The sequence below is a fragment of the Acipenser ruthenus genome, chromosome 2, assembly GCF_902713425.1.
Source record: "Acipenser ruthenus chromosome 2, fAciRut3.2 maternal haplotype, whole genome shotgun sequence".
NCBI classification, from domain to species: domain Eukaryota; kingdom Metazoa; phylum Chordata; class Actinopteri; order Acipenseriformes; family Acipenseridae; genus Acipenser; species Acipenser ruthenus.
Genome location: NC_081190.1, coordinates 26,729,701 through 26,801,789, shown reverse-complemented (window position 1 = coordinate 26,801,789; position 72,089 = coordinate 26,729,701). Strand labels below are relative to the sequence as shown.

General features: G+C 37.9%; 1 protein-coding gene across 1 annotated transcript; it reads left to right on the top strand.

Annotated features, from left to right (window-relative positions):
* The first annotated feature begins 22,666 nt into the window (after positions 1–22,666).
* Positions 22,667–62,923, top strand: LOC117963346 (CMP-N-acetylneuraminate-poly-alpha-2,8-sialyltransferase). The gene is made up of 5 exons (XM_058992822.1): positions 22,667–23,025; positions 33,494–33,625; positions 49,894–50,151; positions 51,609–51,902; positions 60,860–62,923. Exons 1-5 carry the CDS (start codon positions 22,913–22,915, stop codon positions 61,140–61,142), a joined length of 1,080 nt encoding a protein of 359 aa, XP_058848805.1. The 5' UTR covers positions 22,667–22,912; the 3' UTR covers positions 61,143–62,923.
* The last annotated feature ends 9,166 nt before the right edge of the window (positions 62,924–72,089 follow it).

Sequence of the window (72,089 nt, the reverse complement as noted above, 5' to 3'; positions counted from 1 at the left end):
ACATAATCTGAAATGAAACAGAATACCATTATTGCAGGACGTGTGTGTTATCATTATAGACCAAGAAATCGCTCACCCATAACAGGTGAAAGTGTCAATTTGCATATGGCCAGGTGTGGGGCTTGACTTGACTAATACAGACGTAACCTGGTTCAGACCTTCAATAACCCCTTTGTTAATGGGTTACTGTGTCTGGGTACGTTACGTAGGTTTTAACACAGGAAATTATATGTCAAATCAGAGCTCAGTGGCTTTTAGTTCAGAGTGCAAGGAAGCGTTAGGATTCGGAAATTGAGCCCAAAATAGCAGATATTTCAAAGACATCGCAAAAGAGGAAGTTACTACTTCTGTTACTTAATGTGTGGTAGTTCAGACTCACTCCTGCTACAATAAGATCATGTTACATACACCAAAAGTACCAGCAGTTTATCTAAAAAATGAGTAAAGAACCAAAAGATTCTCAGCAAAATAAGAGAGGGGTGGCCATAATAAAGGCAATAAAATTTAAAAAAAAATACTTGGTTAGCACTCTATTTGAAAGTGTTAAATCTATGTCTGCTTCTCTTTGCTTCAGTGGTTTCAGCACCTGGATTAAAACACACTCAATCAATAATTCTTTTTTTATCCTGAACAAATTGATGCTAAAAAGTCCAGGCTACATGGTTGCCTGCAGGTTTAAACACTAATGTTTCCCAAGAGATAAGTTGGGCGGTAAATTGGCCTAGAGCTAACAGAAATATAAAAAATGACCTTGAAGATCCAGTGAGTTTTATGTTGTGTTGACCTTCTGCAAATGTACCACTCAGCTACAAAGAAGAAGAGAGTAGAAACTATCATGGCTATATAAGATCATTTAATAAAAAAAGATGTCTTATTTGCAATATATTGCTATTAATAAAGGTTTATCTTAAACTGCAGGAATGCAATTGTGTGTCAAAATTGTTGTTCAAAACAGGTCACATGGGGTGTTCATATTACAGCATATCACCATGGGTCGGCACTTCTTTTCAAAAAGGGACAAATCACTGATAGATATCCATACGCCAGTAGAATTTTGAAAAAAATATTGGAATTTATCACAATAAACAAGAGATTTATGTAGATGTTGACTTTTTGGGAAACCACAGTGTACATGAGATATTGAATGAGTCTGAATTGGACACCAATGATTATTTAAAGTAGTAAAAAAAAAAAGGCAAAAGTATTCAAATCAATTCAAAACTTGCTATTCTGATCGCGGTGCTGCTTCTCCCTTAACAACAACGTTTCCCTATCCCATTCTGAAAATAAATAGTTTTAAAAAATAGATCTTAAACTTTCAGCTTTTTGGATCTCTCTTAAAGGAGACTTTGGTGGTTAAATGGATGTTTTTTTTGCTGCTGCTGCCCCCGTCTATGTCTGTTCTTCTCTGGTCGATTGCATCTCCTGACCTGGCTGCTGCCACAAGTCCCACCCCCTACATAGCTGTGTGATCTGATGCAGTTAGTTAACCCATTTTCTAAGTGCAATAAGCACACACACAGGGCGGGGTGATATTAGAGTATATCACACACCATGTCATGCTTTATTGCTTACATATATACATACATTGATAGATAGATAGATATTTGCACCTGCTGATGCTGTTTTTATATATATATATATATATATATATATATATATATATATATATATATATATATATATATATATATATATATTTATTTATATATACTTTGCAAGGTATTAATAGCAAAATCTAAGGTACAGGATTCAGTTTACCTTACAAAGCATTACAAATAAAGTGGGGTCCTCTTCACTCACTGTTATAGGTACGGTAAATACTGCAAGCTTTTTTGGTACTTTTTACTGTACACACAGTTTTGTTTATCACTTTTTATTTATTGTTTATTATTTTAGAATTTCAAAAGGTGTTTGTTCCTATCAGAAAAAAAAAATAGTACTAATGGTAATATCGCTGAAATCCCCCACACACAAAGGGACTTATGTTACAGGAATAGTATACAAACAATATATGTCTTTCTATATAGTACAGTAATGTCAATTCATGAATCAGTGAAGCCTTTTTCTATTTTAAAATATACATTTATATTCAGTTATTCCATGAAAATGTCTGATATTTTACAATAGTTGTATCAGAATGATTGTAATACTGAATATTTCACCCAATGTGAAGTCGAATCAGATAAAAAAAAAAAAAGAAGGCTTGGAACAAATAACTTTATAGGTCACTGGCTAGCTACATCTTTCTCAAGTCTTATCAACTCAGTGCAGCATATTTCACATGACTTCAACTCAACATGAACACACTACTGGAACACATTCTCTCTGCAATCAAAATGAATCCCATTGTGTATTTGAAACACATACAATGGGATACAAAAGTTATCTGTGTGAGATCCTTAGTGGATGCACAAGCTGTGCTACCAAGAAAAAGGCGGTGTACGTCACCTTTTTTTCTGTTTTAGAGAGGGAGCTATTCGTAACCAAGATGTATTTCTCTGATTGATGAGAGCTTTGGTTTTATTTTATTGATCTGAACAGCATCAGGTTCTAAATACTGCTGTTCCTGATCTCTAAATTTACATTACTTACTGTAATATTTGCTGAAGCCTGAACCTGTAAATGAGGCAGACACAAAAGAATCTAAAAGTGTTCACCAAGGATGCAGTTACTGATGAATTCAGAAGACCAATTAATTAAACATGATTATAGCAAAAATTATATTAGAGAAGCAGATGAAACACCTTTCTTAAACAAGATATTAAAGATAAATACCATTTGCAGGGTGGCAAGAATCCCTTTAATAAATGCAATGGACCAAAGCGTGAACATTTAGGGATGGGAGAATGCTTACTGCAAATTAGAAACTGTTGACTACCTTGGTAATCGCTGGTTATTATTAAGTGTTCCTTGTGACTCAAGTAATTAACGTTTTATTAAGAGGATTTAACCTAATGAACGAACATGATGAGGAAGGCAGAGACGTATTGTTTCAAAAACACATGAAAGCTTCAAAGCCAATAAACTGATTGGCCAATTTTCTGCTTAACCATCTGTGAATGGAGGAGTCGTGGAAATGATTAGGTCACTGTGCTGAAGCAGACAGGTCTTGTTAGATCATAGTTATTTCCTACTATAAATATAAAGCCAAATGTTTCCATGGCAATATAAAACAAATTTGCCAAGGATGAGTGGCAGAGAGTTGTTGTTTTTTTACCATATATGAAAATTACATAAACATGTTGTATTTGCCTAATCAGCTTACCACCACACACATTTCAGTAGAAATTAAACAAGTGCCAACCAAGGATTTTAAATACATTTTCTTAGCTTCACTGGCAATATTAACACTTTATGCAATCAGACCATTTCACCAACCACACAGGATATAATTAGATACCAGTATATCCTTAAAGTATAACAAAATAAAAAAAATAACCAGAAGATTTCAACACAAAAAGGGCTAATGCTAATGACGTATGAAAACTGATTTTTAAACCTGATTAGGACTCCTTTATCTATCAAACAAACAAACAAATAAATAAATAAATAGATTCACGAACCTATACCTGAATCATATCACCAGGAATGTGAGTCTCTTTAGTGCATTTCTGTCTGTAAAAATGTGTAAAACATGAGGGTGGGTCCTATTTTAAAGGAGGGTGATATCTGCTACTGTTTAGATCCATTGCATTTACCCCAAGGTGGGACAGCAATGGTGTCTGTTGAGCTGCATAGTAACAAGTTCATAGTAACAAAAAATTCCACATTTAAGTTTAAATAGAAATATAAGCAGTAAGGTTGGTTGGTTGTGCTGATCAGTTTCTATTTCAAAGATGATAGTGAGGGGGAAAGAAGTTTTTCATATATATTTGTTTTTTTAGCAATATGCACACACACTTTCTAATCTTAGAAACTGTAAATTAATAAATGTATGTGGTTCAAAGGCAGCCCAAAACATTACAAGGCCACCAAATGAGTAACAATTAGGTCTGTGTCCTTGTGAAAACAGATTTAAACCCATTTAAATAACAGTGGTTGTCTTTTATATCTTTCAGAGAAGATGCTGTTCCCCATGACAGCATATGAAGGGATTTAAACCAATTTATCTGATAGAGTGAATGAACTGCCATTCAGATGACAATCATTTCCAGCACCACTCAGTGACTGACATACATTAAGCACATTTTACAGACCAGCCAAAAAACATCTGACAGGTCTAAGCAAAATGTTCCTTCCTTTCACAGGTGGTCTAAATACAAACACACACTGTGATGGCGTGTATCTGGGCTACTGCAACTGAGTGGTTTTAGGACCATGGTGAGTGGTTTCTGGCGGCCATTTTGGACCCATATGAGCGGTCGGGAGCCACAATGGACACCAGTTTCCAAACAACTGGACACAGCTACAGCTGGTTAAGCACAGGTGTTTATAAACTGAGGGTGTGGTGGAGGAGGAGTGTGGAGAGAGACTACCAGGGAAAGGACACAGGGTAATGTGTTAGTAAGTGCTCCAAGGGAGGTAGGATTTTGTTTGATTTTAATTTGTTCTAGTGATTTATTTGTAAATAATAAAAGTGTGCAAATCCATTCCCATCCATGGCAAGATATATTATGTTTAGACAACATAATATATGTTTAGATATATTATGTCCATCCCTTCTCACCATCCAACTTGACTCTGTCCAGGCTGTAACTCAGGTAGAGCTCTAGCTGAATGTCTCCAAAGAAGCACTTATAAGCCTCTTTGGCCTTCCTGTCTTTATTCTCCACTGACCTGTGACTTATCCATTTTGGCTTCAGCTTTTCCTCCAGCATCGGGACAGTGGTTCTGATCTGGTGTCCCATCATAAGCTGAACTGCACTTGCACCGATGGCAGCAAGTGGTGTTGCTCTGTAGCACATTAATGCCAAATGAGGATCCTGCTGCTTCAGAATCTGCTTTGCAGTCTGCACAGCCCTCTCAGCAGCTCCATTTGCCTGCGGATAATGAGGACTGGTGGTGGTGTGACAGAAGTCATATTTTGCCGGGAACACCTGAAACTCAGCTGCAGTAAATTGTATGCCATTGCCAGTAACTAATTTGTTGGGGATGCTGGCTGCTGGCTGGCTGGAAATCACTGACACATGGGCCAGTTTTATGGGTTTACTTGCATCATAAAATGCTAGAGCAGGAGCAGTTACTAATATGGCCTTGACTGTGTCTAATGCATGTTGCTGAGCATGACCCCACATCCATGTTGCATCTCTTTTAAGAAGATCAGTCATTGGGTGTATGAAGGATGATAAACTGGGCAGACATGTGCCTAAGTACAGGGATGGCTAAAGTGGTGACGTCAGACCAGATGCAGGAGGAAAACAGGTACTGCAGGGATTTGGTGCAATGGCACCTGCGCAGTTTACTTAAACAACAATAAAATAAAAGGTTTTAACAAAAAAACACACACTTGCTCACAGAGCCAAATAAAACAGGTATACAAAACAAAATCTCGAACACAAAACAAACTAACCAATACAGGTCAGGCTGGGGAAACGCTGTCACTGATCCTGTATGATTTTTGATTTCCTTTCTCCTTTCTCCTCTAGCTCTCGCTCGCTCCTCCGAGCACCCATCGTGAACAGGGAGAGCTGCAGGCTTTTATTTACTATGGCCGAGGGGTTAACTATCAATTATGTCATTACCCCTCGGCCAAAAACTGCACAAGTTTAATTACTACTGGAGAGGACGAGCTGCTGACCTCACCTCAGCCAGAAGCAGGATCGTCAGCAACCCCAGGCGAAGCGGGGCTGTCAGCAACCCCAAGCGAAGCGGGACCATCAGCAACCCGAGGTGAAGCAGGACCGTCAGCAACCCCAGGCGAAGAGGGACCACAGCAACAACCCCAGCAGAAGCAAAAGAGACAGTTCTCCCAGGCGAAGCGGCACAGCAGGCAGCCTCAGGCGATGCGGAGCAGCAGGCAATCCCAGGCGATGCGGAGTATCAGGCAACCCTGGGCGAAGCGGGACCGAAGTATCTGGCATCCCTGGGTGACGGCAAGCAGGAGACCCTGGGCGACGGCAGCAGCGGACCCTCGGGAGGCGACGCTGGGAGTGGAGCCCCTGGCCAAGAAGGCGGCAACGGGAGCTCCAGTTCTCCCTCTAGCGGTGTAGGTGGGAGCGGCAATCAGTTCTCCCACGGCGGTGGAGGTGGAACCAGCAGGCACTCTACCTCTGCTGGTGGAGCTGGGAGCGGCAAGCAGTCCTTCCACGGTGGTGGAGGCGGAACCAGCAGGTATTCTCCCTCTGCTGGTGGACACGTGGGCTGAGGACATTCAGCCTTCCCCCTCTTGGGCTGTGGACGCACCGACTCCGGGAGCAATAGACTGCACACATGTGCCACTAACCCCTCCAGCTCATTCAGAGCATCTGTCTAATTATAATAATTAAAATAAAATAAAAAAAAATCCTTTAATAATTTAGTTTAAATTTAAAATAATCTTTTATTTGCATTGTACACCAATGTGTACAATGCAGCAGCATGGTTTATTTTGCGTTACCAGTAGGCTAAAGTACAAAAAAAGTGCACTGGGTATTCATTTGATCTTACTATTCTACTGTATACTGTATAGGCCTACTGTACAGATTTATATTTTTACATAATGTAAACCCGACACCTCCTTATGTCATACAAACATGTCCGGTTTAGTGAGGGGCTACTGCATGATTGTGAAAAGGAAGAGAACATTCTCCCCGACATAGGATGTTTCTGGGACAATGCGGATATCCCTCATTTGCAAAGTGAGGATCAAAGTGAAAAAGGAACTAATGTGCAAATTAAGGGAGTAGATTAGGTTTTTCTGAGGCAGACTGCAACCAATGAGTGATGTGTTTGGAAGCAATGAAGGGGCTTTTTACAAGTAGGAAAAACAGATTAACCGATAAAGAAAATGCATTTTTCTGTCAACAGGAGGCAGTAATATACCGTACCATCAATTATGATAAACCCTTCCATCACAGGCATTAGTTATGCTGATTTTAGCTGTACCAACATTTTAAAACAGACAGAACTTCAGTCAGCAAAAAATAAAGTATCGACTATGTTTTTAAATAGGACGCTTTTTTGATTACACGGTATCTTTTGTAGTGTTAGTCAATAGCTTCCATATTATTTCTATATTCTTGCACTACATTTGCCTTTTGTGTCTGTAAAATTCCAAATGTATTCAATACTATTAAATATATTATGATAGGCCATTGACTAGACATGTATAAACATTTGTACCAAACCACTTAAGCAAGCAAAGTGTATCAATTAAAATATTTGAAGTGCTCTCACTAAACCTATTATACAAAACATTTGTTATGGTTAACTGTCAGCTTCTTATATTATCTGCAGTGCACTGCATTGACATATCATTAAAAATACACAAAAAAAAAACCATCTATAAAAAGCAATGTGACCATGGCTTCAAGCTAAACCCAAATCGTCAACCAAATCCTATTTCATGGTCATAGCTATCCTGTTGTGATGACAGCATTTATTGAAATTAATGCCTTCTAATTAATCAGTGCGATGAAGCAAGACTGCTGATCAGGAAATCAGAAATTGAGGCTTAGTCACCCAGAGCTGGCAAATCTCCAATATTCTGTGAATCAAACACAACATTGTCTCGCGCCTGATTTAAGCATGTCTGTTCCTGTAATTGTGTGCAGCAAACCCAAGGAAATCCTATTACTGTGTCATTAAATGATTCCTACTGCCAAAGCAACTGTGTCAGCCTAAAATAGACTTCAATCATTTGCATTTAAAGATGTTATGTTTTGGCTTCATTTTGAAGTGCTTATGTCTGCATTGTTACTCGCTTGTAAGCTATGTGCACTTACCCTTGACTGTATACTGTAGAATTTCACAAAAGTCACTTTACCAGTTTACATGGCAGGTAGCAACTTTACACATACTAGTAAAAACATTAGAAGTAGGGAGGTATGATTGATAGCTTTAAGTGTTGTCATAGCATCATTTGCATATAAAATCCAAATTGTCATTCTTGCTGTCAATCAAATGGTATTTGCACTTATCCATCCTTATATAAATGTTGAGGCCACTCTAAGGGCTGGTAACCCCCCTACAGGTGCAGAATTTTCTGCATGAGCCCCTGATAAGACCACATGCAAGTTACTTCTGGTTCTTTAAGGAAAGCTTCGAATGACAAAGTTGATAGATGCCAGTCACCATGAGGTGATGTGTTGTGGGTAAATTTATCATAACGATGCAAACTGCCGTGGATGCAAAATACAGTCACCTTGATGCAGGGTATATCTATTGGAACATTTTCATGATTTGTATTTATTAATTTCCTATTTTGGTATCATTCACAACATTCTGGGACAACTTGAATGCCCATAAATAGTCAATTTAAGCATTAACACGCTAGTAAATATATTGCAATACTTTGATAATGCGAAAAAGAATCAACACTGCCACAGTGTAACATGTAAGAAGGGTCTGTGGAGTCATGGGGGTTATAAGATCTCATAAACATGTTTCGTATCCATTTTTGATCATTGGGGGGGGGGGGGGGGGGGGCGGTATCAATTTGAGGATTAACTTGTTTCCCAAATGGTGTTTTTATCAAAGTCATAACATTACTGTACAGAAAACATAGGGGTCTATTTTAATAATCTAAACAGTGGCAGATCTAAACACTTCTGCTATTTAACATTATATTAATCCAGGTGGGTTTTTTGTTTTTTGCCAAAGGCTGACTTAATGACCCACTTATTAACATTACTACTTACTATAAAATAAAGTGAAAAGCGGTCCGTAAAAAATCAGGTTTATGAATATTAGGGTTGTGCAATTAATATCGCCACTGTTTAAATTATTCAAATAGACCCCATCATCTTAAAAGATAACTGCATTTCGATAAAAAAAAAAGAACCTATTTATGTTTAGGTACCATGTTAGTATGTCCAGTGATTATTCTCATCTGGAGCATTGGCATGGTTCAGGATTCAGATTAATGAAGTAGCTGCCCTATTTTTAAACCCTGTGCTGAGTCATACCTTTGGCTTGTGTTTCTTTCCTTCACCTCCCCTCTGCCACCTGTGCCAGTGTCTTCCCTTTGGGGCCAGTGACTCTCACCACCTCCTCAGAGGTGTTGCTTTACACTTTACTATTCTTCACAGCATTGCCAGAAATTACGATGCCATACTGTGAACTGAAAGTCTCAGCACAGAGTTCCCACCCACACGCTTACCCACTTACTGCATTTTTCTTACTCTTAGAACCTAAAGTAATGAAGCCAAATACAAACTGATAAATTACAACACAACACAATTTGGCAACCAGCTAGGAGACAGAGTGACTGGCTGTAGAGCTCTATGGGGCGCCAAGTGTAAAAAATAATAGTGTCAACATTTTAACATGTCTTTTTTTCTCAGATTTAGCTTAAATCTTGTATGTTTTCCCAGATTTAAACCAAAAATGCCTTTCTTTTTTCAGATGTATACATCTCGTGAAAAACATTTAAATAAATGTTTAAATGTGTACTTTCAGGTATAATTTATAAATCTGAAAATATTTAGCAAAGTTTCAACATTTAAATCAAGGATGTGAAATAAATCAGAGAAAAAAGCTCCAGTTTTTAAATTGTTTTTTTTACACTTGGGGAGCCGAGATTTAGCTGATAAATTAAATCTTTGCCCTTCGCAAATAAATCTGTTTTTTCTTAAATAAATGATTAATTTCAAAATAAATATTATTATTATTATTATTTATTTCTTAGCAGACGCCCTTATCCAGGGCGACTTACAATCGTAAGCAAGTGTTACAATACAAGTAATACAATAAGAGCAAGAAATACAATAACTTTTGTCCAAGTGTGACAAACCACAATTCAATAATACAGCAGATAATAGTGATAGTTACATCAGGATATGATTAAATAGTGATAGTTACATCAGGATATGATTAAATACAAAGTACTACAGGTTAAACACTTGGCAGATTACAGTATTCTGAAGTACAGGATTAAATGCAGTAAAATAGGGGGCAGATAAGAGCAAAATAAAGCACATTTAAATGAAGGGTGATAGTGTCCCAGGATACAAACAGAGGAGTTCTACAGGTGCTGTTTGAAGAGGTGAGTCTTAAGGAGGCGCCGGAATGTGGTCAGGGACTGGGCAGTCCTGACATCTGTAGGAAGGTCATTCCACCACTGCGGAGCAAGGGTGGAGAAGGAGCGGGCTCTGGAGGCAGGGGAGCGTAGCGGAGGTAGAGCTAGTCTTCTAGTGCAGGCGGAGCGGAGAGGTCGAGTGGGGGTGTAGGGAGAGATGAGGGTCTGGAGGTAGCTGGGTGCAGTCTGGTCAAGGCATCTGTAGGCTAGTACAAGAGTCTTGAACTGGATGCGAGCGGTGATCGGGAGCCAGTGGAGCGAGCGGAGTAGTGGAGTAGCATGGGCGAAGCGAGGCAGAGAGAACACCAGGCGGGCAGCAGAGTTCTGGATGAGCTGGAGCGGACATACAGTTTTTCAGATTTATAAATATCTTAAATAAATGTTTAAATATATACTTCCAGATATAATTTATAAATCTGAAAATATTTAGCAAAGTTTCAACATTTAAATCCGGCATGGGAAATAAATCTGAGAAAAAGAGCTCCAGTTTTTAAATCTGTGTTTACACTCGGCGAGCACATTTAACTAAATGTCAGTTTTTAAATCTGTGTTTACACTCGGCGAGCACATTTAGCTAAATGTCAGTTTTTAAATCTGTGTTTACACTCGGCGAGCACATTTAGCTAAATGTCAGTTTTTAAATCTGTGTTTACACTCGGCGAGCACATTTAGCTAAATGTCAGTTTTTAAATCTGTGTTCACACTCGGCGAGCACATTTAGCTAAATGTCAGTTTTTAAATCTGTGTTTACGCTCGGCGAGCACATTTAGCTAAATGTCGTTTTTTAAATCTGTGTTTACGCTCGGCGAGCACATTTAGCTAAATGTCAGTTTTTAAATCTGTGTTCACACTCGGCAAGCTCATTTAGCTAAATGTCAGTTTTTAAATCTGTGTTTACACTCGGCGAGCACATTTAGCTAAATGTCAGTTTTTAAATCTGTGTTTACACTCGGCGAGCACATTTAGCTAAATGTCAGTTTTTAAATCTGTGTTTACACTCGGCGAGCTCATTTAGCTAAATGTCCGTTTTTAAATGTTTCTTCAGTCTAATCATGCAGATACGAGTGACAGGCCTGTACTACTAAACAGGATATGCATATTATGTTGCACAGAAAAATGTTTGTTCTAAATATAACAAATTTTCTAATACAGCAAATGCTATACTACCCAAACTTTCCAAGATTAGAATGGGACTCTCTCTGCCTTCTAAAAACGGTGCAGCATAAAACAATATAGAGTCATAGGTTTCACGTATATGCTTTTTTAATAATACTGTTCCATTACACAATAATTTTGTTTAAATGCATTTTCTATTTCTTTATTTTTGTATGGGCCTGTATTTTTGCCCCCTTTCTCACCAGGGATACTAGAAATCTGTTTGCTGTAGGAAGATTCTCTATCTTGCCAGATATTTCTTGTTTTTATATTTTGTGGGAGTGTCAGTTTTTGGCAACATAAGCAAGACAATTCCCTTTCAATTCTCAGACGACCACCAACCAATACTTTTGGGATATGCCTGCCTTAGGTAGGTATTCGCTGAGCATTTTATGTCAGAGCTGCTGATAGGCCCCTCCGTGGAGTGACGTCCTCGGTCCCGCATGCCGAGGGAATAAGTAGTCTCTCCGCGGAGCTCACTTCCTCTTTTGCCTCTCACCTACGGTAAGGTACGCTTCTGTGTCACTAACCAGAGTGTGTTTTTTGAAAAGAGCTCATCTGAGTCGACTACAATTCCCTTGCATCGGTGCTGAGAGCCGGCTTGCCGCTCTCATGGAATCAGCGGCTCCATTTTGAGTGTCTTTTTCCTTCTTCTTATGGTCTGCTTTGCTTGTGTCGCAGGCCGTCTTTTCTACGGCTGCCTGTCGTATGAGGGTGACTGCCTGTGCAGTATTGGTGTGTGCTTGTGTTGTCTTTCAGCCTACACCTTCAGGGAGAACACCATTCCTCCGCTGGGGCTCGGCTTGTTGCCCCGTCGTTGAGTGACTCTGTTGTTCACACAGCTTGGGCAAAAAAAAAAAAACAGTCAGTCAGCTGTATGTTCCTACATCGGGGCTGTGCTTTAGTCTGCCCCGCTGTCAAGTCTTGGTTATATGCTTGCACGTCCTGCAGGGCGAACATGCCCCAGGTTGATGGGCATACATTATGTGTGCGGTGCTTGAGTGTCCAAAATGTCACTTCGGTCCTGGGTGCTTCGTAGAAGGCTTAACAGGGCCATGGGGACTGAATGTTCGTCCCCTATGACTGAGCCATCTGAGGCCCTAGGAGCCACGGTTCCCCCCTCCTCCAACTGTCCCAGAACCCCTCGCAGGGTATCCGCTGCACGCAGGCTCAGCCGCCACCCTCTCGCAGCCGCGGATGAAACGCTCGAGACAGGTGAGGGACATTATGGACCTGAAGGCACAAATGGCCCAGGTTCTGGAGCTGTTGACGTGGCAGACTGCTGCCACTCCAACCACGGCTCCACCAGTGCCTGTCCCATTACCAGCCCCTGTCTCCCCCAAGGGAGTTCAGAATGAGCTGGAATCGTCTGCACAGATGGCACAGGAGGAGGACGTGCTCTCTATAATGGCTTCCTGGAATGAGGACTCCTTCCCCACTGAAATGGAGGAAGGAGAGGAACCGGCGATCTCTACCGAGGCAGAGCCCAGCTCTGAGGTTGCCTTGGAAGCTAGCGCGCCTCAGTTTTCGAGCGCCATGTCAGCCCTGACGGGATGTGCTGCAAACTTTTTGCAGGTCCCTTGGGTGATAGCACTTGAGCCACACCGGTCCGTGTTCAGGACGTGGCTCCTTGCCCTCAGCCCTTCCCAGCATTGTACGTTTTCATGGAGGAGGTACGCTCCTCCTGGGATCGTCCAGCCTCAGCGCCCAGTGTGCTGAAGCAAGTGGCCTTGCTCGCATCTTTAGGGGGTGCAGACAAGCTGGGCCTGATGGACTCCACCATGGCGGCCTTGGTCAAAGCTCTGCTGGTGGAGGGCTTGCCCAAGGACCATGTGTGCTGAACCCACAATGCAGGGTCACGGAGACGCATTTGAAGCAGCCTTACGCAGCTGAAGCACAGGTGACTCACCTAGCGAATACAGTGAGTATCCTGACTGCCTATTTGGATGGCATACTACGGGAAGCCCTGGGCCAGAGCCTGGCAAGCCTGGTGGTGGCTATGGCTGTCACAGGCGAGGGTCCTGAACACGGGGGCGGAGTAGCGCAGCCACTTGCCGAGATGCCTCGAGTTCTCGGTGAGAGCAGTGTAGGATCTCCTCTACTGCTGGCCCTAAAGTATGCCCCAGCAATTCATTAACATTGCCTTTTCTGGACAATACAAAATGTCCCTGACTCAGAGGCTTTCCTAAAGATCTGGAGAAAACATACTGTAGGGCCATATTTATAAAGCATGTGCTAATTTAACAGTCCCTATAGGCAGTTCAGATGTTTATTTTTGATTTTGGTTGAAAATGCTTTATGAATATGGACCATATTGAAACAAAAACTCATATTAAATTGTACATTTTCTATAGGCTTACTTTACCATTCCATATTCAGATAACAGCTTTGTTGTAATATACATTTTCATTCCATACATTTCATTCCATACAGTATTATAGCACTAGATTTGCTTGATTAACGAATTTACCAATTTTCTTCGATCTTCATTTTTCCATTAAAGCAGATAATGAGTGAAATAGACCTGTATGCCTTAATAAAACAGACTTTTTATGCCATTGAGAAACATCTCATTTAGCAAAACCCCCTTTATCATATTCAACATGCAACAAAACCATGATTACCAACATTGTAATTGAAATAACATTTGGTCACAGCAGAGCTATATAGATAAAGATCCTACACACATTTAAAAATTGTCTCAAATAAACTGCAGAAACCGCACCATATAAAAGTGTATTACACAAACTTTTATAGCATAAATTTACAGGTAAAAATAATATGTACAGAACAAAACTAGAGATAGCTGAACAAAACTAACTTCCACTTACTATTCGGAGTCTGAGGTCAGCCCCTCTCCTGCTTCAGCACAGCTGGACTCACTGGAAGACAAGGCAGACGAGCCCGCTTCGTCCTGCCGCGGAGACTTAAGCTGTCGGTCAGGGTATTGTGCACAATATTAATTAAGTGTTTTCCTCTTGCGTCCCATTTTCAAATCAAACTAGTAACTGTCACTGTATACCTATAGCAAAAGCTTACTTAGATGTTAACCCGCTAATTTCAAAGTAGGCGCTTTGAATGACAGGCGCTGTAGCTGGCAAATGAAAGTGCACAGGGTGCAGGTGTTAATGACTGACAGTCATTCTAGTGCTGCTTCAGTCAACAAGATCTGTCAGAACAGGATGAAATGACTGACAGTGAAACTACAGTAGCCTATTAAGGGACCACTGAGTTGACTGACAGCAACATCTAGCCATTCAGAGCGGAACGGAGACGGGACAGACAAAAACTAAACAAACTAGATGATTTCTAAATGATTATTTTTGGTAAGAAAATAAAAAAATAGTGAGATTTACAGACGTTTATCCTATATAAATTTATTTCAGTCTAACTATAACGAAATGTTTTTTTTGTTACTATTTCATTATCGTTTTACATTATTTTTTAGTTATAGTTATTATTAACGGATATGATTTATGTTCATTAATAGACTTTTTCGTTATCGTTAACTAAAAAAACACTGCTCTGGATGTGGCATTCTTACCTCATTTTATAAACTCCAGTTGTTTCTAAAGTTTCCATCGTTTTTATATTATACGATATTAATAACGAAATAATAACTAATGATAATAACGCAAGCATAAATAAATCAAACATGCCAAATTTTGTATCAATAGTGAGTCCTGGAATATTGTGATTACATACTGGATTTCATATATGCTTGTGAAGTCTATGATGAAAACATTGATTGGCTATGCTAAAAGTCACTTCAGGCTCACATTTTAGGGCCCTGTAACAGGGCGAGCAGCCCTGTACATTGTTTATTTATTTTTAGATCGGGGTCTCCCCCTCCGCCCCTGTGCAGAGTGTTTTGTATTATTTATTTAGATTTATTGTATTATTATATTTATGTCGGCGAGCGCCGTATGTTTTATTGTATTGTATTTATGACGGCATAGCGCCGTGTTATTGTTTTGTTTATTTTTAAAACGTGTCCTGGCAGAGGCGAGATCGGTGCTCGTCCTCTGCCAGGAGTAATTAATTAAAACTCGTGCAGAAGGTGGCCATCTCCCGAATGAATTAAGTGGTTTAATTTGTTGCTAATCGGGAGATGGTCACCTGTTAATAAAAGCCTGCAGCTCTCGGCACTCTGGGTGGGTGTTGGAAGGAGAGTGAGCGAGCGAGAGGATTAAAACGAAACTAAAAGTAAACTCCAGGAACAGTGAAGGCAAATGCTCAGCCTGACCTGGGTTTTGTTTATTATTTTTGTGTTCGTGATTTTGTTTTGTTTAACTATTTATTTTGCTCTGTGAGCGAGTGTTTTCTGTTTGGATATTTTATTTATTTATTTTTGGTTGCTTTAAATAAAACGGCGCCCGCGCCACTGCACAATACCTTTTTGTTGTTGTGGTCCCTTCTTCTGCCGTGACGCCAGACCAGTCAGCCATTCCTGTCACAGGCCCCCCTACCTTTTGTCCTATAATTCGAGCACTGATCAACTGTTATGTGGGTTAAGAATATAAAACCTGGTAGACTCCTAAACTAAGTAGAAATATACAGCCATGGCCAGAAGTTTTGCATCACCCTATAGGATGAACTAATTTTGCTTCATAAAGTCGAATGAAACCTTCTGAATAGTGTTAATGTTAATATATTGAATTACATACCGTTTTGTAGTTTTCCATATACTTACCGAAAAACAAAAATGTGACACATGAAATACTGTAGTTAGTACAGCAGTCTCCACATACAGGAACACTTCCTAAGAGAACACTTTGGCTAAGAGAACACCCTTGGGGTGAAACAGATTCACTTCACTTAAAAGAACACCTTTTTGGTACCGCTAGTGATTCATTCCCAACTGATACAGTACTGTTTTGTAACCTGATAACACATCATCATCAAACTTAAATTTAAATGGTTTATTCCATTTTTTCAAATGTGACTTGTTATCACGAGAGTGTCTTGAGGCACAATGACTGGTTTATTAAATCCTTCCAAAACTGCCGTCATATCATTGCCTCATTTTGTATTCTGAGAATTTCACCCCTGCCTTTTTGTATATTCATATACACATGTATATATGTCCTTCCACACTAGGGGTACCATTGCTGGTACCCATGGTAGTGGCAGCCACCAACCACTGCAACTGCCTGTGTGTTTTAATGTAATTATTTTCAACAAGAACACCTAGCATTTAATTAATAGCGGGTTATCTGTGTACTAATCTCTGATGCTTTTTACTATAAAATGTGTCACAAATGAGGTTTCCCTAGATCAATCAGGAGTTTAATTGAACATACAGACCTGTGTAATACATTTAAACCTTTTTTTCATTGATTAAACATCGGACAGCTGGAATATTATTGCGAGGTTAGGATGAGTGCCTCACCAGGCTACCAGGCAGAGAAGGAAAAGAGCAAAATCAATAAGCACTTTATTCTGCCCACAATGGACATATCTGCAAGTACTTCCAAACAACAGAGAAAACTTGCTTCAGTGCAGCAGTTGGATGCCCACGCTCATGTCTGCATCAATCGTGACTACCCTTATCCCAGTGAAACTGCCACCCTCACTAAATGCAAAGTAAAAGTAATGACTTCAAACAATGAAAATGCACTTTTGGCAACGTGCCATTTAGCCCCCATGCTGATCTACATATCACTGGCATGCATAATTAATAAAAAAACTAATTACTGATCCTCCACATTCAACAGAGGCTTCTATGAGCATCCCCTGTTGGGTCAATGGGACAATTCCTGTACACTACAGCATTTTCTGTTCTAAAAAATGAATTGAAAGGGTGCTGATATAAACAGTCACGTCAGAAAGTGATGGGCAGAATGTATACCTGCTTTTCAAACACAAGGAAGCTTACACTTCAGTGACTTGAGATAATAGGCCATATATTTCTGGTACTGTCATTTGTAGTTGCTGTCATATAGAGGAGTGAATGGGCTGACCATCAACTGGGCAGAAAAGCTCAGTGGTAGAACAATTGCAGGGATTGCATCTGTGGCAAGGTGCAATGCTGTATTTTCTCTCCCCATTTTCTAATTTTGAAATGGCTCTAAAGATCCAAGGGTAAAGTGTTTTCCTTACTCCCCAGCTACTTTTCTTGTTTACTAAGTAACACACTTTGAAAAATACAGGAGCTGCGGCTGAACTGGATATTAATATGCAAAATAACAGCAGTAAGATAAAATACATACATAAATATTCATGTAAAGTTTTACACATGTATCTGCTGTTTTTTTGTCCTTGTCATTTTGCAATAAAAATATGGTTTTTAATCTTACCACAAAAACACTGTGTTTTCTATCCACATGCTATGACTTGTCTAGATGACGTACAGTGATCAATTTTCTGCACAAGCGAAAAACAAGCACGGAGATAAATAAACCAGATGAGGCCTCAAACAAAGCTTTATATCTGCTCATAGTTAATTAACCATGCAATATGGGTTTCTGAAGCCAACTCTTATTGCTTCATTGTGTTCCCCATGTTCTATTTGTGGACTAGCATTTGTGGTTATACCCCAAGTCAAGCGACTAGTACGGCATAATAACACACAAGTGTGTGTTGGCCTGTGATTTTCCAGTTTCCATGCCACTGATAGGGAAAAGGAAGTTCCAGTTGCTGCTACAGATAATTACAAATGCATGAAAAAATCTGAGCATTTCATTTTTATGAACAGCAGATTCTCAAAATGTTATGCTCTGGTGATGAAATGAGTACACACAAAAATGGATTTTGTTATGGAAACAGTACAACCATTTCATCAGCAGGCTGTTTCTCCATATAACTTGATGTATGAAATGTCATTTTAGGTTAAAATGCATTTTCCTCATTTCAAACAGTCTTGGGTGTGTTTTAAAACAATGTATGAATGTGCCAGAAACTTGGTATTAAAATATGCCTTTTTTTATTCCCACAGCGCAGCATGGCACAGCATTGGTATACCTGGAAGTGCTCCCTGCAGAGCCACCAACAATACTGAAGAACGTAGGGTTCATTGGAGGACTGCTGACCCCAGTCCAACCTTGCTTGGCTTCTGGGATCTGGTGTCAATGCTGCTGGTTTATTTTCAGAAGCTTGAAGGCCCTTCAAACTGGGAAAGTTATACAATTCGGAAAAACAATTATTGCATTTTAAAATGCATTGTTGGCCAACATCTTAGAAAGTAAAAACTAAAATGTTATATGTTCTAAGATGTTAAATAAGCATTAGTAAGTAGGATTCTCGACATTTTCAGATGTGAACCCTTGAGTAACCAAAACAAACTGGTAATGAATTTTCTCACAACAGTTGTATGGGAAATATCTGGCTTATTTATAACTTTTATGGGAACACTATTTGAAATACAGGATTACCTGTTAGGGAATTTGTCCCCCAGTGTTATATTTCCTGTTATTCTAAATACACTGAATTGTTTTCAGCTCAAGCTGCAGCCCCGGATTAAGTAACAGCACAGGCCTGTCTATAAGTTTGTCAGAGATCAACACAATCCGTATTTTAATATAATGATGGAAAGGGCTAGTCAATTGAACTTAATTGGACTTTTTTTTTTTTTTAAGTATTCTGCTGAACAGTGGCACCATCTCTTAATACTGTAAATATTCCTGCAGGAACCAAATGCACTGAATTCCTTCAGACTATTTTCCAAATGATTCAACTTTGTTTTCCAAAAGTATCATCTCACACCTGTCAGTGATTTAGTTTATTTTAGGTTATTTATCATCTTATTAGCATATTAAGAGAACATTTGAGAATGGACAGGACTACTTAGGGCGGTTTTATATGATAATGAGCATAATTTATAAGGTGGGGGGGGGGGGGGGGGTCTATCCCTCATGAAAGTCAATTTAAAATATAATATGCATTTTAAACTGCTTAATGATTTTAAATTGTGCAGGATAATGATCCAGTGCTACAGTTACAAGATAAATAATACGTGTGGCCTGGGGTAGAGTGGGTGACAGTGTGCAAATGATCATTATAGCTTTATTACAAAAACTATGTGACTGCAATATTCCTGATTTTATGACAAACTGCTCATTGCAATTATTGCTGAATCTGATGTCTCCATGCACTACTAATTCAATTGAACTGTAAAGATTTCAGTTTAATATTTTGTGGTACTGCAATTTCATGGTCATAAATTATAAATATGTGTGTGTGTGTGTGTGTGTGTGTGTGTGTGTGTGTGTTTGAAGGTATAACTGCAGTACATCAAAACGAAAATTAAATGTTGTTTTTGTGGATGTACACAAAAAGTTTAAATGATTAAAAAATAATTTATTTCAGTATGTTTCAGAAAAAAATCTTCAGCTGTGTAGAAAGAAAAGCAGACACAGTGCAGGAAAGTTATGTGTGTGTGTGTGAATATATATATATATATATATATATATATATATATATATATATATATATGTGTGTGTGTGTGTGTGTGTGTGTACTTTATATATTCCCTGTGACAAACAACATTTCCTATTCGTGTTCTATATTCTACAAGGGCAATACTGATAGCATTGTGAATAAATGTATATATGACAGGATCTCTAAGCAGTTCTGCTTTAGGTACAGTATGTGCACTAACCAAGGCCATAACCAAAGCTGGCATTCTATTGGGACTACTGCACTACTTTGGGTCTTGTTTAGAAAACCTATGGTCTTCCAAAGCAAATCTATCATCCTAGGGTGAGAAATATTTCTTTTGGAAAACATAATCGTTTATTTAACTACTACTTTAAATATACTACTTTTAAAGGGTTAGAAGTATTAAAATAAACTTAACAAACTTTTCTATGAGAAGTCTTTATCTGTGTCTTTGTGTAATAAATACATTCTCCTGAAAACATTAATCAAGTTTCTTTCAGTGCTTCTATATATCTTATGTTTGTGTGTTAAAGTTGTATGTATGGGATATTATTATTGTTTAATCCAGATGTAAAAACATGTTCTTAGAAGTACTTAGAGGAATAACTGTTTGGAAAGTGTACCTCAAAAGCACAGAGGCTTTGGCAGTTTAATAAAACTAAAGAATATTTTTACGAGAGAGATAATAGAGATCTATATTCATGCAGCTTATTAAGCCTAAAAGGTTGCAGTAATCAAAGGCTATGAATAAGCCTGGTGTGTATGATTTATTGCCATATATATTGAAAAACCATCAGAGAAGACACTCATAATTTCCACATCATGTTGACGAATATGTACCATTTGATCATAGTTTTGTTAATAGCAAGTTTGAATAGTTGTATAGATCTGTCAGTTTTCAAACTTGGCTTCTGGTATTGTATGGTCATGTCGCTGCGAAAGTATCTTGTTGCCCAATGAAAAATCGCATCGCGTCTGGTGTGTGGCAGTAGAGTTGCCAAGCGGGATCGGGCATGTTTTTTTGAGAATTTGTCAGTCGTCGGTTGGAATTTGCATAAACACCCATACTCTAACATGGGTTGTGCTTGTTTTGGTATTGTTTTGTCTTGTTTTGAAGAACGAGGTTGCTATTTCTCTGTCAGTTATGTGGCAACCCTGTGTGGCAGCCTTAAGGCTTGACAGCTTTTTAAAGCTGGAGAAATTCAGCACAACAATAAAAAATATAAAAGAAATACAAATATATTAGAAGTGTGAATGTGTTTAAAAAAGGGCCTCTACAGAATATATTTTGGGAGCTATGGACATTTTTCGTTGAGTGAGTCTTGCATGCACAAAGCATCGGTAAAGTGGATAAGTGAATGTGTTTTTTTTTTTTTTTTTTAATAAAAACAATAGAAGATGAGGAACACAAAAGCACTCGGAGCCGTTGTGGATAAAGGTCTAGTATGTGTTTTTGGGACAGACATGATTAATAAAGTATTTGAAGGGTCAATCTTCTGAATTTTGAATTACTTTTATGAACTTTCCATAAATCTGATTCATGCAGGGGAAATACCCACAAAAGGATGCTACTTTTATTATCAAACGGTTATGCAAAAAACACGAGCAGAGGTGGGAGTAGGAAGCGTGGAACTAACAAATTAAGTAAGTTTGTAAACTATAAACTAAATATAGTGAAAACCTATAAATGCAATTGTATATTTATATGGAACAATTAGATTCTCTTCACAGAGAATTAGATTAATATCGGCAATGACAGAGGTATCCATGTATTAATTGCGCTTAATTACTTGTAAATTCAAACATGCAAATAAAACCTGGAATTCCCTATTGAAAACTAGTGAAAACAGATGGACAGCCATACAGCGATGGGATGTGATAAACTGTAAAAGATAACAAAAACACAGTGGGGTAACTTATTTAAAAAAAACAACGTGCTAGTAAAACATCTCATTAATCTGAAGCTTGCTACAACTGCTTAGTCTCAAACAACTAAACACGATCCAGTGCAAAAAGAGCTATAAAAACACATCTGAGTCATGTTTTTTATTTTCTTTCTGGTAGATAATAGCATTAACATCCTCTGCAGCAGGGACTCTGCCTTTTGTTAAGGACCCTAGACTTTCCAGTCAACTATCAAGCAGGAATGACTGCTGTGTCAGATATTAATGCTTAAATAAACTATAGTGTAGCCTCTGATACAGCATGTAAAACAGTGGCACAAAAACTTTCAAGCATTCAGACATTAGATGGACTATTTCTGCAACTGTGCTTGAGGTCTCTCTACAGAAGTCTAAAAAAGGACATCTTATACTAGACAGAAAGTTTAGATGACACTATTCTTTTTTGTATGTGCTTCTGTGTTTTAATAATACAACGTTACCACAGTCACTGTACATTTGGTGATTATAAACTATTTCTTTCTTTTGGATGACAGAGTGGTGCTTTTACTTGAAGTCAAAACGCTACCCTGGAGAGAGATATGAATTAACAAATTATATGAATAATGACGAATCTTGGTCGAGTCTTTCTAAAAATGCTACTTGATTGTGTGACTGTTTTCAGTTTAAGCGTGTGGCTGGGTGTAATCAGGAAATACAGCACACGTCAACAGAAACCAAAATAAAATATTTAGTCACGCTCGGTACTTTTCAACAGCGTTGGTTTCAATGCCTTACGAATCACGATGACAAAACCGTCATGGTTTTCAGTTTTTGTCCTGTGTCTGCACTTTACTATGAGGCTGCATTAGTATCTTCCATTAAACGCCCCTCTTCCTCCTGAATATCGCCTCCCTCTGTATGTGTTTGTAGCCAATAGTGACGGTTTATTTATCAATTGTAGCCCCAAATGCTACCATGGGTGTCTCCTGACTGTCATAGTGGCCTTTTCTCTTCTTTTTTATCTTCGGCAGCGTGTTGTCTCAAGCGACTGAGCGCTGACAAAACTTCAAATGATAAACCACGCCCCTTTATCTCCTTATTGGTCCTATCGCTATATATATTTGCATGGATCTAATGTTAACCGTTTCATTGGACCATCTAGTTTTCCATCACAGAGCGGGGTTACTGTTTCAGGGTAAAGTAAATGTGCTGGCACTGGCAGTAAGAACCGTGATTGCAGTTAACAGAGGGTGGAATCTGGCTAATTATTTTACATTTGAAATTAAGAAAAACAAGGAAAAGCAGTCTAAGGATTTAACTGAATACTGTTCAAGAAATGCGTCCTGCACGGAAATGGTGGACTATTTGCACGATAAGCATCCTTTTGATTGTCTATAAGACAAAAGAAATATCAAGAACTGAAGAGCACCAGGAAGCGCAACTCATAGGGTATGATCTATTTTGTTATATGTTGAATACAACTGAAACAAATAGACACATTCTTGTAAAATCGTTGAATTTTTGCATACTCACTAGGAGTTTTATAATTTGTTTTCCCCCTAAATGATTCAACAATATTTTAAAATTAAGGTACCGGTTTGTAATATATATATATATATATATATATATATATATATATATATATATATATATATATATATATATATATATATAGATAGATAGATAGATAGATAGATAGATAGATAGATAGATAGATAGATAGATAGATAGTGTGTGTATGTGTGTGTGTGTGCGTGTGTTATTTAGCTAAGATTTTAATCAAATATGTTTTCTTTCCAAAAGCTGCATTTGCTATACAAGACTAAGACTTTTTTTTCAATTGAATGCATGAATAAATGAATAAACAAATAAATACATAAAAATGACTGGAACACGTTGAATCGTGTTATTATTTTGCCAGTGTTACATAGCAATTGCATTGAGGGTGTGCATATGCCTTTGTTTGCAGGACATTTGCATTACAATGACTACACCGAGAGTTTGAGTATTTCAATTGTAATGGATATTTTAGGCAGCTGGGCTCAGTTTATTTATTTACTGCTTTATTTATTCATAAAGGTATATTTAACTTTACTGTTCACCTCTTGAACAATATATCGTTATAACGCAGATGTCTATTTTGTACCCCTCCCTACTTTTTAGTAGATTTTTCATGAAACAGTGTTATTGTGAGGTGAGGATACATTTTAACACTTAGCAACATTATCTACCAGTCCAGTGCCTATATATATATATATATATATCAGTGGGGATGGTGGCCAAAGGAAATGGGGAGGTAGAAAAAAGGCAGAGGGCTTGGGGTCCAGTAGAATCGGATTATTGTATTCTGAATGACAACACTTCATATTATTATTATTATTATTATTATTATTATTATTATTATCATTATTATTATTATTATTATTATTGTTATTATTATTATTATTAAATTATTATTATTATTATTTGGCAGAGACTTACAGGTGTTACAGGGCAGTACTGTACAGGGTTACAATGCAAGATCAATTAATACTGTGCTCGGATTCAACAAGTTAGGCTTATAGCAAATTATATCTACAATGACCTATTAATAGTGCAAGGATAGTGAATCGGCTGAGGATCCAGTAACGTGGTGCGTAGGTCAGGTAAGTCCAGTGCATAGGGGTCTACAAGTTAGTTTTACCCCAATTCAGCTGTTAAATGCATTTTCTCCACTAGCCAGCAGATAAAACAGTAGCCCATCATAGTTTATTCTAATATACTTAACTGTTACACACTGCCAGCTTATGTTTAAGAAGGCACTGTATACAACATAAAAATACAGAATTTAGATTTCAAGACCACGTCACTTACTTTGCATAACAGGAGAAAGGCAGAAAAAAAAACAAGCACATCCTATCGACTTAGTTTGCTAAACTTAAATAAATGACCAACAAAATAATTACAGTGGAACGCCTTACATCCGACCGTCACATAACCACCCACGCTTAGTACAGGGTGATGGTGTCAGCAGCATGTGCAGCGTCCGCGATGGCAACAAAAAGAAAGCATTGTTTTAACAACCCAACACAAATTGGAGATCCTCTGAAGGCTTGAAAATGGAGAAACTAGGGAAAAGATAGCAGCTGATTTTGGGATAGAGAAAAGTACCGTGACGGATATTAAGAAGGCAGAACCAAATCTAAAATCGTTTGTGGGATCAACAGACGCATTCAGTGCTTGCAAACAAAGAAAAACCATGTGACGTGCTCCAGATGATCAACTGGACAAAGCAATACCTGGTTTGTACAAAGGAATGCCAATATCTGGTCCAATTCTGAGCGGTAAAGCCAAACAGTTAAACACTATGCTGGACGGCGATCCTCAGTTTCAAGGCTTTTTAACTGGCTGACTGAAGTGCTTTCAGCAGCGTCACAGAATACGAAAGCTGTGTATCCGAGGTGAGACGCTCTGCAGCAGCAGAAGCGGCGGAGGCAGAACCAGCGCAATGCTTGTCCTATCATTAGTTAACATGGCGGCTAACAAGAGATCATTTAAACAGAAAACCATTAAGGACTTCTTTAAGAGTTAAGAAGCCACCCATAAGTTACTGTACATTTAGTACCCCTTTATTATATTTCTTTTAAAAGCTTCTTGTTTTATATTGTAAACCGCATAGCAACATATTCTTAATCTCGTTTACGGTCGCTTACTTTTAAAGTATAGCACTTCCCCAGTAACCTATGTGTGCATGTGTAAATGTCATTTTCTATAGATGTTCGCCAATCCAACATTTTCACATATCCGCCGGCAATACCCCAGTCCACAGTGAGTTGGATATGCGACGTTGTACTGTATATACCCGTACAGGTGAAAAGTATATATATATATATATATAAATCTCACTTATCACATGAAGCTCTTTTTCATTTGCCACTTCTTAAACTGTCGTGCAACTTCTGGTAAGGCAGTAAATAACTGCAAAGTATTTTTGTCATTTCTAGCAAATACGAACATCTGAGTTTTGTATACGACTACATGTCATTCGAACATTCGGATATTTATATTTTTATTTTATTTTTCACTCAAATTTTGAGGAGGCACTGCCACCCTTGCCTCCTCTATGGAGCCTCCAATGATTATATCTGATCAATTTTTGACCACAGAACCTTTTTCCACATGGCTGCAGTATCATGTAAATGCTTTTTCGCAAACTCCATACGTGCTTTAAGATGAGGCTTTTTGAGTAATGGCTTCTTTCTTGCCACCCGTCCCTTTTGTGTAGGTACTGACTCCCATCTTAGACACAGAACTTTGCAGATCTCTCAAGTTCATTGTTGGCTTCAGAGTGACATCCCGAACCAATTTCCTGCTTGCCCGGCTGCTCAGTTTGGGAGGGTGACCTGATTATTATTTGTTTATTTAGCAGACGCCTTTATCCAAGGCGACTTACAGAGATTAGGGTGTGTGAACTATGCATCAGCTGCAGGGTCACTTACAATTACATCTCACCCGAAAGACGGAGCACAAGGAGGTTAAGTGGCTTGCTCAGGGTCACACAATGAGTTAGTGGCTGAGGTGGGATTTGAACCGGAAACCTCTTGGTTACAAGCCCGTTTCTTTAACCACTGGACCACACAGCCTCCGATCTGGTAGTGATCTGGGTAGTGTCTGGGTGGTATGATGCATCTTCCACTTCTTAATGATGGACTTCACTGTGCTGAGAGGAATAATCAGCGCCTTTGAAATTTTCTTGTACCCTTCTCCTGCTCTGTGCCCCTCTACCACTTTATCCCGGACTTATTTCAAAAGCTCCTTGGTCTTCATGGTTGCTTTGTTGGATCACTATGTGAGTTGCAGCTTGAAAGTCTTTATATACCTGAGGGAAATTATCTACAAGTTAAACCACTTTGAGTACACACAGGCTGAAACCATTTCACTAATTCTGTGACTTTTCAAACAAATCATTTGCACCTGAGCTGATTTAGGGCTGCAGTAGCAAAGGGGTTGAATACTTATGCAACTGAGATGAGTCTGTTTTTCTCTGTAAATCTTACTTATTTATATTCTATATGCATTTTTTTTTAACTTTATCAGTGTGGAGTAGTTTGTGTAGATTCTACATGTAGTCTAAAAGCGCTTTGTGATGGTGGTCCACTATGAAAGGCGCTATATAAAATAAAGATTGATTGATTGATTGATTGATTTGAAAACATCGTGGAGTACGCTCAGGCGCCAACAAAATGTGAAAACTTTGCAGGGGGGTGAATACTTCTGCAAAACCACTGTATGTGTGTGTGTGTGTGTGTATGTGTGCGTGTATGTGTATATATATATATATATATATAATTGCTTTTGGGACCTATTCCCTGTTAGGAATTTTTTATTTTTTGTAATGATAGCGGTTCTGCTTTCTTAACAAGATATATATTTTTAAGGAAAAACAAAGCAAGATGCTGCTAGAAAACTACTATGGAATCATGACTGTAACGCTCAGAGTAAATCAGTTTACCTATACAATGAGGAATGGCTTTATTGCTTTTTCTTGTCTGAGATGCTTTAGCCACTCTCCTGTGGCTCAGCCTGGTCACATTTCTTCTAACCCTAATCTCATTCCTAGGCGTCACACTAAGGTTCTTGGATGTCCAGTGGATCAAAATTAGATTTAAAGGTCATTATTTGTGTTTAATTCCAAATGTCAAAGAATGCATCATTATAGTGTAATATTTCAACCCATTTGAAAAGTAACTACTACATATTAGAATATTAGGGACATGTAGCATATATTTATTACTTAAAGAAGATGTGTGCTGCATATACATGTTATCTTCTTTTAAAACAAAAACATAAAAATAAGAGTTACCGTGAGTGCAGATTTATATTTTTGTCTTAGATGTGGTTTCAACATGTCATGTTTGGTTTGGCTGTCGTTTTGAGCAAAGCTGTTTTAGCTTGTGGTAGTCTTGCACCTTTTTTTTTCTTTTTTTTTTTTTTTCTTTTCTACACTAAATAACTTATTTGGAAAATACTGTAATAGAAGAGCCTTTGGATATGAGTTTAACACAGAGCTACTTTGTATTGTGATAAATGTGTTTTCCAACCTGTGACATAAGCAGGGCTTCCCCTTCCTTAGTTTCACTGTAACCAATATGTGGAATAAAACTACGCTTGACAGGAAGAGATACTATGTGAAACACAGATTTCAGTATGTAACATGAAAGGTAAATATAATTGGTAAACATCCTTATTTTTGTTCCCAAAAAGGAAGTTACATACAGACACACAAAAACACCATATAACACAAAATGCAAAATAGCCTTTTACACAAGCGTCTGGGTAGCCCTTCTAAAAGTTCACCACTGTAAATTTTGCACAGTAATTTTGCAGTTTCTCCATATTTTTCCAATGGTTATACTATGCATTTTCCATACATTGCCATGGTCTGTCATGTTTTTGTAATATGCTTTACCATACCTCTCAGGGTTTTACCATTCTTTCACTATGTTTTAATACACTTTGCCATGCTTTTGCTGTGGTAAACTTTTATTAAGGGAAAAAAGTCTGCAAATCTAAATTGGAAACCTAATTTTCTTCAGTACCATATATCTAAAAACTGCACAAATACTCTGCCTCTCAAGCGCGTGCTTTTCAGTTTGCAGCTGACACATATTGCTGTGAAAGGAATGCCACTTTGTGTTTTTAGGTTTAGTATCAACATGCCTGAACTGGCTCTTGCTGTAGTTACCAAAATATATCAGTGTAACCTGTCACATCCACACAAGAGAGGCAAACAAAAAACTTGGTTGGTAAAAATGTGTCTGAGAGTTACTGAACAAAGTTGTTTTTCTGACCAGGAAGTGTTGTTGTTTTCATTATATATATATATATCTTGGCACTGCAGGGGAGAGAAGAAGAAAATGTAGTCCTGGCGAGTTGAGGGACTACATTCCCCAGAAGGCCACGGGGCTGAACAACCTATAATTTGTTAATTGTGTATTCAGTGTTAATTATTATGACCAGCTGACGATCACTGACAAGTAGAGCCAGATACAGAGAATAAAAAGATAGCAGCCAGTCTGTTCTGGGCTGCTGTAGAGTGAGAAGCCCGGTTGTCAGGGTGCAACTGTAAAGTAATGTAGTAGGAAAACCTGGTTGTGAGATGTAAACTGTGTTTGTGTATTTTTGAAACCGATAAGAAGAGTAGCTGCCCGGTTTGAGTGGAAGGTTCTAGAAAAAAATGTTTAGTTAGTGCTCCGAACGGAGTTAGGTTTGTTTTCACTGTGTTTTGTAAATAAAACAGTGCAACCACGCTGTTGAAACAAGTTCCTGTGTGTAGGCCAGTGTTTACGTGCTAGAAAAGAACCAGAGAGACTGTAAATTTTTCACTATATACATTAAAGTGTAAAAACTGTTGCATTACTAGAAGTTGTGTACACAGCTGCTAATTATAAGTGACTGAAATACAGGAAGATGTAAGCTTGGGTGATTTATCAGTTGTGCTGATGGTGGTGCTGTGTGGTCAGACGCCAGCCACACAGACGCAGCAGTTACAGACTGTGGTTTTCTGCTTTCGTGTGTACTGCAAGCAGTGTGTATACACCTCGAAACAACACAGGAAAGCACATTTATAGTATTGCCTTGAGAAATACTTGAGGGTGTCTTTTTAGTTTGCAAAGAGATATGTTTATTAAAAAATCTTAACAAAAACAAAATCTAAATAAATTAATACAAATAAACACTTGCTGCATGCAATTCACCATTTACATTATAGCCACAATTTCTGCAAAGGTTCATATTTGTTTATGGTATATTTATCCCATACCTTTTTTATTATTCACATTAATATTTTCAATGCAGAATGTTTGTAAACTCAAAACTGAATGACATCTTTTGACAGGATAACCATTTCAATTGATGCTATTTATTCAACTGCACAGTACTTTTCATTAAAACTGAATGAGCTATTTGAGGACTGTTTGATCAGATTATATTTGAATACTGCAGTTAGATAACACGTTCTATGAGGTTTCAGAGCGAATCATACATATAAGGTGTCTGCTCTGCTTATGTTTGCCCAATAAAATAAGTGAAGTTTGGTTTTAGAATATGTTTTATCGAGAAGAGTAAAACTGAGATGCACTATTCAAGCGCATCCCTATTGTATAATACACAGCAGAGAGAACAATATTTACCCAGCCTGCCAATCACTTTGTCAGTTGCTATCAAGCCACAATACAATAGCTGTCTGTTTTCTTCACTCACAATATAGGCTTTCCAGTATGATTACAAATTTACAACTACCTAGTGCTATCACATTCCCATCATTGCTCTCAAAAAGCAGCACAGAAAATAGGTTCATCTTGATTTAGGAAGTGAAAAGACTGTTTTGCCAAAAGTTGACTCCAACCAAATAGTAGTGGACAACATGGTCAGCAAGTTTTAGTAATGGACATTTTTTTTAAGGTTGAGCAAGTAAAATAGTAAGGCAGTTCTCATGAGAACCATGCTAGAAATGCTAGAAGGTAAATCACACTGTAACGGGCATCATGTTACCAGTGTGGTATCCGCTGAGAGACAAGAGAGATGCAGAGGGTTGGAAGTTGAAACGCCGCTCAGGCGTCCATTTTTTAATTTATTTTCAAGGGGTTGCAGGCAGTTGCAGTGGCCGGTGGCTGCCACTAGGATACCAGCAATGGTACCCCTAGTGTAGAAGGATATGTACATACAGGTACATGGAAAAATGAAAAAAAACAAAACAAACACTGTACAAAAACAACTAGAAAATAAAAGGTGTCCAAGCTCGGGCCGTGTTCTACTCCCGCTATACAGGGAGGTCCCGCACCAGGAACCTTCTCCCTAACACAAGCTAAATAAAAACTTCTGGGATTAAACTACACAGCGGCAAAGGTTCTTCTCCTTCAGGCTTGCAGACAAAACCACCAAACAAACAAAGAACCAAGGGCTGGCTTTTCAGACCCTTTTTAAACGCAGGTGCCCAGTGTTAATTGAACATCAATTATGTAATTGACACCTGGCCTCCTGCTGCTCATTATTATTTATTTCTTAGCTGACGCCCTTATCCAGGGCGACTTACAATTGTTACAAGATATCACATTATTTACATACAATTACCCATTTGTAAAGTTTGGTTTTTACTGGAGCAATCTAGGTAAAGTACCTTGCTCAATGGTACAGCAGCAATGTCCCCACCAGGGATTGAACCCACGACCTTCCGGTCAAGAGTCCAGAGCCGTAACCGCTACTCCACACTGCTGGAGGCAGGGAGGGAAGTCTAACCTCCCAGCCCTGCCATATCTAGTCACACTTTGTTTTTACTCAAATTAATTAATTTTTAAAATGAAACCCAAAAATGCATTCATTTACAGGGGCAGCCCTACCACACACACCAAGGATTGTGCTCATACAAGATAGCCAGCGGGTAGTTTTTGGGGTGTTTTGGGGGAATGGTTTGTTATAAAAAATAATTTTGCTGTGTGTGTTCTGTTCACCCACCGTTAAAAGCTGTATAGAGATTTTCAGATCAGTCTCAGCAAGGTGTTCATGCAGTCAAATGCTGCTCACAAATGTAATAATAGCAAGCTAGAACAACTGTTAAAATAGATCTACATTAGTAAAAGGGTTGGGATTGGCAAACACTAGATTAGCCCAAGGGTTGTTGCTGAATGCTTTTATTTTATTATTATTATTTTTTTTATAAATGTATATGATGATTTTGCTAAGGGATTTAGGGAGATGGCAAGGTCCATTATTAAATCCGCATTTTTAAATTCTGGTCCTCACGCAGACCTATGTGAATCCCTGAGGATGATAGAGACCATGGTTAAATGATATTAAACAATTTAGAAATCAAGTACTATGAAAATGTAGACAGAACAGGTTTCTGGTGTAGTGGGAGAACTTTGTGACAAAGAGGTATTTAAAACAAGTTGAAACAGCAAAGAATAAAGATGAGTATGTGATTTTAAAGGGAATGTAGATTTTGGGTGTAGGGTGAAATGCACAGTAAGAGCATGTACACTGCACACTAGTGTTTGGCAAAACAACCACATAAGCTCTACAATACCAATTGAAAAAAGGGTGAGTGCGTCAAATGCTATATACAGTACACGGATCTACTCTGTTTAATAGAGTGTAAGTAGGAGGCTTTGTTATTCAAGGCCTTTTCTTTGTTCTAGATTGATTAGGGGAATTTTCTCCATAAAGACAGTGGTGTGTAATGAAATTCATAGTGCCACACAGATTACACTGGAAATTGTTAAACAAAATGTATAGAACCCTAATGACAAAACAATCTGAATGAGATTAGTGTTAATTATGAAAAATGAGACATGTCAAAAAAGACTGGAAGCGAGGTGCAGTGGCGGTGATCATGGTTGACTAAGAGAAAACCACCATACCTTTCAAAAAAGTACCTGGATATATTTTTTTAGCCAATACGATTAACACACAAGTAGTGCACTTCAGTAAACAGTAATTTCAGCCTTGATATTATTTTATTTATAAAATCTAATTGGCATAAATGTTACATTTTTGACAGCCTGGGGAACTCTGTGTGTCTGTCAGATAGCATACTTTGATTACACTGATACTCATTTTAAATCATATTGTATAGGTTTCTTTGGGAAGCCCTGCAGGAAACTATTTATTTGATGCCATTTGATAGAAAGGGGCTCCTGAAAGAAGCAAAGGGATAATGAATACGGTTTAGTTTCCAAAGCAACAAAGACTCCATTTTCATTTATACAATTTCAATACCATCTGCAGCATACATTAGCACACAACATTTACTCAGGGTTGCTACTGATAGGACAGGAGAACCTTACAAAATAAAAACTGTTCGTAGAGTCAGGGGAGCGTAGGTCCATGTCCTGGCTGTGCAATGTTGTTGGCCTTTGCTTTGGGGATTCTGGAGGGAGCGTTGCATTGGCTCTGGCGCTCCCGTGGGTTAGGAAGGTAAAACCATCAGACTGTTTCTTCCCATCGCGATATAGCGGACTCCACCAGCCAGGCACCTAGTGAGCTCAGGTGGGCACCTGCAGAGAATGTTTATCTACTTGACATCATTTATTATGGAATATGGGACATGAGAAGTCCTGATTTACACAGAGCTCTTAACAGTACAGTAGCTAGTTATGGCAATGGGTTATTTATTTATATACCATGGCCTACCAAAAAAATGTAAAACCTGGTTTATGATGATAGGGGTTGGGGCATTTGGTATCCAATTGACCCCAATCAAATCACTTTAAGAAATGTCTTTGGTATCTCTCTTCAAGAATAAGGTTTCAAAAATCGTTATGTACCCACATGTAATGTGGTTTCTACAAATGTTATATATAATGATCTATTTGTAGAGGTAAAAAGGACAGTGGAGAAGATAGACAAGTACAAAAATGAAATACAACAGCATACAAGATGCTGCATATTTTATATCGATTTTGCTAAGAAATGGGAGGATATTAGGAATAGTTATAGTATGCTGGGCAGCTCATGAAGTCTGATTTTTAATCAGTAGTTGCTGTATTGCAAAACCTTTTATACAGTACTTCTGACAGATGGTACAAGTGATGGCACAGCTGGGAACACCTCCTGTCATTAAAGACCTTGCCTTTTTTCCTTAATAAACAAGACTGATTCACAGAACGTTCAAAACAAGATTGTGAGCAGTAATACATTTATATGTCTGAAAAATATTAGTACATAAAACAATTTGGCCTTTTTGTGTCCCAATTTGTAGACCACTTAATGTTTTTTGTGACTGTTATTTGTCTGGAGGAAGAACATAGTAAAATTCCAGAATGGATGTTTTTGTTTTTATAACATTGGAAACATGAACCATTCATTACTGTTTAATATACAGGCTTACCACATGTATTGGTATTCCTTTTAATTTATTTTTCCTTTTTCTTCATTTCAGTAATGCCGACCTCAGTTCAACTAGACTAATGGTCAATAGTTCTGATAAAATCAGTGGGAGGGGAGGACCTGCACTCTTCCAGCATTCAGTCGAAGGCTGGAAAATCAATTCTTCCTTGGTATTAGAGATAAGGTAAGCTTTATTTTTTTAATTGATGAGAATTGTAACAAAAGACTCAAATTTTCCTTTAACAAAGGACATACAATATTGGTACAGAATGACTCTAACACTAATTAACACATACAAAAAAGTCCTCTCCAGCCTAATTAGGTGAGACAATACATGTGTTAAAGTATGTACCAAAACAGGAATCTCTTCGTGTTTGTGCTATGCTGTATGTTGGTATCATGAAATCCCATGACTGGAATTCAGGCCCCTAAAAATGAAAACAGAGTTACTAAATAACACTACCATAAGTGCATATTTATTGCCTTTCATTGATGTACTGTATACAATACATGGTTTATTTTTCATCTGTCACAGGTGTACTCGATCAGCATCTCTGGTGTAAATGAGTGGAGCTCTCTCTGTGAACTGTTTTCACTCATATCACTTCAGCAGTGTATAGTTAAACTACTGCAGTACATGATAACTGTAGCTTAAACTTTCCTTTTACCATGCTTTAGGCAGCACAGCTGAAAACAGCCGTGGTCTGACAGTGCTTTATTTATATTTAAAAAAAAAAGTTATTGCAAGGTATTCTTTTGATGTGCATGCTATGTACATTTTAGAAACACAAGCCTTTTATTTCGTGCTTGCCAGAGAGCTTGGCCCCCCACTTTAACACCTCTTGTGCATTTGCACTCCTGTGGGGTCAGAGAGGAAAGTAAGCTAAGGCTTGTTTTCCTCCTTGCTCTTCAGTTACACATACGAGCCAGGTGCTCGACCAATCCAGGCAGGAACACCTCTTTCTTTAAGCTAGGCACTTACGTCCAGGGTTCAGTTGCTTGGTAACATCTGCTGTTTACTGTAAGTTTAGGGGTTGCAAAAGGCAGCATTCGAATTGGGAATTTCTTACTGGGTAGAAAAATTTAGAAAATATGTATAAAAAAAAGTAAAGTTTTTTGTGTGTTATTACTAAGTGCGGTTCTGAGAAAAGAGAATTTTTACTATCTGATTTGCTGTAATTCTCTCATTCAATGAAATTCAGACAGTATTTTGAAAGACATTAAAGGCTGTCTAGGAATGTGAGAAGAGTGTTTTGCAAATCTGCGTGTGTGTGCATGAGCTGGAATGACACAGTTGTTATGTCCTTCCTGTTTTATGTGATGTGCAGATATGAAAGGTCAGAATTGTGCTTCTCGTTTCTAAAAACAAATCTGGAGAAAAATACTTTTAAAATGTTGCCTGTAATGTCACAATGACAAGTACAAAATGGAATACAAGATCCAGATATTATTGGAAGGGACATACTCTTGGCCTTGTTCCTACGGAAACGTAAATGAATGAATTTACCTCCAGAAAATTAGTTGCTTAACTCCAGCCTTCCAAGCCTGTTGGGCAGTGTATAGATTGCATTAAAGTGGTGGTAAAATAATAGAAATTCTGCCAACTACAGGTGGAGCTGCAAGCAAACTCAATGCTCTCATTTTTGCTTGTTCAAAAGCTATGTATGTAGACAAAGATGTTATACTTGAATATGGAATATATACTACACAGGAATATTTCAATATTAATTATGTATTTTTCCATTCAGTCAGTAGTGCAAATCCTATCAGTGACATAACAAGGAATTGGATTATAGTTCAGAAAGATACGGTAAGCTTTTACACTCCACACTCCACAGACCCCTTGGAACAAGCTGTATCTTACTGACTGATTTGCAGTTGGAATTACAGCAGCATAGGCTTAATATAAACTAGTGTAAGAGTATACTGATTTTGACGCATCACAACTGTGCAAATGAATTACTGTATTAGGGAAAAGATCCAGAGAATTTGCTGCTTGAATTTAGAAATCAATCCGAGTCGTTGAGGAAATTTTAAAGCAGTGTCCCTCATCACAGTGAAAGCACTGGTTACAGCGATTGAAAATACTGCCGCCTTTTGTCTAACATTACTGCGGAGTGCAGGAAATAAATTCAAATTCAACAGAGAACATAACACTTTTGACAGAGTATCTGTTTGCCTGGCAGTAAATGGTGGAGTCTTTTGATGCCAAAGCTTTAGACTGATCCACTAAAACGGTAGGCAGCATGTAACTGTTCAACCGTATATTTCAAAGTGCTGTTTCCAAGCAACATTCAATTTTGTTGTTTATTTTTATTTTAGATATGTTTTATATTGCAACCTTTTTGAAAGATTAACAGTTACTTTTACAGTGAATGTAAAGCTGTGTGATTAGGAGACTGTTGACACTGAGAAGAAAAGGGAAATGCTTTGCTTCAATAACTATAAGAGGCTAAAACAAAATATTATCAAGCCTTATAAATAGCCTAATTGTTCACCAGACTTCACTGCCCAGGGCTGGTTAAAATTGTTTTTTTTATCACAGCCTCTCAAGCACTTAAATTAACACAACTCTCCCTCCTCTACATCTGTATTGAACAAGAAAAACTTTCAGCACAGATGAGAGGCCAACAGTTAATGCCACCGGTGACTCTCCATAGACAGATGAGTAGAAGTCATCTCTGTGAAAGATGATTACATGGTCTGTTAATGACTACCATTCTAAAGTCCATTTCCATCTGCAGACCATGAACACTTTTTCAACTACTTGTAGAGAGGATTATTTACGTTTTTGCGTTATTACGTGCCAAAAAAGAGTTTGATGGAAAATGATGATCAGGAGAAAGCTGCCAAAAACAAAATGTCTCCTGTTTGGTGGGTAGAAATAACAAGTCTCTGGAGAGCCAGAGTGCAGAGAGCACATAGCAGAAAGTGTTTACTAATCGTTGTCTGTTCCAGCGTTCTGCAAAGGAATAAGGAAGTGTGTCTGTTTGACAACATAGACGTCTGACGGTGAAGAAGTTTCAAAAGAGAGGAGGAATTTCCCTAGTGGCTCACATTACTGCAGCCCTTGAATTTCTGTAAAGTTATCACAATGTTTTTTTATTAAAGCGGAAACCTTTGCTTGACCTATTTCATTATAGCTGTACTTCTCTAAACTCTATCAGAGTTCTGCTCTACTACTGTATATGAGTCACTTCATGAAAAGGGGTTACCAAGGTATGGTTAGTTAACTTGTGTACCAAAATAAAAATAAAAAAAACAGAACAGTACTGCAGTTATAATTGTAAATCAATAAGGGGTGTTTGTATAGATAAATAAGATAACGTGAAAGTCAGAGGATGTGTAATATCTGAATAAACATATTATCTCTATCAAAAACACACCATATGACATACTAAAATGCCTGTTTTACCAATAAGTAACGTATATTGTCATAAAAAAAACACCTATTTACATTGTTTCTGTGTTTATTTCTTTCTTTTTGAGTACTTTCCATGGTGTGTGCCATTTATTTTCCTGACTGAGGTGGCTTTAAAAAGAAGTAACAAATGTAATATGTCGTATCCAAATCTGTTCCGTTCAAAAACGTTGTAAAAAAAATCTAAATGACCAGAGTTAAAAACCTGCATTTTCAATAGTTCATTGTATTCTTGTTAGCACCATCTACCTGGTGTTACGACTGATACTAGGGCAGTGAAGCAAATACTGTAAACCGTGTCTAAATGCCCATACCATATTTACAGCAATCCTATAGTTGAACAAATCTTTAGAAACTGGCAGCAACTTAGGAAGAGATGCTGATAACAACAATCATAAAACAATGGTGTCCACGATTTGTTACATTTATTTTGTTACATTTATCACCTTGTCACGTTCAAGCTATGTTTAAGGTTATAGAAATAAAACCTCTTACATAAGCAACCTCCACTGTATATTATATAAATAGAGCACTGCAAAGATTTTGGTTTTATTGTTAGGGAAACTAGGGATATAGTGAATGCCAGGGATCAGATATGCTGGTTTTACTTAGACACTAGACTGGCTTGGTGTCCGAGATACATTTAAAACACCCTGTTATCGTGAAAAAATCTAACAGTGTGAAAATAAACTATATAATTATACTGTAGATTAAGAAAGCCTATTTAAAAATGTATTTAGCTGAAAAAAATATGAATGTAAGAGCTGACACACAAAACATGGTGTCTGATACCCCACACACAAATGCCGCTACTGAGCTGTCTCAGAGACGTTTAAAAAATTATTTGAAATACCCACACACAGCACGATATTGCGTAAATCTATGCCGGTATAATATAGCCAGCACTTGGATATATGACACTCAGATACACGTCAGTAACATTTTACCATCCTTGTATTAAGAAACAAATCAATTCCCTTTATATATATATATATATATATATATATATATATATATATATATATATATATATATATATATATATATATATAACACAAATTAATGCACTTACCCGTCACACGTGATTTCCAACTCCATCACCAGTTTTCTGATACAAAGCCCATCTCTTCAGTGTTACAATTTATTTGTTTATCCGTCACAGCCCGCAATCTTTATTGTGCAGTTACTCTGCGCTTCCTCCAATTTCACATGACGAAAATGAAGCAAAAACATCATGAACAAGACAAGCTACTGAAATGTAAAACAGTTAGTCATTAAATAGTTTTGATTTCCATTACACAAGAGTAGATGTTAAAATTTCATGCTGATTTTAACTCGGCTCTTGCCAAGATAAGCACCAACTAAGACATAGCTTTACAGTAAACTAATGTGATCCATATGTGTCTCCATCCATTTACGATTCCTTCCGTATGATGATGTAGATATCCTTCTGTCTGGTGTTAATGGCTGAAGTGTAATGCTGGCTCCAGGGATCATCTTATTTTGCCTCCCTGGCGCATCAGCACACACAACGGCTGCGATTCTGGCTCCGGGGATCAGCCTCAGTGCGGCCTCCCCAGCGCATCAGCATGACAACCGTCTGGATTGAGCTAAGTAGGGTACATCTCTGGGGTTTTCAAGTGGGCACCTTCCATCCTCAGTGTTTCGTCGACTAGCCCACAACACCTCAAGAGGGCTCGACGGTGATTCTGGCGTCCCAGAATCACCCCCCTCCGTCCCCCACTCAACTCAGCCCAGCTTACTTACCTGTACATCAGCATTTCTTTCTTTCTATTGTGCTTGAGATCCCCAGCCAGAATCTTTCCGTCTCAACCACAGCCAGTTGCTGCTCCTCTCTGCTGCTTCAGATAAGTTCTTCACTGTGCGACGCAACTCTTGGCCACTAAATCCGACGTCTCTGAGAAACCGGGTTGTAGAGTGTGCCACAAATCCTCGACAACCCACTTCCACTGGGTAAACCCGAACTCTCCATCCTCGCTGTTCCGCTTCAGTGGCTAGTTGAGCATACCGCAGTTTCTTCCTCTCATACGCCTCATCTACAGCATCCTCCCATGGCACTGTTAACTCTACCAGGTGAACAAGGCGTGCTGATCCAGACCACAAGACAATATCTGGTCGAAGGTTAGTGGTGGCAGTCTCAGGTGGAAAAATAAGCCGTTGACCAACATCTGCCAGCATTTTCCAGTCTCTAGCAGCTTCCAGTTGTCCTGGGCGAGGATTGGTTTTAACACCTTTTCTTGGTGGTTGCTCTCCTGGGAGGAGGAATGTTGTCTTTATGTGTAATGTTTTGATGGAACAGGTGGCAACTTATTGGTAATGTTACGCTTGTCTTCCAATGCTAAGGCCAAACATCGCAGCACCTGGCACCAAGTAAACCGTCCTTGGCTAAGAGCCACCTTACATCCTGTCAAAATGTGCCTTAATGATGCAGGTGATGAACACAAAGGACATGAGGGATCCTCTCCTACCCAGAGGTTTAGGTTCTGTGGTGATGGGAGAACATCATATGTTGACCTGATGAGTAAAGTGATCCTGCTCTGTTCCATTGACCATAGGTCTTGCCAGCCAATCTTGCGTTGTTCCACACTCTCCCATCTCATCCATTCTCCCTGCTTGGCCTGGGAAATGGCCTTTATACACCTCATCCTCTCCTCCTGCTTTTGCACCTCGTTGACTACCAGCTTCCTCCTTTGAGCTGGGGCTGCCTTGTGCCATGTAGGAGGAGTTGAACTGAAACCAAGACCCCCTCTTCCATGCTGAACTTGCCCCATGATATCACCAATTCGAAGGGCAGCCTTTGCATCTTCCACAGCTTTCTTTGCCTCCCACTTTCTTCCAGTTTTCAACACAGGTGCTGCCTCCCTTACGCATTTGTCGCGTGACTCTACTAATGTCATTTCCAGTCTGACCTTGGCGCACTTAAAATCCTCGGTTAGAGCGGAGACTGGTAGCTGCAGTATTCCTTTACCATAAAGTCCCACTCTGCTGAGGCAGCGTGGAACTCCCAACCATTTCCTGATGTATGAACTGATTAAAGCTTCCAGCTTCTCTATTGTTGTCAAAGAAACCTCGTACACAGTCAGTGGCCACAGCAACCTCGGCAGTAGACCAAACTGAAAGCACCAGAGTTTCAACCCTTCAACCCTTCCACTGTTTGTTGTCTAACTTCTCCCACACGAATTGTGTCCTTTAGATTCCCGTCGTACCATCTCCCAAGACTCTTCACTGGCTTCTCAGACACTGTTGGTATTGCCTCACCATTAATAAAGAATGTTTTATCTACTACTTTGCCTTTAATTATAGAGATGCTCCTTGATTTAGTGGGCTTGAATTGCATTCGTGCCCATTCAATGTTATTGGTTAATTTGCCCAATAACCGATTAGTGCAGGCTACTGTTGTAGTCATGGTTGTCATGTCATCCATGTATGCTCGAATTGGTGGTAGTCGCATTCCAGAAGCCAAGCGCTCTCCTCCTACTACCCATTTTGATGCCCTAATGATTACTTCCATTGCCATGGTAAAAGCCAGTGGAGAAATGGTGCATCCTGCCATTATTCCAACCTCTTGGCATTGCCATGTAGTGCTGAATTCTGAAGTTGAAAAACTGAATTGCAAATCTCCAAAGAAGTTCATATGGCACTGAACCATATGCATTAGCCAAATCCAGGAATGTCACATGGAGCTCCTTCCTCTCCTTTTTAGCTGATTGAATTTGTTGCCAGATCACATTGATGTGTTCTAAGCATCCTGGGAAACCTGGAATGCCTGCTTTTTGTATTGAAATGTCAATGAAGCAGTTCTTTATTATTTGTTTATTTAGCAGACGCTTTTATCCAAGGCGACTTACAGAGACTAAGGTGTGTGAACTATGCATCGGCTGCAGAGTCACTTACAATTACATCTCACCAAAAGACGGAGCACAAGGAGGTTAAGTGACTTGCTCAGGGTCACACAATGAGTCAGTGGCTGAGGTGGGATTTGAACTGGGGACCTCCTGGTTACAAGCCCTTTTCTTTAACCACTGGACCACACAGCCTTAATAGGTAAGTTGACAATCTCTGAGCAATAATGCTGAAGAAAATCTTGCCTTCTACATTTAATAGGGAAATAGGACGAAACTGACTGATGCTTGTAGAATCTTTTTCTTTAGGTATAAAGACTCCACCTGCTCGGCGCCATGCTCTTGGTACAACCTGTTTTTCCCATGCCACTTTCATCAATTTCCACAGAATTCGTAGAACTCCTGAAGCACTCTGTGCACTCTGTACGGAACTCCATTAGGCCCTGGAGATGATGAAGCCCTTGCTTTTTTCACAGCTTGCTCTACTTTAGATACTGTGATGCATTTTTTTATATGTGTGATCTTTAGTTGCTTTTGTGCATTTTCATTTGCAAGTGAACTGTGACATTGGGCCTTATCGAGCACTATATTCTGCAATTTTGAATGCTGACTTTGGATACTGTTTTAATTCTGGAAACTGGTGTTGTTGTTTTGTAATCTTTTGCTAAATTGCATTGTCTTTTACGTTTTACGCAGTTCTGGGCATGGGTAACATTTTGATTTAATTTTGCTGTTGGGTCATTAATGGGAAATGTTACATACTGCTACAATACTTACCGGATTTAAAAGTATGTACTGTGTTACAGTTAACGTGTTTTTTCTTTTGGCAAGTGATATTTTCAGAATCATATCGATCTGACTTAAAGTACTACTTCTGTTGAAAATATAATACTGTACCAACAAAACCAACTACAGTACATCTAAATGGAAGCCTACTTATTTTAAAACAAAGTCCTTTCAGCTATGTATTTTTTCTGTGCACTAAAAAAATGGACAAGGGTTGCAACAGGCCAAAATAAAATAATCAGATTTGCGTCACACTTGTTTAACCATCACAAGTCACAATTTTATAGGGTTGGATATGTGAGTGCTGACTGTACCGTCATAACCCTTTCACACAGCCAAAGGGATCCTGTGAGTACAACTTTCAAACCTGTCAGTCAACAGGTCGTTTTCATGGCAACGGAAACCAAACAAAATCCCAAAACAAAATGGCTGCATTTTGTTTGCTTTTAATTGTCAGTTCTATTGTAGAATGGAGCAACCTGTTCAGTGTCAAATTGCAGGAGTTTCAGACACAATGTAGGTTGTGTGTTTTATTGCAAAGAAGGTGATACAATATATTTAAAAGAAAGAGAGTCCAGCTCTTCAGGCAAAAGCAAAGTCCCTTCTATTTGTGAATTCACCTCCTCGTCAGCCTGTAAAGTTAACAATTCCTTAACGTCTTCCAGACTCCAATTACTACCTCGTTCTTGATCAACCATTGTATTTGAAAAAAATGAAAGAGTGTAACATCGACGACAAAAAGACTCAACACGTCTGGTATACAGTCACGTGGGATGTTGACTTTCAGTCCACGCCCACTATAGAGCTTCAGTACCGGCATAGCATTTCACACAGGAGTTAAGAAGGTTCAGTGATGGCATAAAACATGACAGCTCTGTGATGGTATAGGCAATTCACAAAGACCAAAATGCTGCATCAGTGTCGGTTCTGAGCTGTCATAACTCGTCTGTGTGAAAAGGGTTTTAGTTAAGTTTGTCACCAAATGTATTTGCTGTTTTGCAGATTTATATTTACTCAAAATAAAGTTTCCTGTTGCTGATATATTAACTATTAAACAATAACCACGTGTATTTTAGATTTCTTGAAATGTTCTTAACATTTTATAATAATTTAAATGTCTTTTTTGTGTCCTGGTACACAAGCAACTCCAGAAACATTGTACCCATTTTCCTCAGTCCCCAGGAAGTAGATTATTTTACATCATATACCATGATTCTTCTTAGGGGTACAGTGTTGTAATTAACATTTGTTTGAGTTTGCTTTTAAAAAATAGGTCATAATGTCACACATTGGTAATCCCTTTTTCATGAAGTGACCCACATGAAAGCTGCTTTGTATTGTATGGAGTTTGAACAACAGATATATTCCAAAAGCAATGCATCTGCGTTGCTAAATTTCAAAAGAGCTTTCTTTTAGCACTGGAAATACAATAAAGTCAAGGAGCTTTCAGAAGCTTTTAGGTTTCTCATTGAAAATGTTGACCATTGATCTGCCTGTGCCCACCTCTTTGATCATAGGCCCCTAGCCTCCTATAGCTCTTTTTGTATTGTATTTGGTTATAATCCAAGACTATATGCAATATAGGTTGTTATGGATTCTGTTATGGAAACTGCAGTATTATTTTGAACTCTATGCTGCACTGTACCAGTTAAAAAGAAGCTGTAGGCTACTGCAAAATAGTACTGTGTATGTTGCCTTTGCGTGGGCAGGCTGCCAATTTAACTTTGAAAATTATAATCAATTAAACTGTCTTGTGCAGTCAAAAGCTCTAGTTGTGAGTTATGCCACTACCATCTACAGTATATAACCTAAACTGTTTTTAACAATAAACATATAGTAAAAACAAACAGACAACCAATTGATATAAAATGGGAAGTAGTCTAGACCAGTGTTTTTTTTTGTTTTTTTTTAAACTGTACCCCTTCTGTTTAGAGGTTTCAGCTCACGCACCTCTTAAAATGGAATGGTGCAAATGTGGTACTGAATGGTACCACAGTGGCAATAAAAGGCTAAATAACATTATTAACATTTTTTCCCCCCATTTAATATATCATTTATGTCACAACAGTTTGGGACTGACAAATTGCTGGTTTAGGAAAGATACCAAACAGTAATTCTTAATTTTTTTTATTACATGTCTTTGTGTACACAGAATCAGAAGACAGTATTCGGAAAAGTGAATGTGTGTGCTTCTCTTCGGAAGCACACACATTCACTTTCTATTTGGCAAAGTTATTATAAATAATCCAAAATACACTGTAAATGTTTATCACGTTACCATTTACTCCCCATCTCCATTTGTGTGCCTTTTAAAATGTTCATAATATCAAAAACATTAACCTCAAGAAAAAACTATAATAACTAAATGATTTTGACTTTTTATTAAAAATTATCCAAAGGGACTCTGTATCTGTCACTTTGCACTTTCTGCTGTTGTGTTTTCTTCCTTCATTTTTCTTTTGCAAGTAAGAAATGTATACATTTTTGACTCAAAAAGATACACAGGATAATCTAAATGAACTCTTATCAAACACTGTAAACAAAATTCAACTAACCGCTATTGCCGTTACTAAAATGCAACCGCACCTAATAAATAAAACAAAAAACATAATTTCTAAAAAATGCAGAAAGATTGTGCTTCATTGATTTTAGTATTCAATTATACAAGTTCATGAGCACACAGAGCACTCTCCATAGGCACATGTTAAGTTTGAAACTATACTATACCAACCTTTGAGCTGCTAAACAAAAATGAAATATTTATGCACAGTGGTTTAGAGATAATATATAATACAGTTTTAAAAATACATTCAAGATCATGAGTTTCTTTTACTTTGAAAACCACTGGTCTAGACCTTTTAAGTTAAATAAAAATATTACCCAGATTTAAATTAACCTATTTTTTTTTTGTTTTCCAATGTGAACATCTGCTCTGTTCTGACATTTTAGTACAACAAATTACACCATGTAAATGATACTGGCACAGTAAATTGCAGTCTATTATTATGTGTTGAATTAACTGTACATACCGGAGCAGTTCTGCTGTGTTCTTTTCTTTCTCATTTACATCTCATTGTTTATGAAATACACAAAACATTGACATGTCGGGGGCAAGCCTTCTGTCTACTGCAGGGCCTAAATTAAAGTTGTATTGCGCTTCACATAATTGTCATGTCTGACACCAGGGAAAGCCCTTCTGTACAATGTTAATGCTTTCTATCACATTTAAAAAGAGCATTTGGAAAGACCTAAACCGTCATACAGTGAAATAAATAATTTGGCGTTTCTTGAGTGTTTTTTATTTTGATATGGCAAGCAAGCTGAGTGCTAGGAAAAGAAAAATAAACCACAAGATGTAAAGGCATGTTGTGTATTGGAAACAGGACGCTTGCAGATCAGCTGTTGAGCTGCGTAGTATTTCAAGAGCTTTGGATAATGGCTTTATAGTAGGTTTATCTGCAGCCTATTTCACAAAACCAGCAGATTATTTTGCTCTCACTTTCTTGCTTTTGTAGCACAGAAAACAATTGATGTCCATCTTTGTTGTGCAGGACCCAGAAGTCCTCAAGGCCTTGAAGGAAAGGGTAAATGAACAGCATTAGGGTTTTTAATAGTTCCCACTTCTGACTGTCTTCCTGTGATGAATAGTATCCCCAGGTGGGCATATAAATCTTTCTCTGAGACAAACGGAACCCTTATTACACCTGTGTCCACACATTCAACCCCAGACTGAGAGGTTATATTTATAGCTGACCAGAGGTATCCCATTTATTGACTGCACTAAATCGCTTCTTAGTTCTCGCGTTCCTCCACCCACAAGCATTTATGAAAGCTATTTGCTTAAAGCTTGGATGGAAGTTCATCCCCGCTCTGTGGAGAGCAGCTATAATGGTCCCCTTTCAGGAAGTGGTGGTGTTATAATTAGTTTTGTCAATACTGTGCAAGCAGCATGTTGTATCTTATAAGCAATTTCAAAATACCTCATCCTAAAGTACTCTTTTACAATAAACACACAGCTCTTTGTGCTGTAATAGCAATTACTGTAGTGTAAGACAGAAATCTAGAAAATCTCATTTAAATATAAGCAGCACAACTTTAACGTGAATAAAAACACTGTTTGAAATGGCAATAATTACCATGTTCATAGATATCTCATAGATATTACCATGTAAAAAGATATCTCGCTAAGGAAACCAATGCATAAATAACATCTTACACATTCTACTGTGTTTATTTTAGTCCAAAGAATATTAGAACATGAAAAATAGCAAAATAATAGCATGTAGAAAAAATAGTACTATATGTGAACTCATAGTAACCCACTGTGGCAGAGCCCTGCCTGTGAATTGTCTGGGTGTGGCTGCTCCTAAATGGAATAATTGGTGCTAAGTGGGAGAAGCCACATCATATAAAAAAGGAGCTGGGAGCTCCATTAGGGAGACCATCAGGTAGCTGGTAAGAGTGTGTGCTGTATGCTGCGTGCTGCGTGCTGCATAGAGAAGGAAACCAGTGAAGGCTTTTGCCCAGCCTGGTTCAAAGAAACCAAAGGTTTTGTTGGGGAAACAGCTTAGCCGTCCCAACCCTGTAGCTAGGAAGACGGAAAAGTTTAGTTAGCACTTCCGTGGGGAGTTAGGTTTTTGTTTTGTTTATTTTGTTTGTTTGTAAAAATAAACGTGTGCAACCACTCTAAAATGGCAGTTTCTGTGTCTGGGTCAGTGTTTTTAAAGGGTGCAATGAGCCAGAGGCGAGGGCTTTGTCACACCAGTTTTAAAAAGAAAATAAAAAAAATCAATATTGCTGCACAGGGTGTTTTTTAAAATCACTTTTCACTGGACATGTGACAAAAACTTAAGAGTGACATCCATCAAACATGTGTTCTTCTGTTGTTTCTAGCACTATCACATTGCTCAGGTGGTAACAGCAGCTGGGGTATGCATATGTTGCTGCCAGTCTTCTGAAAACATCATCTGCACCATGTTTTGTATGAATGTAAATGAGAGTATTAACATGCAACAGCAAAACCTAGCACATCAATAATACCATCTATCTTTGTGTATTAATATGTAAGGCTGTATTTTTTTCACAGTTATTACAGAGTTCACAATTTCTGTTAAATGTACCCATTGCTGTGTTGTATGTAGTTTCCTGTGAAAATTACTTTTTTTTTTTTAATAAATACATATACTAGCTGTCCGCCCCCCCCCCCCCCCCGACTGTGTTGCTGATTGCAGATGAAAAGATGTAATGTACATTCAGAAAGGAATACTATTTAATCTTCCTTACTATTATCACATTGCTTGAGCCAAGTAAAAAAAGAAAATTCCCCAGCTATAATCAGCAAAGAAAAAAGCCTCCATAAAGTGCTCAGAGAAGTTATCTAATTCAATTCGAAGATGCTTTCTCATTATTATTGGTTGGTACTGAAAAAATGCTTACACTGAAAATAGTCAAAGTTAGGAAATATCATCTTGCAATGAACAGGTTTTTAACAGGTTCCTACGATGTCGTGTAAAGTGTACTCACCTGTTTCAAACTTTGCATATGATTCATATCAACTTAGCTTTATACTGGGCTTGTTTATATCCGAATATCTCATAGGTAACCATGAACACATATGAGTGAGTCTCAACGGGGCTAATGGATCACCCTTGTATGAACTATCCTTAAGAGTGCAGAAAATATAAACCGTGTTCACAGTGCTGTATTGGGGCATAACCATAGAACTGTATAAGAACAATATAGGCTATGTAATAACTGCAGACAGATGGACACAATGATGACGTTTCTTACATGTTTATACAGCACAAATGCAGCTCCACAATCGGGAGAATATATATTTTTACCTCCATGATGAATTATAAAGTGTAACACCAATCACATTGAATATAAAAGAAAAAAGCACTTTTAAAAAAAAAAAATCAATTCTCAAGTCTGCAAAACATAAAAGTGCCTAATTTTTGGTTTGAAACTGAAAATTTAAACTTAACATAAAATACGGTAAAGTGACTGAATCTGTATTTGTCACCTTTTTAAAAAACCTTCTGTGCAAACTCCATGGCTGAACATGCGTTTAAGAAAAATAAAACCGTGCTCAGTTCTTCTCAGTGCTGTAAAGATGGGGGCTGGAAATGTCCGTTCCGCGCTCCGCTCCAGCAGCTACCCCTCTCCGCTCCCCAGCTCCATATACAATTGGTGCGCTCCGCCCACACTCTCTGTTAGGAGCATGACTTTCCACGGTTCTGTAACATTGTGATCCATATTTAACATTGATAAGTATTTGGTTCTACAGTATATTTAAAAGCCTTGGTCAGTATGCCGTTTTTCATAATGAGTCCAATGGTATTTATTACTTGCGGTTTGATTACTTGCTTTGTTATTGTATTTGCAAACACATTTCCCCCAGAAATCCCAGTATCCAGATAAAAATGCACAACAAAGCGTTTCATTGAGTTTAACCTTACTTTTCAGCCTTAAATGACTAATCTAACTTTAGATTAGGAAACACAATCATGATCTCCCTTACTAAAAAGCAGTGTTACAGATTATTATTATTATTATTATTATTATTATTATTATTATTATTATTATTATTGTAGTCTCAGTCTACTCTACAAGTGTCAAAAATAATTTTCAACAAATGAGGACTGTAGCTCATGTCTGAGCTGATATCTACTTCATATAATGTGTATTTGCAGGTCATGACTGAATGACCATTTGACATAACATGTGACACTTTTTAGCATGTCACATGTTATTAGTAGATGACAGATACCTCTGATGATGGCCACAGACTACACCTACAATATGCTGTCAAAGTATGTTGTTTGTGTGCATACTGGTTCACTCACATCATTATTATATTGTGCCCAGGGGCTGAGTCGGTATTCTCTTCCCACCTCAATGTTGATTTCTCTCTCATTCATTGAATATTGCCTTGACAACCACTTGCATACATTTTATTATCAATTTGTTTAAACAGTAGATTCACCCATTGAGTCCGAGACCTCATTTACAAGGGGGTCGTGTTAGACAATAAAACAATTTCAAATACAAGCAACACAATAAATACATGTGTGGTTCAAACTTAGTCAGCAGCCTACAAAAAAAGAACAAAATAAATAGGACACATCGATATGTTAATGTGGACTAAAGGGAAAACAATGGCAAGAGGCTCTAAGCAATTCCCAGATACGATCTTTATAGCCAAAAAAGGAGAGCTTGTCAAATTCCATCTTCATACTATAAGTAAAAGAGTTTTTGGGAGCCGATAGGTGAAAGATAGTTCAGCCAAACGTGTGGGAACCCTTGATTTTAAATCCCATTAGACCTTAGGGAACCCCTGGGAAATCCTGGAGACAGATACTGGACCCAATCACAATTTATTTTAATGGATGTCAGCTGTAGCATATGTTTTCAGATCAGCAGTCTGCAGCCATTATGGCCATCTTAAAAAATCATATATCCAAGAAAAACAGGTAATCGCAAAACACACTGTAGTGGACTGTAAATCAAATATCAAATTACAATAATGCCCCTGTCTGACGTTGGTGTATTGGGCAAAAGAAGGAGGGGTGAAAAGCGTTTCTTTTCATTTTCATTTGAAATACTAACAAATAATGGTCTGTCTTAGGTTTAAGGCACATGGGATAACCTTTTTAGGTACCATACCTGTCTTGGATGTAATGCTGCTAATTGATGTCGGTGTGTGTTTTATAACTGTGATTATGTGCTTTTTTACCCCTTGTATTGTCATGTCTCTTGAGTCTGTTTTAAATAGATATTTAGATATTTAACATTTTTAGAAGCTTGTTAAAGTTCAGAAAAAGTAGGCCACCCCCCACCCCCCTCCCATTTCGTATGTTAATGGTACAGCCCTCTGAAGTACATTTTCCTAATAGTGTTCTGCATGATTCCCCATCGTTGTTTGTGGTTAGATCACTATTTGCTATGCTTACTAACTATTGCAACACAAATTGCTCTTAAAAATACCAAGCAGAAGGATATCAGTGTTACAGTGCTTCAGCTACGGACTTCTCTGCACAGCGCAACACTGATGTACTTTCCTATCTCACATCCCTTCAATCAGCATTGAAGCACTTTTGCTGGAATATGTAAATAATGATCTTAGCAGAAACAATAGACAACCATACAGGTCAAATTTAGATAACAAAGTATCAATTTAAGATCACTTATTTTACCTGTATTGTCACTAATTCTGTAAGAAGTGCAAAAAGGGTACAAATGTTGTTTTTTTTTGTGAAATCTGATTCATCTGTTTGCTTGGTGTCTTACGATAATTCTTTTTTTTAAATTATCAAAAAAACTTAAACTTCATCATGATGTGTGCAGTAGAATTGAATCATGCTGTTTGTTCACACACAGGAAAGATATTCTTCGATTTCTTGATGCAGAGAAGGATGTCTCAGTTGTCAAAAGCAGCTTTAAGCCCGGTGATGTAATCCACTATGTGCTAGACAGACGTCGAACACTCAACATTTCACATAATTTACACAGTCTGCTGCCAGAGGTGTCGCCGATGAAAAACAGGAGATTCAAAACCTGTGCTGTGGTTGGCAACTCAGGGATTCTTCTTGACAGTGGATGTGGAAATGAAATTGACAGCCATGACTTTGTAATAAGGTAGGTTTTTATAAGCTGTTGGAATGGATCAGCTGGTTCAGTTTGTTGTGTTAACATGTTGTTTGGTTACAGTACCATATACATCATCTTTACTCTTTAGTTACGTTCATTAGAACTCCAAATATAAAACGTGTGACATTCTGTTGTCACCGTTGTCGTCCCCCTGCAGCAGGGAAGATTATAATAGAAGACAAAGACACACTCTCTCTCACCACCACCACCAAACAAACACTCCATTGCCCTTTTTTATAGGGCGTGACCCAGGGTATTGACAATCAAACATTCAATTACCACCTGGCCGCATTCCACACTTCTCCAATCACACCTCAATCCCTCAATTAAACAGTTTAACACAATTTCCATCACCACACACACGTGCACCCATGTGCACAGCCTCTGCTTTTCACACATCCTCCCCATACTCTGTCACAATATATTCAAAAAAATACCAGGAAAAAGCGCTGGATATATCACAAGGGCAGCAAATCATTCCCAAGAAGGCACAAAAAAAAAAAAAACACTACAGTCAGCAGTTACATACAGTCCTTAAAAGAAGTAAAGAAATTAGTTTTTAAAGGTCTGGGGGCCTCCTTTATTTACTAGGGCAAAGAGAGAAATGTATCTTTACTTAAGTACTTCTAGAATAAAGATATTCAAAATAATGTTTTGCTTATGTGAAGTTTCTTGTTGCATATGTAAACTGTAAGGCCCTACCCTGTAACCTATCTTCACCCCCAAGCCCTGCCCCGCATATTTGACGTAATTGTTTGTAAGTTTTCCTGTCTCACCACAATAGAGAACAAAAATGACACACTGATTAGAAATTAAACATCTCAAGGCGTACTGTGATAAAATCTTCACACTACTGACTGTATATAATGTTATTCTTAGAACAGCCTACAGTGTGGTTCTTAAGTGTAAATTTTAAAAAAATACATCTATTTGCATTTCCCCCTGTGTAAGCATCCCATTCTGCTTTCCTTTTTAGTTCCATTATAGGTGAAAAATTTTAAAAAAAGGCTTGCCTTTATGTTTCCTAAATATGTTGACCAACAATCCATCTACAGAAATGTGTATGTTTTTTTAAAAATTAATAAATATTAATTATTGTTTCTCTCATTTTATTGGTACCTTTGCAAACCCACACTGTTGGTTTGTTATTTTGTGATGGTAAATATCAATATATTATATTAATAACAAGAAAATCTTTAGAATAATATGCACATGTATGTTTTCATGTTGCGTTTGCAGAAGAGTCGACACATTTTTCTTCTGAATACTAAAGTGTTCTCAGTGCATGGATTATTGATGATTATTACCTGTCTAATATTTGATCAGGAAATTGGTTGACGTTTGCACCTATACAGATTAATATTTTATCTAATCCCAGGCTTTATATGCAGTCCATTTAAAATCCTAAATGAAACTAAAACTTTACTTTTGTCTCTTTTATCCAGATGTAATTTGGCACCTCTGTCGGAGTTTGCAGAAGATGTGGGGATGAGCTCCGATTTCATCACCATGAATCCCTCTGTTATACAGAGAGCGTATGGAGGGTTTAAGAACGAATCAGACAGAGAGAAATTTGTCCAGAGGCTGGCCATGCTGAACGGTAGCGTCCTCTGGATCCCTGCCTTCATGGTGAAAGGTGGAGAAAAACATGTGGAGTGGGTTAATGAGCTGATCCTGAAGAATAAATTAAAAGTGAGAACTGCCTATCCATCACTAAGACTCGTCCACGCTGTGAGAGGGTAAGTGGCTGAATAACAAAGATGTGTCCTTGGAAAACTGTACTTTCATTGGATTCTGAGTGGGCTGAATGGCACTGTCACCAAACCTATATGGTCCCTTTGTGTACTGAGTTTCATGCCTACAGTTAGTGACACAAAATACAGAGGCACTACAATTAACTCAGAAAAGATGGAAGAGATTGAAAATCAATGGCTTTGCTAACAGACTTTCTTTTGGCAATACCTGTGGGTTGCTAGATTGTGGAATTCTGTACCCTACAGTATATGAAAGACACACCTTTTTTTCAACTCCCGGAAGATGGGAAAAACAATAAAATCATACTTTTCGAAGTGTGTGGATGCAATCCTAGCTCCCTTGCGGCTGCAAGGGATCAGGGTGTTGAACTACCTGGACGACTGGTTGATCTGTTCCCAATTGCAGGAAGGAGCAGTGGCCCACACGGTGACAGTGACAAACCATCTAGCGAGACTGGGTCTCACTCTCAAAGAGGCCAAGAGTCAATTAATACCGGTGCAGTGTACGGTCTTCTTGGGTCTCTGTTGGATTTCCTCACCATGCGAGCCAATCTGACAACAGAGTAGATGCTATTCAAAACTGTCTAGCCCTGTTCAGTAGCGGTCCACAGTGCAGCTTTGTGTCAAAAACTATTGGTTCTGATGGCTGCAGCCTCATCAGCTATCCAACTGGGATTACTGTATATGCGCCCCATTCAAGCGTGGCTCAATGCCTTTCGGCTGACGGTGTCTCACTCATGTTGGGAAGCCCTACACTGGTGGATACAAACCTCCCACCTGCGCAAAGGTGTAGTGATGGGAGTGATACACAGCCGTCAAATGGTGACGACAGACACATCCAACCTGGATTGGGGAGCGGTCTGGGCAGGCAGAGGAGTCAGCAGGTCCTGGACAGGCCGCTGGACATCCCTCACATAAATACGCTGGAGCTCTGAGCAGTGTACCTAGTGCTCCAGCATTTCCTTCCTGTGCTCCAGAACAGACATGTCTTCATGCACACCGACAACATGTCAGTAGTGGCATACGCGAAGCACCAAGGTGAGCTTCGGTCCCCTTTCGGCTGCTGATCTGGACACAGAAGCATTTATTGTCCCTCCGGGCTGTTTACCTCCCCGGAGTGGTGAACCAGGGGGCGGACCTCCTCTCGAGGATGGGTCCTCACCCGTCAGAATGGCGACTCCACCTTCAAGTGGTGCAGCGCATTTGGGATCGCTTCAGGGAAGCCCAGGTCGATCTCTTTGCCTCGGCCGAGACGACTCATTGCCCCCTGTAGTTCTCCCTCCACCATTGCGGAGGTCCACTAGGCATTGACACCCTAGCCAACGAATGGCCCAAAGCACTTTCATACAGTTTCCTGCCGATACCGCTGCTCCCTGCGTTTCTCGAGACAGTCAGGAGAGAGAAAGCGACCGTTCTCCAGATGGCCCAGGAGAATCTGGTTTTCGAACCTTTGCCAGCTGCTGCAGGGCCAGCCCTGGGAGATCTCGCTGCACATGGATCTCCTCAGTCAGGCGCAAGGCACCCTCTGGTACCCAGAACCGGGCAGACTCCAGCTGTGGTCTGGCCCCTGAACGGGACCGTCTGTCTGCCTTAGGGCTCTCAGATGCGGTATGCGCGTCTGGGATAATGGAAACAGGCTATCGTTAAGCACAAACCCTGCATCCTACCCAAATTGATTACGGCTTTCCACTTGAACTAGTCAGTGGAATTAGATGCCTATCATCCCCCTCCCTTTGATTCGGAGGAGGACAGGAAACTGAATTCTCTCTGCTCGGTGAGGGCATTGAGAGAGTATATGGATAGGACAAAAGCGCTGCGTCAGTCTGACCAGCTGTTCGTTTGCTATGGTGAAGGAACTCTGGGGCAAGCCCTCTCAAAGCAGCAACTGGCCCACTGGATTGTAGACACAGTATCGACTGCTTATAATGAGGCAGGCCTACCCCCACCAGGGAGGGTGGCCACATATTCTACTAGAGGGGTGGCCACGTCATGGGCAATCTTTCGAGGAGCATCATTGACGGACATTTGTACTGCGTTCACCAGGTTCTACCGAATCAATGTGGTAGATCCCTCTACACCTTCATTAGGCACAAGGTTCCTTGAAGGTGCATGCGCACACCACCAACACTAGTTGGCAGTAGCGAGGCATCCCTTGTATGCTGTCCGCTCACACTCGGCAGCTCTGACATAAAATGCTCAGCGAATACCTACCTAAGGCAGGCATATCCCAATAGTATTGGTTCCCTTGAAAAATAGATTTTAATCTCACTGTGACTTTCCTGGTTAAATAAAGGTTAAATAAAAAATAAAATTCAGATATATGTAGACTCACAAATTATATTGGAATTGCATATGCACACAAACCCTAATAATAATTCATTTTGAGTACACACAGTTTAGATTGCTTTCTTGTACAAGAGCTAAAAAGATGATACCCAATTTCCTAAACTATTTATAATGAATTTGTATCTTTTTTACTCCCTTTTGTTGTATAATGATGCAACTGTTATATACAAAAGACGTGATCTAAATAAGTTTTAAAGGTGTCTGCTAAATAAACAAATAATAATAATAATAATAATAATAATAATAATAATAATAATAATAAATCCTTGTAAATGAAATCTAAAACACTATTTGTATCATATTTCAGTTAGTCAGATAGATTACAGTTTGTGAATCTATTCCTATATTGTGTCTTCGAATGTCTAACTGTAAAAGGCAAGCATGATACCTACAGTACATTTTCACATAATGAGCCTTATGCTCAAAAGATCTGGCTCCCCACCTAAGCTGGTTGAGTGAACTGAACAACCAGGTCTTTGGAAAACCTCAAGGCTAATTAATATAAAGCACAGTCTTAAAAACACACCAACTGCAGGTTAAGTCTCACTTTTATCAAACATTCTGCTAATCTACTGGTATCTTACTTAAGCAAACTAAGAATAAAACAATCTTATTTTGGAAATAAAACTGCTTTAAATTTACAAAAAAAAGCTTACTTAAATATTATTTGTGAAAATGGGCTTTCTTAAATATTATGAATGATCCTATTGGAGGTTGGTTGTGTATCATCATTTGAAACGACAGCTCTTAACTGAACTTCGCCTGCCTTTTTTCTATACTGTCTTCTCTTTTCCAAGTAGAGAAGAATAATTATTTTAAAATGTTGACACTGACTGTATCATGGTATACAGCAAGGTCATTTACAGGGGTGCAAAACTGTTTTGAAAATTGGTGCAAAACTGTTTTGAAAGTTTAGCACCAGAGAGCTTACTGGTGCTAAATTACTAATCAAACCCCCCTCACAACTCCCAACACAACACAAACCTGTTCTCCTGTGTATGTGGATGAGTGTGGGTGGATCATGTAAGCAGTCCAGACTATCATCGTCTGTGGTTGCTAAGTATTCATTTGGCAGGAAGTCAGGTCAGGGGCCTTGTATAGGAGCTTGCATATGCAGGTATTTAAAAAGTGTTGTTTAATAATGAACCGGGTTGTCATTGAGTCAGTATGCGACTGCAACGTAATACAAAAATATATTAGAGGTAAGTGACACACACGTATCGGCTGCTAGTTTATAGTTTTATATATTTTCTAAACGTTTTATTACTAGTAAACTAAATGTTTACATGTTTAAAATTGCCAGCCTTACTGCCAACACACAGTATTTTTTTCTTTTAATAAACCTTTTTCTGAATGTTCATTTTTCCAAAGTAATGTTCATTTTGAAGTGAAATATAATTTCTTGTACTGCATCCTTCACTAGTTTAGTGTTACTGTATGTGCACTTAGAAAGCAAACCATGTCTTAGAGCTAATCATATGAGTAGGTAAACTAGCTTCCCCACCCCTCTCCACCTTTCTTACTACTTTGCTCTTGCTGCTACTTGCAGGCATGTTTTTGTTATACTAACAAACACGTCCCCCTCCACGGATGAACAGTACGGTATTATAGAATATGAATGGTGTTATTTTCAAAAGAAATTAACTTGTGTAGGACAGCTTGTTTACCAAAAATGTGTGCCAATTTTTGTTCAGGCCCTGTACTGTACGTTTGCACAGAAGTAATTACTAAGTAACCGACACACACATACACAGTAATTATAAAAGAACACATTATCATACAAGGCCTAAGGTTTCACACACCAACAAGTAACATTAAAATAATCCTGGATTCAAGTAATTGAGCAAACAGAAAACCATACCAGAGCCCAATACCCTAAGCACCAATTGGCTACCCTAAATCAGCTAATCACAGTTATTGTTTCTTCATCAGTAGTGTCAATGTATGTGTCTAAGACGGAAGAAAATAATAATAATTAAATTAAAGCCGCCAGACGGAAAGTAGGCCAGTTAAATTGCCTTGTGCTGCAAGGGATTTGTTAATGTGTTAGGTTTCGAAAAATACCATTAGGATACTATTATAATACCAGTCTACTGTATTACCCTGAAGACATCCTAGCAGAACTATTAGTAAAGCTGGTTTACGAAGTTCAGTTTCAAAAATGTCACCAAGGATTAGATATGAGGCAATGGTTTCAAGGTGGATAATGTACTGATTTAATAGGACGTGAGATAGTGTCTTATTACATGTGCAGCATGTGCTTGGCTAGTGCTGTCTTTAAGCAGCACTGAAAGATACTCTGCCAGCATGTAATATTAAGTTTAACTGGTGAGAAAGATAGGCAAGTTATATTATCCCAAGTACCTCCTCATTTCGGTTAAGGTCTTATCTTTGTAACAGTTTTCCCCTGTTTTTGGTAGAGACAGATACAAATGGGTAGCTTTCTTGACCATGGCCTTACTTATAAGGGTCATTCTACAGAAATGGGACAAATTGAGTCCCCACCTCCAAGTAAAGTGTATTTAAATATATATAAAAAAGGTTTTGTCAGATGCAATATACATATTAACATTTAGCAAATATGCATAATTATTTTTATGCAATATTAACACTTAAGGGTGATTTTTTTAATAAAAATTCAGTGTCCCCACTTCCAGCTCTTATACATCAAAACAAATTACTGAATCATTTTAAAACATAACAATATTTTTTTAAAATTAATATTGTAGCATAGTATAATGTTGAACTAGTATTTTAAAATATTTTTTCTATTTCTGAATAAAAAGCCATTGAAAACCTGTCCCTAGTTTTCAGTGGCTTTTTATTTGCTGTTCTGGTATGATTTAAATGTTTTACGAAACAAATGATTATAGGTTAGCATTATTTCATATTGATTTATATGCTCAAAGTTAGGCAAGGTCAGAATGTGTAGGCCTCAGATTTTTATAAATTCATAATAATTCTTAAAATTGTCATTACTGTAACAGTCATTACCATAACAACTAATTTAATGGTGGAAATGTTACGGTGATGACACTTTTTAGAGATGCTTTATACTAAATTATTGTTAAATATAAATTCGTTCATTAGTATTTCACAAAAGTATTTTCTTCGAATGCAGAATGACTAGGGGAGGGGCATTAATGCCCTTTAAGTCCACTACTTGAAAATTGATTATATTCCCTTGTAATATGGCTTGTGATTGAAATATTTGCCTATTAATAATAATTAATATATATTATAAATATTTTGTGCTATTTAACAATGCCAAGATATTTAGTCAGTAAGGGGGTTATGTGGGGTGAAATGGTCAATAAAGGCCTCAACCCCTCTAAATCCAATAGGATAGAAATGCACACAATAGAGTGGCCGGGCAGTGCATATCCTAATGCTTTACTGTATTTACACCTGTTTTAGAGTAAAGGCCTCTATACACCAGACGCGAAGCGACAAGCAAATGTGTTGCACCACGACAAAAACAAAAAAAAAAATCCTTTCTGTGTGCCAGGAGGACTTTGCTGCCTTTCCTCTGACATATGGTAACCAGTGGAGTACCACAGGGATCAGTATTAGGTCCTCTGCTCTTCCTAATCTACATTAATGACTTAGATTCTGGTGTAGTAAGCAAACTTGTTAAATTTGCAGACGACACAAAAATAGGAGGAGTGGAAAACACTGTTGCAGCAGCAAAGGTCATTCAAAATGATCTAGACAGCATTCAGAACTGGGCAGACACATGGGAAATGACATTTAATAGAGAAAAGTGTAAGATACTGCACACAGGCATTATAAATACCATATGGGAGATACTGAAATCGAAGAAGGAATCTACGAAAAAGATCTAGCAGTTTATGTTGACTCAGAAATGTCTTCATCTATACAATGCACTAGTAAGACCTCATCTAGAATATTGTGTTCAGTTCTGGTCACCTCGCTACAAAAAGGATATTGTTGCTGTAGAAAGAGTGCAAAGAAGAGCAACCAGAATTATTCCGGTTTTAAAAGGCATGTCATGAATTGAGTCAATAATTGAATCTATTCAGTCTTGAACAAAGAAGACTATGCAGCGATCTGATTCAAGCATTCAAATTCTAAAAGGTATTGACAATATCGACCCAAGGGATTTTTTTGACCTGAAAAAAGAAACAAGGACCAGGAGTCACAAATGGAGATTAGATAAAGGGGCATTCAGAACAGAAAATAGGTGGCACTTTTTTACACAAAGAATTGTGAGGGTCCAACTCCCCAGTAATGTTGTTGAAGCTGACACCCTAGGATCCTTCAAGAAGCTGCTTGATGAGATTCTGGGATCACTAAGTTACTAACAACCAAACGAGCAAAATGGGCCGAATGGCCTCCTCACGTTTGTAAACTTTTTTATGTTCTTATGTATATGTTTTTGTTTGGTTTGATTTTCATGCTCCACAAATCTCATACAGCTCCTACTGGTCTCCATACTCCTAACTCACCTCACTTCTGGGCTTTAAGTGCAGCCGCTAAATACCCTGACGTACAGGCGGCACTCACTGAGACCCTCATTATCATGATTGCAGCTCATTATTTTGTTTGAGTATTTTGTGTGTTGAGTAATTTGCATTGCTGTTAAGTTTACATAGGCCACAGTGCAAAATAATTGCCTGGCCGCTAGGCAATTTGGATTTTGCAGCTGCAATTGTTTGCACTATGGCTATCCTTACATCAGCCCCAATGTGTTTTAAAGTTTTACGATTTCCAATAAAACCTATTTTGGAATCTGTGTAGTGTCATTATAAATGGCTTATTTGTTTACATATTTATTTTAAATCACTGTTTAAATCTTTAAGTGGTATTACCGTAACAAGCTGTCATTACTGTAACTGTAATGTCATTAGCGTAACAATAGTTATTTGAGTGAATAAAACTGCAGCAGCATTGCCAGGAGTGAAAGTTATATTAGCAATGGGTTAAGGGGCTCATATTTAAAAAAAAAAAAATAGTTTGGTATACTTTTAATCATTGCTAACATATTTCTTAACTAAAAATTTCATTTTGAAAAATGAAATGAATATTTTCACTAATGTGTAATGTTATAATGCCTAATCGATTTTATGTATATTTCTCTTATACAGCAGTTTTTAGTTGTGTTACGGTAATGACAGATTTATGTGCTAAAGCATTTTTGAACAAAAATATAAAATAAATACATTAAAATTTAAGCTCTGCTGAGTTATGTTATATGCAGATAAGATTTGTTCTTATTTAATTTTGGTTGTTTCACTAAAGAAATATCACATCAATTTCTCAATTTTTTGGAACCCCAATTTGTCCCCTTTCTTTAGCATTACTGTGGCAAAGTGCCCGCCCCTGTGTGTATTGTACTTGTTATGTGTTGTATGTATGGTGCGTATGTTAATGTTGGTGTATAGATTGGTACACGGGATATAAACAGGTCTGTGTTTTACGTGTGTTTAAAGTGTATAATTATATTTAGGCACGAGGATGGCACATCACTTCACGTGCAGATAAAATGTGTATAATGTGTGGCACGGGGTTGCACGTAATGAATTCACGTGCTGGGATTCAAGTGAATAATTAATTAGTAATTGAATCCCAGCACAAACAGTATAAATAGATGCACGTTTAGTCACTTGAGGTTGGGTGTTCGGAAGAGGAGAACGGGTGAGAGAGAGAGGAGTAATTAAAAGTAAAAATGTGCAAGATAAGTGTTTGTTCTCACCGTGTTTGTTTGTCTGTCCGTGCACCGTTTGTTTAGTGTCAGTCGTTTTGTCTGTCTGTTTATTTTGGCGTCAAGTGCCGTGTCCTGTTTTGTATTCCGTTGTTTAAACCTTTTATTTTGTTATTAAACGCTGAGTGCAGCCATTGCACTCGGCTCATCATCACAACCACCGTCTCTGTGTATTCCTTTCTGGTCTGACGCCACCCACTCTGGCCGTCTTTGTGACAATTACCCATAAATGTCTTTCATATAGACTGGATTATAGAGCCAAGTACTAAAAGGAAATGGTGGTCAGGCTATTGAAGAGGTAAACAAACAGAAGGTGGCTTGTATTAATGTAAATTATGGCAGCTGTCGCCTAAGTTGTTAAAAATAAGCCCCTTTCTGGCATTTCATATTTTTACAGAAGGAACCACACTAAAGAGACTCCCATGCACTGCTCCCTGATTGATTTCCATAACATGGCGCACAAAGGGACAATTTAAAAAATATGTAGACCTCAAGAAAATTCTTTAAAATAAATAAAAACAAAACCTGTGTCCGATATGTTCATTAATACAAATGCTAAATATTTCTAAGAACTATTATTATTAATTAGTCATTCAGCAGACACTTTTATCCAAAGTGACTTACAGAGACTAGGGGGTGAACAATGCATCACAACTGCTGCTGCAGTCACTTACAATAAGAACTCAGTTTTATGTCTCATCCAAAGGACGGAGCACAAGGAGGTTAAGTGACTTGCTCAGCAAGTCAGTGGCTGAGCTGGGATTGAACTGGGAACCTCCTGATAACAAGCCCCTTTCTTTAACCACTGGACCACACCATGCCTCCTATAGTGACCCTGTATATTGATTTATGTTTTATCTTTTTTTTACAGATACTGGTTGACAAATAAAATCAACATCAAGCGTCCCAGCACTGGACTTCTGATGTACACCATGGCCACCCGCTTTTGTGATGAGATTCATCTTTATGGCTTCTGGCCATTTCCAAAGGATTCCCATGGAAAATCAGTTAAATACCATTACTATGATGAACTCAAGTACCGCTATTTCTCAAATGCAAGCCCCCATAGGATGCCACTGGAATTTAAAACCTTAAAGATGTTACACAATAAAGGTGCACTGAAATTGACAACTTCCAAGTGTGCACAGCCTTGAAGTGTATTTTTGGGATCTGTGCTCAGCCCCAGTGGTGGAAGTCTTAACCAACCGTTACCAGGCAATAGAAGGCTTAGCTTATTAACTGTGATGCTGATGTTGGAAGGAGGTTTTTGAGAAGTGCTGACAGCTAAAATGAAGATAAAATATAAGTGAATGTAAAAATAAAAGTGCCAAGATGTCACGGGACACAATTGAGTGTTTAGCTATTTTGGTATCTGATTGAAGTGAACAGGTTGTCAAAATGAAACTCAAAGTTAAAAAGGCTGCTTGTCAGCTGTCTGTTTGAGGAAAGCATATGGAAAAATAATGTCTGACAACCTTCAGAAGGTCAAAACGATATGCTGTCAGCTAGCTATCAATTGCAGTACACAGTCATCTTGTTATGAATGGTGGCAGACTCAGAACCTCTGACGGGCTGAACATATGTGATGCCAGCAAGGGCTTTGTGGCAGTGGCCCCAAGCAACTGTTCAAGAGTGAGAGTCATTGGTGTGGCAAGCCTTTCACTTGATAAAGCAAAGTCACACAAGCCCCATTGTTTCCTTCATGCACCATAGCTATACACATCCATACACCTGTCAAAGAGTGTATCAGCTGTGATGGCATGGTGCAATAAAACCACTGAAGAAGTCACAGGTCAGAAACTGTTTAGACATATTGAAAAATACGTTTAGGATGTTTTAAATCAAAACAGGTGCCCTTAATGTTGGTACCAAAGATTCTACTGGCTGTTGTAGACATCAAAACTATATACTGTGTGAAAAGTTTAATACTGTAATGTTGTGATACTTAGCAGCCTCAGGGCTAAATTATTTTTCTACTTGTATTTGTGGGGGTGAAATGATTACCAGTAATTTAATGATGCTGCTTATTGCTCAACAAACCTCTTTTGACTGAAGTCGTTGTTACTTTAAAAACATAGACAGTAAAATTGGTATTATAGAAATGTAATTTTATATGAATATAACGTTTCCCAATACCATTGGAATGTTCCAGTTGGCTCACGCAACCACAGCAGTGAGAAATACAGTGGAAAGTGATACGAGAGTGCCTCATAGTGAAAGCTCTTGTATAGTTTTTCTGGCAATTAAATGGTTTCAAAGCCCAGGACAAAGCTTTCCAAGTAAAACACAAGTACTGTGGGTTTGTGCACATTATTATTATTGGTGTATGCCTCTTTGCACACGCTAGAAATAGGTCCATAATCACCAATATGTTAATTGCACAGAGGTTTCTACAAATGTCTATACCACCTTGAACTGTCTTCTTCTTCTTCTTCTTCTTCTTCTTCTTCTTCTTCTTCTTCTTCTTCTTCTTCTTCTTCTTCTTCTTCTTCTTCTTATTATTATTATTATTATTAAAGAAAAAATGAAGATGCTATGCAGTATTGTATACGAGTGTACAGAACTCGCACAGCAACTTAAAAAAATATGAGGCTTTGTCCTGGGCTCTGGGTATTGTTACACTGGCTTATTGAACCCATCTCTTATTTTTGTCACACAGACAAGAAATTATTAATTTCATGTCAGGTTGTGTTATTGTTTTTTGTGATATTGTGTATATACATCTGTGATGTATATGGCTAGAGTAATTTTTAATATTTGGACAAATACCGACTTTAAGGTACTGAATGTTGTATTGTATTGTTTTGAAAAAAAAACATTTGATACTGATTGTTTTACTATATGTACAGTTATTAATTTTATGAGTTTTCAACTTTTTTGTAAATTATATGTAATATTTCTATGTATCAGTGAAAAAATACATTTTAAGAATGACTGTTAAATGTGATTCTCTTTATTATCATTAAAGGAAAGTAGCATTAGAAAGTCTTGTGTAGGGCAGAAATAAGTTATTTTCTGAGCCAAATGTGGTCTAAAAACAAACAAACAAACAAACCAAAAATATGGATATCCATGAAGTTAACATCCCGTAGTCCAGGTTAAGTACAGTAAATGGCAAAAATATAAAATATATTGACCAATATATTTGTCTGGCACTTCTGAGTTCTTGGTTTTCATGTTCCATTTTCCAGGTCAGTTCATATCAGCAGCAAAGCATGTTACTGGATGTAAGCTCGTCAGGCAACAGGGCAACCAGCTGGTTGGTTGATGACTGAAAAGAAGCAATTGAAGGTGTGAGAACAATTGCACCCTCAAGGTGAAATGACTAAGGAAGTGCAATTCTATCTGAAAGCATAGCTTGCTACTCCAATACCAGATACCAATACAGGCTTACTAAAAATGATTGGAATTATTTCTTTAGCTACAATTATTTTAAGGTTCATGTATGATGCATTACTGTAATAGAAAGGCTTGGAGTACTGCTTGCAGGTTGTGGAATGTAGAAAGATGTAATTTCCGATATAACGAAGTGTGACAATGACACAAATGTAGAAACAGTGCTTTTGATGTTCAGTAACAAACAGTAGCATATTTTTTTTTGTCCTGAGGATGTAAATGATCTGTTTTCACCCCAATTTTAAATGCTCACTTTGAATGTTACCGCTACGCTTCAACTGAACCCTAGTTGAGTTGCCTACCTAGCCTGCGGAAGTACTAAGGCTGATTTTATAGACATGTTTAATGCTGTAATTCAATATCGAGGGTCTTATGGGGTCATTCCAGCACAAGTGCTAAAAAGTAAATGAACAAGCTTTAAAAAAAAAATGTCTATGTCATCCCGTACATGGAGAACAATCAGGCAATCAAAATTTTCACCACATTCGTCATGGTCGGCATGAGTTACACTGTTGTTTTGCAAGAACATGACGCCTATTCAAGAACCCTTTTCTCCATCATGCTTGTTGCTTTTCTCCATACACACACTATATTTTGAACAATTGTGGCAAAGTGGTTAACAGTGTATAAGTGATGCGGTGCTTAATCAGGAGACAAAACAGCGATAATCCAATTAGAAAGGCTTTTAATACTGTAATCCAGGTCTGGTGACCTCAAACAATAATCTCTGCTCAAAATAAAGGTTTGCAGTCCAAAATAATAAACACAGTCCAGTTACACACACAATATACAAACACGGTCACCAGTCCTGGGTGCGTGCTGCAGTGCTCGGGGTGCTAATACAATTATTATTGTGACACAAGTGTAGTGATGTCTGGGTTTGTGCTGGCCTCTGGCGACAGCTCCTGAACGTGTTAGCCATCTACTAATAACAACAAGTAACAATTAGAGATGAGACAAAACATACAAAATGTACAATATTTTTAACACAGGTCCTTCCGGGTCGTTTCCTTAACCATAAAAGAAGGACTGGATCACGTCGCTCCGTCCCCTATTTGTACCGTCACGCATGACCCCTTGGTAAACGATTGCAGTCGCTCCTCCAATCCGCGGCTGCCACATCATTTCCCTTTCCGGGTTGATGAGATGCACCGGAGTTCCGCCCCCTTTCTAGATGAGCGACTTCCTTTTAACCCTGGAAATGAATTTTCAGGCCATCCGGTCCAGGGTACTCTGTTCCCTGTACTTAGCGCCTTCACAGGTTGGGAGGGAGATTTACCACCAAGAATCATTCTATTTCTGTCACAGCAATATATTGTGGTTGCAGGTAAAACAAAACCAACCTGTCAATGGGCATTAGAAAACAGTCCAGGGACACCTCCCCCTTAAACCTGCTCGTTAGTATGAGTAGCCATGTCCCAGCTATGACTTGTAGCATTGTGCTATAAATAACATCAAGCTCAGAGAGCAAAGCAGAAACATAGAATTAGTATTTATTCAACTGTCGTTTTTGTTGTCAGGTAGATGATGTTTTCGTCATATTTCAACATTTCCAAGTTAAAATAAGTAAAGACTATTATGTATTTGAAACCATATGCGGTACTACACTTAAGTTTCAAGATCAGCAGTGCAGAACTGTATTAAAAAACAGACTGACACACTGACAGAGCAGTGCTGCTGGTTGCAGTATAATTGAGTCTGACGCTGAACACAGTTGAATAAGAATAAAGGCAATATTGCCTAGAATGAAAACAGACTGAATCGAAAACAGACAGTAGTTATTTTCGATAGGACTAAAAAAATACAGTTGAAAAAGGATTTGGTGATGGAAAAGCTACAATTTTGAGTGATGGCATTTCGATACAGAAGCGACATGATACAATATTTACATTTCCTTCTTTCAATGTATGGCAGGGACATTTCTTAGAAACCATGGGGGCCTTTAAACACTATTTAACACCTGGCTACCCAGGATTATATATCATTTGAAAAAGGAAAACCGCTGGGCACCAAAAGGAGCAAAATCAAAAAGATAAAGGTAATGTAGGTACACAAAAAATGTGATTTATTGATACAAACAAATCTATTATATTGGGACATTTCGGACTACAAGTCCGTCTTCAGCTTTTTCCAGCCAGCTGAATGCATCATTTATCATACAGTATAGATGTGCAGACGGGACACCAAAATGTTATTTATTTCGTCAGTATACTATGCAAATACATTCTAAAGGCTTTTCTTGAAGTCTTTTTCCATGTTTTTTTAGCAGTATTAGCCGTTTTCACACCACACCATCCAACCCCGGGTCGAGTCGTCACGGGGCGGCCCCGGGGTGACTCACCCCTGAGTTCAGCCCTGTCTGCATTCACATTTGCCATGCTCTACAATCTACAGAGTGAGGTTCGTCCCGGGTTGGACACGTTTCACACTACAGATTTTCATCCCAGGGCGCGCTGATGCGTAACCCTTGCCCTTCAACGTTTGTTTTGTCGCTACTGCCATGCGTGTTTTCAACCCAAGATGAGCGTAACCCTGTTGCATTCACATTTAATGTTTGAACCCAAGGCGAACGTTTCTCCCAGGGTTGAAAATTCTCAACCTTAGTCTCTGGCAGGGGTGAGTTCGCCCCGGGTTGAAAGTGTGAAAAGCCCTATAGACAACATTACTGTACTGTGGCAGTGGCACTCCTTGTGCCCAACTATGTGATATATTCTATAAAGAAACAGAATTAGTGACAGACCTTTAAAAAATCATTTAAGTCCTATAGTAATGCTCTTATGAACAAAAAGAAATGACACCCTTATGTAATTTCTTATTATTGTATATTACATGATTCATGGTTTTACAGTACACCAAAATGCTACACAATCTAGGATTCAAGGATCGTGAGTGTGACAAGGATACAGTATGAATATCAGCCAAAGGAGACATATGTCCAATTCAGTTTGGGACCAAGGGGAGCTTGGTCTTTTTAAAGGTAGTGGGCTCCACCTCTCCCAAATAGAGCATACTATAGCAATGTTAAAAGTTGTGTGGGAAATTCCAGAATGCTTTGCAGTTGATAAGGTTGATTTCTGTATAATGTCATGATACAAAAGAAGCTGTAATGTTATGAGAAGTTCAGTCACATCATTTGAAAAAGACATTCCACATCATGTGCTTCTCTTCCCTTTCAATTTGGTATATTTTGAAAGAACATTCTATTTCAGTGACCTACATAGAAGCAGATCCTGATATTACTGGCCTAAAATTCGACACAAGGCTGCACTTTCACTGGTGTAAGACACCTGCGGGAATATAAAGACAGAGCAGTGATATTTAACTTTCTGAGATTCTAAATTGTTTCATTGTTAAAGACACCGAATGACCAAGGAGAAGTTTATAAACTACCAAATTGTTAAGTTAGATTTTTTTTATTATACCTTTTTAATGGAAGGACGATACATGATCATAAATAATGCTGTTTTCATCTGTTTTCATCATGACTGTCCAGACTAAAAAGTGGGACAGTTTGAAGATACTTTGTTAAATAATAAATACATTTTAATTGAATTTAAACTGTATCCAAAATAGTAGAGATAAAAGGGGTAGACACTTTTAAAATGGTAATTAAAGTAGTTGGTGTGTGTCTAATACATATTGCCGGAGTGCAGTGGCTTTTGATATGCTTTGCTTCTGCCAAGGTATCTAAAGAATTGTTGTAGCTAAATTCGTCCACCATCAGACTGCCAAGATATCACACAGCAGTTACAGTACCACTTACTAAGAATTCTGTTGTGCCAACATTTTAATTATAAACCTGAATAATAAAAAAGAGCTAAGTGTTATATTCCACACTCTGGACACATCTTTCTTTTTTTTTTTTTTTATAAACAAGAAAATACATTTCTAAGAATTGCTTTTAACCTTTAGCTGTGAAATTTGAATCTGTAGAACATATCATATCGGATCCAGTCAAGAACAGAATGGATACAAATCCTTTTCAAAGGCCTACTCAAGACCTGCACAAAATGAGTCGGTAAACTCGGTTTCTATCAACCTGTTTGTTGAGTCTCCTCTTCCTGGTGATGAAAATGTCAGTATGAAAATGGAATCTGTAAAACTCAGCTACAGAAAAATAATAAGGGAATTCTGATATTGTTATTAAGCTCATTCACAATATTTGCTTATTCGTTTTTACATTTAGAAATCTGCTCTTATCACAATTGATCAAATATTGCTTTATTCGCTTTCTAGTTGAGTCGTGTATAAGGTGCTTGCCCTGTGTTCAGGCTGCTCTTAGGTTCTTGTTGCCAGATTCTCTTTCACCAAAGATCTTTGTTACATAGGGTAGCAACGTGTATTTATAGTAGTCAGGAAACTTGATTATCAGCAGCTGTTCACTTGATGGCACTGACTATCAGACCCTTTGACTGATGTAGCCTGTGTCACACATGGCTATCATGAATGAGAAACTGTGAGCCTAGAACTAAAGAGCAGATCTTGAACACATTTCAAAGCACCTTAACAAACTATATCACAACATGCAAACACAATATTTGAGTAACTGAAACAAAAACAACGTACAAGCATTATAAAGAGTTCATACAAAGTGCAGGTCTAAATAAAGAAGAACTGTCAGCTACTTAATACTTTGGAGTAAAAGAAAGTCTCCCAAGCAACATTGTAACGGTGGAAAAGCTGTATGCTATCTGGAACTGCATCCTGACAGTGTTAATAAATTGAATTTCTTAAAGTAAATTGGTGTTCATGGTGTTGTTACAAGTGCTAAAGTGCATTTCAGAAGCCAGAAACATTTTCACTGCCAAATCATTAATACACATTTATGACATGATTTCTTTTCAAGGTATTAAAGGCAGCTTGGATTGTCCAAAAATATTATGTTGAATATAATGGATCTAAACAGTGGTGGATCTAAATCCTCTTAATAAATGTGTGTGTCAGTAAAGGGAAAAAAAGAGAGACATGCACATTTTTTTTTTGTTTGTCTCCATGATGTATCAGTAACATAATGCAAAAACTAGCTGGCACTGATGTAGACGGTCAGTGTTATATGTGTTTATCAGTTCATTTTTTGGGTTGTAATCAGTCTGGGCCTGAGTCAGCACTACTAGTTGAGGCTGTGTGGTTCAGTGGTTAAAGTCTAGAGCTTATAACCAGAAGGTCACCGGTTCAAATCCCACCCCTGCCACTGACTGACTCACTGTGTGACCCTAAGCAAGTCACTTAACATCCTTGTGCTGCATCCTGCGGATGAGATGTTAAATCAATGTCCTATTGTAAGTAACTCTGCATATGATGCACAGATCACAGCCTACCTCTGTAAAGTGGTTTGTGATGATGGTCCACTATATACAGATTATGATTATAGATTATTACTATAATTCATTCTTGAAATGATCAAACTCAAAATATTTTACCAACAAGTTTTACAAAAAGCATGTTTGTTTTAGTTTCAAGATCAAATCTTCATCGAGAATGAATCAAGCCTATTTACAAAAGATATGAGGCTTTCGAAAGTCCAATTCGAGCCATCGGCATGTAAAATAAAACGTCCCTATCATTGAAAGAAGCGAAGTGCCTTTAACCCTTAAGTGTGTGGTTATATCATGTCAGCCATCCCCTTGGAGTGCCTCGATGATATTATAAAACGATTATAAAATTATTAGATGTATTTGCTTAAAATGATTACTTATACACATTTTGATTAAAATGTGTATAAGTAAATAATTTCTGTACACCAATAATATTAACATATTATTATACTTGCTAATTTACTATTTCATTAATGGACATACATATTTAAACTTGGTAAATTACATAAATAAATCTGATAAAACTTCAATTAAATTAAGTATGGATCAGTGATTTTCACTTGAAAATTGCAAGATAATATGCTGTTTGAAAAACTGCCAGAAGGCAAGCTGCAGGTGAAAGCAGCAGCGTCTGTGTGGTAAACCTCACTTTTTTTTTTTCTTTTAGCTTCTCCTGGTCTTCTGTTGTTACTGGAGGATTTTCCACGTTGTCTTTGTTTTTTAATTACTGTTCAACTCATCCTTAGAAAGTACATTACATAAATGTAAGTCTACCTTTTTCTTGGGAGAGTTTTGTAGGATATTCACAGACCATTTAGAAGCCTTTATTGTTTTTTTTGTTTTTTGTTTTTTTTTCAGTCAAGTTTGAGTTGATTCAGTTCTGGTTCCGTTATTTCACTGTGCTGGTCTTCTTTTAACATTTTTAGATTTACTGGTATTTTGTCCGGATCAGGAAATTAATCTTCATACCATTCTTCAACAGTTTTTCCATTAAAAGGATTACAATTTAATTCTGGGTCTGATGTTTTTTGTAAGTTAGTGGGTACTTAAGCAATAATACACAACAGGGTGTGTGTTATCATGAGATACAACACGCCTTGGGTGCCAAGAAGTGGTGATATGAGTGTGTGTTGTTGTTGGTAAATAAGAAGATCATTTTTATTTGTGTAACCTTCCACTGAGAGAAAAAGTAGTTCCACAGTAACAACAATTGTTAGCTGAACCATAAAACATTTGATTTTAAACCGTTTTCTATAATATTTTCTTTTTTGGGGATCGATAATAGTTTCTTGTTTAGGCTTTGTAGATATTGAACTGGATGTTGCCATTCATTGTTTCAACATGTATATATGGGCTTTGTCCAGTAGATGGAGCTGCTGCTGCTGCTGCTGCTGCTATTGTGACGTTTTGTTTTTAAATCAATGTCAATGTTCTTTTCAATTAGCCAGTCATGGAAAACATTCATAGCCCATTTTGTCTGGTGCTCGGTTCCTCGGTTGTATTAATTTCTAGGTTGTCTAATAAAGCATTAAGGTACGAGAGGGCGCGGGTTACCGTGGATATCGTCACTGCTTGGTGTGTTGTTAGGTACGAGGCGTAGCCGAGCTGGCTAACTCAGTCTTAGAGAACACTTCGGCTATAAGAACACTTCTCTTGCTTCCCAGCGGGTGTTCTCTTAGCTGGAGACGACTGTAATGCAATTATACATTAACATAATGTTAAAAAAAGTTTTCATAATTACAAATTAATTTCCACATGAACACCCCCCTTCTCATTTTTATTTCACATATCTTCTGGACGGGTTCAGGAACAGCAGTTTCATAATCACTTAGTAAATCTCCCATCAATTACACAGACGTCAGATTTAAACTCAGCTTTTGCATTTCTTTCGTTTTAACCGTTTTTCAAACAAGTTTACAGTCCACTTACATTTTGCCTGAGTACTTCTCGAAAACTGATCGCTGCCAGTGATATTTAGGTCTTCCATCTGTTTTAGGTTTGGCAAAACGATCAATAACTCATTCCTTCTAAAACGTAGTCCTAGTTACCATCTTAACTTACTTTTGTCTGTGTAAGTAGAATTTCAAACTCAAACTCCAAGGAACTCATGTCAACATTTGCACAATATGAAAGACAAACATTTTAACTGTTTGAATCCAATTATCAAATTAACAATCAACTGAATCGCATTGTCAAACAGTGGCATAAACAACTCGATGCTGAATCTGTAAGAAACGGCACTCGAAACAGTGAATTATTTTTACTGATTTAACAGTTATCGTTGTTTAACCCTTACATACTTCAGTAAATACTAATAATACGCTATGTAATTAAAAAGTTAGCTACCACGATCATGGGGCATAGAGCAACAATGTACCTGTAATGACTGAGATTCCCCAGATCCCCAGAGTTTTCTTTATATATGAGTCTGGGACAACTAGACATGTAAAAGTAACGTATCAAACACTTCAATCCACAGTGTAATACAGAATTATGGAACAGATGACAGATGTATAAGTCAGCTGCTGGACTCAATGGTCTGTTTACAGAAAACAAAATCTAACAGATTGTATCCAAACAAGCATTTTCTTGGAGTAGCGGTAGGAATTTATCAGATAAAGTAATAACAGTATTGTCTGCATTAAAACATAATACCATATGTAGTGCACAGAGGTAACTAATATAAACACAAACTAAATAATTGAGCCATTGGGCACTCAATATTTAACTGTAGGATATATTGCCAGAAATGTTCATTGCATTGGTTCCTTTTTGGACTTGGGTTGCCATCTAAAATAAGGAACACCATTCATTGACTGGCCATGACAAACTACTTTAATTAACTTAAAAATCTCAACAATATCTTTATTAAAGTGCAGTGCCTGATTGCCTCAATAAGATGCATAGATAAACATTAGACAACATAGTGAAACTAATTTAATTTCATTATTACTATGGACATTTTCGTGAACTAGCATCACTGCTGTTTCATGGAGTCCAGTTGATTATACAGTATTTGTACTCTGTAGACAACTACCTCTTGTTGAATTGGGGCCAATAATAATAATGTGGATGCTTAATCCATTTTAACACATGCATTTGCTTTCTGCAAATTATGCTTTTATTTCATCTAACATCCTTCAAACAAAACAAACAAACATGCTTCCTGTTTGAAAATTAGAATTGTTTCCAGTACAGCATTTCAGCATTGTATGTGTATTTTGTTAGAAAATGCATTTTACTTTAATAGACATATTATAATATAATAATAACAGATACTTTGTTGAAGTTACCTAATTCCCTTTTCATGAACCAATTGATCATATGACATTACCATAAAATGATTATGTTTTCACTGAACTTAAACAGAAAAATATGAACAAAATACAA

Coding starts and splice junctions, on each gene's coding strand:
- LOC117963346 (XM_058992822.1), top strand. CDS start 22,913: ATGCGTCCTGCACGGAAATGGTGGACTATTTGCACGATAAGCATCCTT. Junction 23,026..33,493: donor CAGGAAGCGCAACTCATAGG/GTATGATCTATT, acceptor TCTTCATTTCAG/TAATGCCGACCTCAGTTCAA. Junction 51,903..60,859: donor CTCGTCCACGCTGTGAGAGG/GTAAGTGGCTGA, acceptor TTTTTTTTACAG/ATACTGGTTGACAAATAAAA.